The following is a 72,089-nucleotide window of genomic DNA, read 5'->3' as shown; positions in this document are numbered from 1 at the left end:
CAATAATATAAATAAGAAGAGTTTTATTAGTTGATCCAACAGAAGACAACAATAATACTAATATATCTTGTGTTGCCATTACTACGCCACCATTATCTGAAGACACAAGCAATACTGCATTATTATTAATTCAAGGTATATATCATGTATTATATTTATAACTACATTTATTTTATTATCTCATTATAGGTTTATTAGAGGGTGTTAGAGATCTAACTGTTAATATTACTAGTACTAATACAGTAATATTATCTTGGTCTCCTCCATATACTCTTGATAATATATATATTAATGGCTACAATATTACTATTACTAACACATTAACAAATGAAATAGAGACATATTTCACAGAGTCCCTACAATTATCATATCAAAGTGGATCTAATGAAAACTAATCCTTGTACTGAAATAAAAGTAGATACTTTTTTGCTATTAATACAGCTGGTATTGGTGATGTATCTAATGTGTCCTTTTATTTCCCAAGAGGTATGTTTAGCAATAATATGTGTAGTAGTTATGGACCATATATATAGTACCTATATTCATATCTGTATTACATGTATTCACTTCATTTTCACTTTCTATTACAGTACCTAATGACAGTTCATTGATACCTGTGACTGTTACTCCAGTAGTATCAGGAAATATGGTCCATATCGATATATCAGTTAATGTAAGATACACTAAAAATAGATATATCAACTATATGTACTTATTGTAGTGTATTGAATTATGCATTAATGTATGTTAATTTGTCATTATTGTGTTATTTGATGTAATTATATTATGAGCATGCTCAGTAGCAGTTGGCTCAGACACATGTTAACTTTTTGATTGTGATTGTTGTATTCTCTTCTTTGTCATTCTGTTATAATCCTATTTAATCGTAAGTGTTTTCCCAGTCAAGTTATCACACTTATATGTACAAGTTAAAATACAAACAATATAATTTACTCTATATAATACTTTAGAATACTGTGGTGGCCCAATAGGTGCATATAGCTTTAAAGGACAATAGGACAATTTATAATAGACTATATATAAGGCGATATGCAATAGACCACAAGGTTATAAGATTATTGTGCAATAGACCACATAGCTATAGCAATATGATCCTATAACCTTATAATCTATTGCAAAATCATCCTATATAGCTATATATGACCTACCAGACCAATACTCTACTTTTAGTGCTATGTGTTATGACAACATAAGTATTTTTACAGCTTCTATTATAGTACTATTATTTTAAAATCATGTCCTTATATGGTAATTTTTATTAGGTAACTCACCTTTGTCCTGGAGAATATCCTACTAATGCTATAGTAAATATAAAGAATTCTATTACGGTGAAGTGATATATACTATAATGAGTAATGTATTAACTAGTGGATCATCTATTAATATAACTAACTCTATTAGAATTAAGTCCTGATATGACATATATTGGTGAAGTTACTCTTAGTAATCTTGATGGAACATTTAATACAATCGCTAATGTTTACTTTAGTAAGTACAATATTGTGCTATTATATTATTATGATAATTCTTTAAATGCTGTACCTGCTCAAATAATGAAACAAATATTTGTACCAGAGCCATCATCTACACAAGTTATTTATTCCTACTACTACATCAGTTATATCATCTACTGGTACTGTTAATGGTAAGATAGATACATGTATTGTATTATAGTAAATTAAATGATAATCATTACATGTTTGAAGTCTTAATCACAACATTATAACTACTAATATAATCTTGATTCTATACTAGATAAAAGACTTGAATTGTTTAGTATTAAATAACCAATATCTTAATAAACTAGTATATTATAATACATGTCACTGAAGTAGAGGATCAGCTTTGTCCTTGTCTATATATTTAACATTACTTATAAATAATATTATGTGGCAATTTATGGCACTCCAATACAGTTACCATGACAACAGTTGCTACACCAGTTAATACTATGAATGCAACATCACCTACACGTAAGTACATAGTTTAATAAAAATTATAATTGTTCGTAATATAATAGGGCATTCCATTGGTGATATTATTGATAGAGTTAAACAGATACTTAATAGTCATGTTATCATATTGATTGTTGGTAGTGTTGTTTATCGTTTGTGCTCTTATTGTTTTCATATTTTTACTATGTTGTTGTCTATGTTGCTATAGGAAGAGAAAGTGAGTTTATAGAGTAATATAAAAATTATCTTTAAAATATTCATAGAAAACAATATAAATAATAATCATTTTTTTACCATATGCTGATAATAGACCATCAGTAAGTTATTATATGATACATTATTAATATTACTATTATTATATATTATAGATTGTTTATTACTCAGTCCATAACATATACTGAGAGTTCTGAGAGTATGGAAATAGAAGAGGGTGCAGTTTCTATTGAAGTAATAATGTTAAGAGATTGTATTAATATTATTTTATTGAGTAGAAAAAAGAAACAGTTGTTTATCAAGATCTTCAGAAATTTTCTAAAAAGAGACCTCAAGCTCTCCCCCATCTAGTGATAAAAGTAGTGTATTCTGATATACTACATTTTCCACCAAAACAGAACAACATCCTCCATCTTATGATGATATAGAGCCATCAATACCTAGTGTTACTATAATACTAGCTAATGTACAAGATGATGATATACCACCTCCTATACCAGCTAATGTACAAGATGATGATATACCACCTCCTATACCAGCTAAAACTAACAAGACATCAGATACTACCAAACAAAATGTCCAATGATGAAGAGATCACTGGAGGACTAAAATCTTCTTCTCTTACCAGTACCATGTGAAGTAGAGCCATATTGGTATCACTCTCAACACCAGATAGGATATCATAATGAAGGACCATTACCTGGTCATATTGAAGAAGACTCTCCTGAGAACTATCATGACAGTAAGTACTCTTATAATATATTACATAATATGACTTTATTGTAGGTCTTGTTATGAGAGATCATCAATTACCAAGAGATAGTAATACTACTACATACTTATAATTAATTAAGTACTCTCTGAATAATTGCAACTATCCCAACAGTATTAGTTTGTATGTAAGACTTTTTAATATTTCTCAAGTAATGGGGTTCAAGATATTATGTAATCAAATTAAACATGACGTAATGAATAATTCATAATTAGTAATCCTGCTCAATTATTTAGTTTAGCAAAAGATGGTTCTCTTATAGTAACAACGTCTCCCTGTTACTGATCTCTGGAGGTATCTGTTATGTAATTGTTATATGTTCTGTTAAGTATTGCAGACAATAAACACAAGATATGTCTTTGACTATGCATACTGTTGAAATTGGCTATAGTACTTTTTTTAAGGACAAAAGGCTAGCAATTAGCAGTTTGCTAGTTTTAACGGTAATAAATATAAATACACATCACAATAATATTGGATACAACTAAAATGATGAATGATTGATATTAGTATCCAAATGTTTACATTATATCTATAAGAATTGAGGGAAGTACTGGATTTTACCAAGTAAGAAATCAAAGAGAGTTCCAGAGAGAAAGGGCAGAGGAAACAAATGAGTTTAGTGAAACTGAAGTGTGAGGAAAAGGGGGCATCGAACATGAGAGTCAAAGTAATGTGAAGCAAGTATTAGATAAGATTTAGGAATGAATATATCAGAAGGAAAATATAGTAGATTATTAAAAATTTTGTACACTAGACATAATTTAGAGATTGAGCGGCTATATAGCTAAAAGGGATGAGATGCTATAAGCTGAGAGAGAAAAAAAAGAAAAGTCACTGCTCCAGTTTCTGAGCACATTTTTCAGAGCTCAAAGTGTTTAGTTTTTCAAGAATTTCACATTGGTGGAAAAGTTGGAGGATTCCAGACAGAAGAACAATAAGTATATAAGGTTTGGAATTACAAGAGAGCAATGTAGTGTGAATACAGTTTGTAGAGAAGCATGCTGATTAAAAGTTTCATAAATGATACCAATAATTAATTTGTCGAGCATTAGAATAAATATGTATTGAATATAAAGAGACCAAGATAAGTTGGAAGAGATAACACCAAGATACTTGAATGAAACTATTAAACTCAAGTTGAATTGTTTTAAAAAAATTTAGAGGTGGAAGTTTTGGCTACAATGGAGGGAAGTTTCCTTGAGATGATCAAGAATTTAGTTTTTTTTCATTAGAATTGATGGTGAGATGCATGATGAAAAGTGATGCATGATGAAATATGAGTTGATATTGAGTTGGACAGAGGACTTAAAGATGGAGAGGATAATATCTTGTGAAAGAAATGTCATCAGTATAAAGGGTAAGGTTGGTTGAAGAAAGAAAAAGAAGAGTACTGAGGTCATTAATGTAAATGATAAATAAGAGTGGCTTGAGAATAGATCCTTGGTGCACACCAGAGTGTGACTTGAAATTTAAAAGAGTGGGAAGCATTAACTACAACTTGTTGATCATAAGTACCAACCTTGAAGGTAACTATGGAACAATTCCAGGAGGAGGGGGGGGAGAAGATTGAGAGAGGATAAGGAGTCAAGTAGTGCCTTAGTGCCCTTTGTGTGGCACAGAGTCAAAGCTTTTGGTGAAGATCAAAAAAAAAGCACAGACATCCATTAATAGAGTCTAAAGAAGAGAACCAAAGAGTTGACAATTGACAGAAGAGCAGTTCCAAGAGAAAAACAGGACAGGACAAAAAACAAAAAGACAAGTGTGAAAATAACACATGAGAGCAGTCTAAATTAAATAAAATGGAAACTTGATCACTAGTGAATGGAGTACCACAGGAGGAAAACAAATGGGGTTATTAATGATTTGCTTAAGATCAAAAGAATCAGAGTATACGTCAACCTTTGATTTAAGAGGATGATGTAGAGTAATAATTTAAAAAATGAAAACACCTAAGAGTACAAAAGTTGCTGCAGATACTGCAGATAATAATAATTATTGCTATATAGTGACTGTAATAAATAGTTTAGGAATTATTATATCTATAGCTATGTAGAGACAATATAGAGTTATAGATATACTGTATTATATCCACATCAGTTTTAACATCACTTTTATATTTCTTTTCACTAACTCAAATTGATAGTTTTATTCAGGAGTTCTTCATTATCACTTTGATGCTTATTATAATAATATATTTATAATCGAAAATTAGGCCCCTTATCAGTTACTGGAGATCCTGGGTCCATTAGACCAGACAAGACCCAAACAAGATATCCACTCTAGTTTTTATATACAATACATACATATAGATACATATATTATATGTATGTATGTAGGTTGTACATGAAACTCAAGCAATATCCACTGTAGTTGAATATATATAGTTGTTTATTGTTTATTTATTTGTTAAAGAGCTTGTTTACCTTGTAGTTTACAACATTACCACACCTCTAACATTATAATGACAACTCTTTAATTGGTGTACATTAAATTGTGTTCAGGAGGTAGATTTCTGTCACTTTTTTACAAAAAACTGATATCATATTTTTCATTTTAATTTACAATATAGTAATGATTAATTTGATTGTTTTGATTTACTTAACAGTTTCTATTGAAGTTGTCATTGTTATATGGTGTAATATAAAAGACTTCCTTGACTGTTGCAAATAATATATATAAAAACATATTATATTTAATTATAATACTATCATATATCATAGTTATATATATATAATATATATATATAATATATAGATATATAGTATATCATATATATATATAATCATATATTGTAGAATATACAAAAGTCCTCTACACATATCCATTATTGTCCCATAATGTATTACGTAAATTTATAAAGTATATATTTCTTTATAACAACTCGTTATAACATTGTAATTTTATAATTTGAGTGTGTTATAGACAATTGAGGTGTTGGATCTGATCTGTGATATATAATAGGGTTTATATGTGGTAAAGAATGCAGTTCCATACAATGGTGGAATTATAACTTTATGGTATTTCTTCATTTCTTTAGTCAATTTGCTATTTCAAATGATTATTCATTAGTTGGTATTGGTTGACAAAGATGCTTCTCACAAAAATGTTGTACTACTATATACTTTACCCAATACTATCCTGTTGTCTCCTCCTACAAAATATGACATAAATATAACATTAGATCAACCTTATTTTTTTTCTGTGGTAACTCCTCCTTCAACTGTTCTTTAACTAATCTTCTCTTGACTACTATAATATCTTGTCACTTAATAATAATCATGTACTCGAACTTGTGAGTACACATCCATATTAGCAGCTGGAGTACTGAGTCAGAATAGCTGTACTTATACTCATTATCAAGATATCTACTATCTTAATTAACTGACAACATTCATTACATAGCACTGACCTATCATCAGAATAATCCATTGTTTATTTTAGCTCACAAAAGAACGTGCAATTAAGGTACTCTAATATAATATTATAAAAAGCAACAGACTAAGTGGTATTGTAATATATAACAATTACCACATTCATAAATTATTATTTGCTACTATATTTTATTTGACAGGAGGATTGTAGTAGCTCACAAAACTGCTTTGCTGAATCCTACCAATTTTTGCTTTTATTATAATCATACGTTAAAACTTAGTTATAATGAGCCACACCCACGACGCCATTCGGGGGTCCTTTGTTCCTGCTGCTATACAGTATCTCTACTTTGTGAAGTGTCTCGTAAGGTAAGTTCAATGTATGTAACATTTAAATAATAATGTATATAAGAAAATTATAATGCAAAGGAGCCACAATAGTGAATCAAACTCTATGACCAATATAATAAACATTTGGTACTAAGCTGATCAAAGTAAAATTTAATAGTGTTATAGAATTACAGTGACATCAGTTATACTGGAAACTACACTTATATATTTTTATAATTACAATTATAACACTATTAGTTGTCCATCGTCTAGTTGTGTCAATTATGTGATACCTTTTCAAATGTTTTTTATACAATTTAAATTACATCCTATATATATATATATATATATATATTTATGACCTCACAAATTTTAATCAACTATATTAAAGCATGAAGACGCTAATTTGAATCTGTAATAGCAAGTTCTGGGTCACACACAACTATGATACAGTCATGTCTTCTTCACCCAATAAAACATAATAATCAATACATATTTATTTATGTATAATGAGGATGGAAATGATCAACTTGAACCTTGATACATGGTTACATGTATGTACCAAAATATGTAACATCAGAGCAGAGATAATAGGAAATCTAGTGGACACCTAACTTTAACTATAGTTTACAATCAACTAACTACTTGTATACAAGCTATATATCATTTGAAAGTACCTGATGATTGTTAGTTTTAGCCCATGAAGTGTATATCTCAATAATTTCCTATCACAACTGTTTATGAGTGAATATAATATAGTAGTAACAAGAGTATACTCCCTCATTATATTATAACAATGTTAAATGTAATGTTTATCCTTAAGTAATGGTCAGTATAAGTTATTATAACACAACTACTTCATTATATATAATCATACACCTACTATTATATAGTGTTCATAGTGTTTGTTAGTTCTTATTATATGTAGTCAGCTATGACAAATCACAACAGTTATCAGTGTGATACTTATAACCAATACTTAATAATTAAATAGATGATCTCTTTTATATATATGATGTTTATAGTCACTATCTCCAAAATATATAATTATCGATTAAAATGAACTGTATGTTTTAAGTACATAAAGTAAGGATTGATTCTTACTGCTATTTTAGTTTGAAATAGGTAATTTAAAAAAGTAAGTTCAGTTATATTTTGTAGTATAATATATATACAACTTTATTAAATAGATATAATGATTAATTATATCAGCTATCCATAGTTAAAAAGTAGTACTGTGTGTTATGCAAATACCACAATGTCTTATATAGTCATGTATTAGTTTGTTATTATAATAGTAGTCACAAATGACATTTATTTTACTCACTGTGATTATCTATTATTCCAACTGTCCAATCATCAGTGTTATAGTTAATTTTGATCATCATGATTACTATAGGATTACATAGAGATTACAGTTCATCCTCATTCAGTCAATAGTACACTTAATTCAACAGTTTATTTTATATGTGAAGCTGTTGCTGAAGATATTATCTTCAGAGGTCAATGATACTTCAGCAGCTAATACAAATGTTTATACAGAGATTTACTCAGCAACCTGCATATACTCTCAGTGGTGGTAAATGAAAAGAATACTATTGAGCTAAAGCATTTGAAGACAACAATATACTAACATATCATGTAGAGCTTATGGCTCAATGTATATAGACAGTAACATTGCTGTATTAAGAATACAAGTGAGCTAATGTTATAGTTGTGATATTTATATAATATATTGATGTAGGTTTTACTAGCTCCTGTTAAAAATCTAACTGCTACAGTTCTCAATGAATCTAGTGTGTTACTGATGTGGTCTGCACCATATACATTGGATAATGTACCTATCACTGGATATAATATTAATGATGATCAAGGAACACTTATAGACACAATTAATACTACTGAATACATACTAGAAGCTTGTAATATAGCTAAAGTATATGTCTCTGGTATTAATGGAGCTGGTATAGGAGATAGCAATAATGTTATACTCAATATTGCCAGAAGTACATAATTACTATATTACATGTGGGTCACTTCATTTCTGTTATATTTCAGTTCCTCAAACTATTCCAGTGTTAGTTATTTCAACAATAGAGAGAAACAGTTTTTTATTTCAGTGTTTATCAATGTTAGTCTGTAGTGTGTTTCCATCTTATAATGCATATCATACATTAGGTCAGTGGTCTATGTATTGGTGAGTATCCTACTAATGTTACAGTAAATATCAAGGACTCTAATGATGTTCTACAACAAACATTATCTCATAATTGTGACACTGTCTTTAGTTAATAATCAACTTATAATAGTTAATATATCATCACCTGTTAACTTGAGGACATATCTTATTGAGGTAACTCTTGGTAATCCAGCTTGACAGTTTGATTATATTATCAATGTATTTCCATTTGGTAAGTTATATATTACATGCTATGTTCTAAAATAATGTAGTTACCATGACAACAACAATTACTACTGTGGGTGTAACATTACCAACTACACCATTACCACTAACACGTAAACATATAAATTAATGAATAGTATAATTGTTTGTAATATAATAGGGAGTTATGTTGTTGGGTGGAGTAGTGGGTGGAGCTATCATATTATTATGTCTATTACTGTGTTGTTGTTGTTGTTGTTGTTGTGTACTATATAATAAGAAAAAGAGTGAGTTAATTATTATGTTGTAATAATATTTCATTGAAACTATTTATAGAAACTTTTTATATTAATTCATCAGCTGATACTAGACCATCAGTAAATTTTATATAATATACATTATTAATATTAGCATTATTATTAACATTGTAGGTTTGTCAGTACTCAGTCAATTACTTATACTAGTTCTATGAGTATTGAAAGAGAAGATAGTGCAGTTCATCAAGAACTTCCGGAATTTTCTAAAAAGCAACCTCAAGCCCCTTCCAAGGATAGAGTTGTATATGCTAATATGTATCATGTTCCTCCAATAACGGAACAACATCCTCCATTTTATGATGATATAAAGCCATTAATACCTAGTATTACTATAACACCAGCTAATGTACAAGATGATGATATACCACCTCCTATACCAGCTAAAACTAATGAGACATCAAATACTACCAAACAGATATCCACTGATAAAGAGATCACTGGAGAACTAACATCTTCTCTTACCAGCACTAGTGAACAGACAGGATATCATGATGAGAAAGGTACAGTTCAGAGAACATCTTTTTATGAGACCACAGTCTGACTATATCATGACAGTTAGTATGTATATTTTTCTCATATATTTATATAACATAAAATTATTATACTGTTTGTCTTGTTATGAGAGGTCTTATTTACAATAATATAACATTAGTATTACTTACTGGTAGTTATAATATTTACAAATAAATAATAATTAATAAACAATGTAAATTGCTTTAGTTTCATGTTCAGATTATTAACAAGATATGGACTGAAGTTATATTGGACATACAGTAGTATGTAAGGATGGTCAGGATTTCCATTGAAATGCATTATATAAATATTGTTATGTCAACATTATCAATAAATATTCAGAGTAAGTTATCATGTATTCATTAATTTTACTTTATCAAGTGATTTGAAAATGCTCAAATTATTTAAAAATAAATTTGCTGAGAGATCAGAGTTAATTCAAATGAATTTCCCAATCAAAACTAAAATTGAACACTTTATGTTACTTGATATGTATAATCTGAACCATTCAACTCTTTACAGAATTTATCAACATATGTAAAACTACTCTAATATATTAAGTAAACATTAAATAAATAAAAATCAAATATATGTAGGACAGCATTATGATAGAACAAGTGACACAAACACTCAAAGAATGTTCACCAGCACTAGCTCATGTTTCTCAATGTATTATCATGAATTAAACTAGCACACAGTTCCAGTATATAATTTTAACAACAGAGTACATATATCTGTCATTGAAGATTATATACCTGCGAATTCAAACTATTTAGAAATTATCCAGGAAATATGACAGATGAGTATTAATTATATCACTTCATCTTTTTTTCTCTGACATCTTTTACCTCAAATCTAACTATAACTAAGCTCTTCTTAGCTACTATTAAACTTATTGTATATATATGATATTAGCAGTTGTACCACTTAGTTCTGTCATTGTATGTCTCTCCTTTTATATATTATTGTATTACATAGACTATATTGATAGATCAATACTATAAAAATGATATCTCTGCATGAGTCATATTTTGTCAGTTAATTGAGATACTACAGATAGCTTCATATTGAGTATCAGTACAGTTATTGTGACTCAGCATTCCTATAACTACTTAAGAATGACACATTATGTTAATGCTGATCATTTATATGCTACTATTGAGTACACATCATCTGTTAGATATTCTGAATGACCTCTGATAATTGAGCCTAATATAGCTTGTCAAGTACTCAGTGAATTTACATATATATAAGCTCTTCATCAGTGACTGCTGTAAAATACTTTAGTAACTATATTATAAATGTAGAATCTGGTATGGAATTGCAGAGTGGTTAACTTAGGCCTAACTCAGATAATAATAATTCAATTGCCATATTTGAAGATAAATCTGCTATTGTGCTTAAAAGAATAAAACATTTATATTATATATATTATGTAATATAAGTAGCATTAATATGTTTTATTAACACTGTATTAAAAGAAAGTAGAGTTCTATGAAACATTTTGAGAATTCTAGCATTTAAAAGTATTATATTATCAAAAATAGTGTCTCTCTACCAGTTAACACTAGTAAGATATCAGATACTATCAGAAGTTGTCTAATGATCATTGAAGGATAAACCTCTTTTACCAGTATTAATGATGTAGAGTGAACCTGATATCATTCAAACATCAACAGTATGTTGATGATGAATGATAACAACAAGATGGGATATCACGATGAATGATTATTACCTAGTCATATATTCAGGAAAAACTTTTGGAGTTGGGACTACTGATGGTATATATTAATGCTTACGATATTCTGTGTGTAACTATTAATTTGGGACCAAAGCTTATATCTCTCAATTAGTTACCTGACATTTTATTGCTGGCCAAATAAAATATGGCCTTAATACATAGTAGTTATTTATTATATAAACTGATAACTTAGTAAATATATATATATATATATATATATATATATATACATACTGAAGTATCTAAGTCTGTTGAAGAGTGCTCGATGTCGTTTAGACAGAGCGGGTTAGAACAGAATTAAAGGACAAAAGAATAGAGCTCTCGCTATATATGTGTATATATATATATACACACATAATTTTATATAAAGAGAAGAGAGAGAGAGACTATATAACGTGATAATATTCATTCTAGCTGGTGTAATAACTATTGTAATGATTATAGGGGAAATCCTTTTACTAACGGTTTAACCTCATATATTTAATTTGTGTAAATTACTATAGCTACGCACAGTATCCAGGATGTGACCATCTGTCAAATTGATAATACTAGTAGAGTGTGTATTGAAGTTACTATTATTCAAAATAACTCAGCTTTAGTTGAGTTTGAACATCCAATTAATGGATCTATCTACAACTATACTTTCTATTTCAATAATACATTGACTCAATGTCTATATGTTCCCTCTGGATTTAATAATACTAATAATATCAGTGTATATGATATTGATAAATATGGTAATAAAGCCCCAAGACCTGCTTGGAATGAAGTCATCTTTATACCATCAAGAATGTAGGTCTGTGTTATGAGAGATCATCAGTTACCAAGAGATAATACTACTACTTCATACCTTTTGTTATTTATAAGTACTCTCTCATATATTATATAACTTTATTATTATATAATTGATCTTGTTATGAGAGATCTTTACTTACCAATATAGTTATAGTTAATAAATACTTTGTGTGTCAAATAAACATTAAATTAAGTTTCATTTAATTACATATAAAAACAATTTTAGGATCAATGAGCTTAAGGTAAAAAAAGTTTGGCAAAAATGATTTTTAAAAATAATTATAGAATACACAAATGTTCTAGTAATTGACCCACAATGTACATCTTAACATACTAACTATTATCTTAATTTTTAGACATTAGACTTAGATTAAATCTTTCAACTTTCTTATTCACATTTTAAAACATTAACATAATCAGGTGTTTTATTAGCAGGAGCTGCGACAACTTCATATGATATGTTATGAATCATTTTCATTTTAAACTGTCCAATGATATCATAAGCTTCATTCTGCTGTGTGTTAATATCATTATCAGTTATATTGTGACCTAATAATATAATAACATATATTGTACATAAAGAGAATATATATATATATACCTTGTTGAGATCTCTTGATAGTTGTGGTAACAATAATGATAATTATAACCACAATTATTGTCACAGCTATTATTACTGATATAATGGTAGATATAGTAATGATAATAATTATAGTAGTACTGCTGAACTGACCAGACTGAGCTAAAGTGAAATATATATAGTTATCAGTGACACAAGATAATACTTACATGAAGGTAGTATTGCTGTTGTTGTTGATGGTAGTATTGAAGGGAGTGTGTAATAGTAGATAGGACTACAGAGGGTCTAAGTATCAATTCAGTAGGTACAAATACTTGATACATGATATCAATAGGAACAGTATTTATTGTACTATTCTCATTAATATCATATGTATAGAGATCATAGTAACCACTTGATATATTTACTATACAATCATTAGCTTTGTTAGTAGTTGAATTCTTTAATAATTGGACTCTATAAAGTACTTTACTATCATTGACTAGATCCAGTTGACATCCTAATTTAGTAGTATTATTAATATAATAACATTGGATACATATACTGTTATTATTAACACTGATATTAACTGAAGTTACTATAATAAAACAAACAATTAATAAACAGGAGATAATATATAGACTTACTGTACTCCACATCTGTTAATATATTAAATTTTCCATCAAGATTACTGAATGTAACCTCAGTTGAGATAGGTATATTAACTTTACTAGGCAATATAATATACTCATTGACAACAAACTGGTGTCCAGTAATAAGAGACAATGTACCATCAGTGAGACTATGTACTATATGACCAGTAGAATTCTTTATTATAATATCTACACTAGTAGGATACTCTCCAGGACAAAGATGACTCACCTGTATATATTATAATGACATTCAGTTTATTTTCAATGTTATTATAATGATGGTGTACTTACATTAACAAATATTTGTATTGATATTGTTGTATCATAGACTGTTGGTTTTATTATTAATAATAAAAGTCAGCAGACATCCTTGACTGGAGAGACACATGCTGCTAGTTATTCTATTGGGTGGAGTCAAAGTGTACTGTCAGATTCTGAGGCACATGGCGTCACTATAGTAGATATGAAGACGTGTCTAACTAATCTAACTCTGTCCATAATAATAAAGATGCTCTTGATATTGACTGTAGTAATATCCCTTGTACATTCTGTTGGTAAGTATAAACTAATGGATAAGTTCATAGTTATCTTACACACTATAGAGATTACAGTTCATCCTGAATCAAGGAATACTACTCTCAACTCAACAGTTAGATTTAGTTGTGAAGCTAACATTGGAGAAATTACTTTTTTTGTTGATGGCACCGAGGCATTTTATACAGTTGTTATTAACAGAGGATTTACTCAACAAGGTGTAGATGATCTTGGTAATGATATATGGAGAAGAGTGTTATTAGCTAGAGCATTTGAAGACAACAATAATACTAATATATCATGTAGAGCTCGAAATGGAAATGTAAATTATAGTAACATTGCTGTATTAAAAGTACAAGGTGAGCTAATGTTATAGATGTCATATTATTATGATATATTGATGTAGGTTTACTAGCTCCTGTTAAAGATCTAACTGCTACAGTTCTCAATGGATCTAGTGTATTACTGATGTGGTCTGCACCATATACATTGGATAATGTACCTATCACTGGATATAATATTAATGATGATCGAGGAACACTTATAGACACAGTTAATACTACTGAATACATACTGACTGGTGACTACTGTGATATAACTACTGTGTATGTCTCTGGTGTTAATAGAGCTGGTATAGGAGATAGTAATAATGTCATGTTCTATATTGCTAGAGGTAACATATTATGTTATACAGTTATGTTACATTTCTCTTTCATATTCAGTTCCTCAAACTATTCCAGTATCAGTTATACCAACATTAGATGGAGATAATGTTTTATTTCAAGTGTTTATCAATGTTAGTTTGTAGACAACAAGTGTTCTTGATAATATAACAATTATAGTCTGACTATACTATAATGGAATTATATTATTAGAATATTAAGATATACCACTGCATATCATATTATATTGTTAGGTTTCATTAGTACAGTTAGTTTATATAGTTATAATAATTTACATTTCTTTTTTGTGATCTTATCTCTGTTAGGTCAGTGGTCTATGTATTGGTGAGTATCCTACTAATGTTACAGTAAATATCAAGGACTCTAATGATGTTCTACAACAAACATTATCTTGTGATGTGACACTGTCTTTAGTTAATAATCATTTGATAATAGTTAATATATCATCACCTGTTAACTTGAGGACATATTATGTTGAGGTAACTGTTAGTAATCCAGCTAGACAGTTTGATCATACTATCAATGTATTTCCATTTGGTAAGTTATTTATCACATGTTATGTTGTGTGTGTGTATTATCTCTTGTATGAGACAGGTTTTCTTACTTCTGTTCTCAATATCTCTTCATCACTTGACAACTGTATTACTATTACTATCAGTTGGAATCGTCCTAATGTAGACAGTAGAGTCCAGATATCATACTATATACTACTGATATATGATGATGTCAGCAAGATGTTATTACAAAATGTATCTATTAATGGAAATGAATACAAGTACGAAGATGAGGAATTATTTCGTCATCGATATACATATACCATATATGGTATAAATGAACTGGGTGAAGGAGAACATAACAATAGTACCTTCTCTTTTCAAAGAGGTTAGTTAAAATAACTAATATGTGTGTTTATTTAATTATGTCGTTTTAGCTCCAAGATCTACCAAGGAAAATACTACATTTGCTGTTCTGTCCTATATAAATAATGAAGTCAAGTTGATGTTTAAAATACCAGTGAGTCTATTCAATAGTGGTTACTATATGATTACCATAGTTACTGTAGATTATTCTGGAATGTTCATCTGAATCTCCAGAGAATGCTACAGTCACTGTACAATGTGATGATGTAGTTATATTTAATAAAATATATCTGATAGAATATTCAAGTCAACCTATCAATGTAGCAGATAATTTGTTAGCCCCTCAACATGAACTCTGTAGTCTCTCTATTATCTTCAGTAATAATGCTGGACACAGTGATCCATTGATACATACTTTAAGTAAGAGATAGTGATATTATGTAATATATTGATATTATTATATGATATAGGTACATATGATGTTATAAATGCTACTGCTTACCCTAATGTTAATTCTATATGTGTGGAGTGTGTATTTTCATCTGCTCTATCTGCTAAGTCATGTTATGTTAGTGTGATTGGAGTGACTTCAATGAACAAAACATTTGTTAAAAAACAGTCCAAGTGATCTTACTGTACAAGGTTGTATTGATAATCTCCCAGCTGGTAATTATACAGTCTATGTATATGATGTTGAGAATAATATACCACTAACATCAATATTACCAGCTATAATGTTAAGAGATATTATAATAACTGATATATTACCAACTACTACAAGTGAGTTAATAATAGTTATACCATCAACTGCTCTCAATGTAACATCATCTGATATTTCAAGTGAGACAATTATTTTTATTTTTTAATATTAATTTTGATTCTTTAGTAGTTAATCCGATTATTGCTGTTTTATTATTGTCAATTGTAATTATCATCACTTTATTATTTGCATCCTTTTATTGTGTACTATATTATAAGAAAAAGTGAGCTAATTTAGTTATATAAATTGTATTAAAACTGTTTATAGAAAACAATAAAAACAATGATGATAGTTTTTAACATATGCTGATAATAGACCATCAGTAAGTTATTATATGATACATTATTAATATTACTATTATTATTAATATTATAGATTGTTAATACTCAGTTAATATCATATACTGAGAGTTCTGAGAATGTTAAAGTAGAAGTGAGTGTAGTTTCTATTGAAGTAATAATAATAATAAGAGATTGTATATAATATTATTTTATTGGGTAGAAAAAGAAAATAGTTACTTATCAAGATCTTCAACAATTTTCTAAAAAGCAACCTCAAGCTCCTCTCCCATCTAGTGATAGTGTAGTGTACTCTGATATACTTCATTTTCCACCAAAAAACAGAACAACATTCTCCATCTTTTGATGATATAGAGCCATCAATACTAGTGTTACTATAATACCAGCTAATGTACAAGATGATGATATACCACCTCCTATACCAACGAAAACTAACAAGACATCAGATACTACCAAACAAACGTCCAATGATAAAGAGATCATTAGAGGACTAACATCTCCTTCTCTTACCAGTACCAGTGAAGTAGAGCCAATATTGGTATCACCTCAACACCAGATAGGATATCATAATGAAGGACCATTACCTGTTCATATTGAAGAAGACTCTCCTGAGAACTATCATGACAGTAAGTACTCTTATAATATATTACATAATATGACTTTATTGTAGGTCTTGTTATGAGAGATCATCAGTTACCAAGAGATAATAATACTACTACATTCTTATAGTAACTATTATTGCTCTGTGCAATAGAATAGTCTCTTTGGTCAGAATTAATAATGAACTTGTTATTATAATAAATGTATTCCTTAGTCAAAAAACTATTTTCCACTTACTTTTGAGTGAAATAATTAACATGACATCATAGTAACAAATAATTCTTAAGTAGTACTCAATACTCAAGATGGTTCTCTTTATAACTACAGTGTTCCCTCTATGTTTAATCTCTGGAGGTATCTGTAATTTAAATGCTACATATTCTGTTAAGTACTGTAGACAATAAACACAAGATGTCTTATAAATATTGGGACTGTGTATACTGTTGAGTGGCTATAGTAACATACAGTATAATTATAGTGACTATAATAAATACTGAGGTATTATTAGAGTCTATAGCTGAGTAGAGACAATATAGAGTATTAATATACCGCATTATATCTATATCCATTTTAACATCATTACTATTCTTCAAAGTCATAATTCACATAGTTTGTCACATATTCTATAATTTATTTTCACTATTCTATCATTCATTTTCACTCACTCAAATTGATAGTTTTAACAATATTCAATTTACTATTTCAGGTGACAATTCATTAGTTGTGTTTGATGAACATGCTTCTCAACAATGTGGTCCAGTTACTTACTTATTAATTATCCTGTTGTCTCCTCTATAAAAATATAACATAAATGTAATAGTTAGATCACTTCATCTTTTTCTTGGTAACTTCTTCTCAACTGTTACTTTAACTATAAGTAATTTCTTCATGACTATCTTGTCACTTATAAATAAATATTGTATAACTTAGTGAATATACATCATATTAGCAGCTTGAGTACTGAATCAGAATAGCTGTACTTATTACTCACTATGGGATATCTACAGTATCTCAATTAACTGACAATATCCTTTTACACAACAATGATCTATCAATATTGTACATTTAATAATATATAAAAGTAGAGACATACAATAACTGAACTGAGTAGTATATTGTAACTATATAATAATGACACATTGCAATAACTTAGTTATAGTTGTATGGCTTTATTGGTATATAAGAACATGCATTTCCTGTTTGTAGTTCAGCTCTGTATTAGTAATTTTTTGTTTTGTTTTGGTTAAAGGTTGTTGGGTTCTCTCTCCTTTAAAATATTATAGAAACATCACACACATAATTATTCTTTGTGAGATGTTTTTATTTGACAGGAGGATTATGTGGAATTGCATTTGATCAATCCTACTTTTAACGATGTTTATGTAAATAAATAAAAATCAAGTACCTATAAGGACAACATTATGATGGCACAGATGACACAAACAATTAAAGATCATTCACCATGTCAATTTTTTCAATATTATTGTATTAAAGTAGTACACAGTTCCAGTACATTATTATAACAACAACGTACATGTCATCATTTGTCATTAAAGATTATGTACCTAAGAATTTAAACTATTCAGAAATGATCCCATATATTAGACAGAAGTGTATTAATTAGATCACTTCATCTTTTTCTATGGTATCTTCTACCTCAAATCTATGTACAACTAAATTCTGCCATCGCCTTAATATTGTCAAGTATTCAGAGACATCTCAAGTATATAAGATATTCATCAGTGATTGTTGTAAAATCTTTTTATTAGATATGTAATAATAACATTAGTCAAACAAAATGAAATAAATATAGAAACTGATATAGAAAGACAGACTTTACAACTTAGGCCTAACTCAGATAATAATCCAATTGTTATATCTGAAGATGAATCTGCTATTTACTTGAAAGAATAAATCTTTTTATATTATATATGTATGTGTGTGTATAATATAAGTTGTACTCATATGGTTTATTGTCATTATTAACATAATATTAAAAGAAATGAGACCTCAATGAGCATTTGAGAATTCTAGCATCTCTACCAGTTAATACTAACAAGATATCAGATGCTATTAAGGAGTGTTCTATTGATCATTAAAGGACAAATCTCTTCTACAAGATTCACTGATGTAGAGCTAAATCTGATATCATTCAACACCAACAATAGATAGGATGTCATGATGAATGATTACTACCTGGTTACATGTTCAGAAAAACTTTCTTTTAAGTTGGGACTACTGACAATATATATTAGTGCTTAGAATATTCTGTATGTAACAATTAATTTGGAAGCAAAGTTTATATTGATCTCTCAATTCGTCATGTGACATTTTATTCCTGACTATATCCAATATGATCTAAATCCATTGTAGTTAGTTAATTATTACCATCATCATCATAAGTAAACATATTATATAGACTAAACTGTGATAACACAGACTCTAGCTGGTGGAAACATCGAAAGTAAGATTATAGAGTAAATATATTTTAATATTTATTTCCTCTATTATCTGTGTTTTAAAATAATGGCAGATCTGTGATTATAACTCAATAACACAAAGAGTGTCATATTTGAAGTCAACTATACATTTTTGAGTCAGTAAACTACAACATATCTCATGTCCACACAAATCCCATTCAATCATGTAATATAGAACAAATTACTGAACAATAAATGAAATAATGTTGATCTTCTATTATATCAAGTTACTACTTCAAACATAATTCAGTTTTATTGTTTCATTGGTAGTCTTTGTGTTATGATATTTTCATAAGACATATTTTCAAACATATTTACTCTAAACAGTTCAATAACATCATAAGCTTCATTCTGTTGTTTATTAGAGAATTATATATATATATATACTTTGTTGAGATATCTATTATTATAGTATAATATATAGTATATTATAGAATAATAGCAACTTCAATACACACTCTATTACTATTATCAATCTGACAGATGGTCACATTCCGGATACTGTGAGTAGCTATAGTAATATATTGAAATATATGAGGTCAAATAATTAGTAAAAAGGATTTCCCCTAAAATACATTACTAAGGTCATCACATGATTGATAATTCACTTACAAATGTTTTTTTTTAATAGTGTCTTCTCCAACAATATTAGAAATAATAAACTAAAGTGAACAGAGCTTATATTTTCTTTATCTTGTACATAATTATTATGATGATGTCCTCAAAACTTAATTTTGTCAGATGATCTAAACTTATACCACAATTGCATGACCATCACTTGAATAGCCTCATTTCATATATGTTGAAGACTTTCCTGAGAACTATCCTGATAGTAAGTACTCTTAAAATATATTACATAATATGACTGTATTGTAAGTCTTGTTATGAGAGATCAATAGTTATCAAGATAGTTATAGTTAGTTAATACTTTTGTGTGTTAAATGATTGTTATATTTAATTTCATTTTAAAAACAATTTTAAGGACAAAGATCAATGAACTTAAAGGGGAGAAAGTTGGCAAAGAATGTTTTTAATAACAGTTAGAATACACACAAAATGTTCTTGTAGTTGAAACACAATATACATCTTAACACATGATCTTTTTTAATTGTAGACAATAGATGTACGCAATTAAATCTTTCAATTTTTTCTTATTCACATTTTAAAACGTTAACATAATCTGGTGTTTTATTAGGAGGAGGGTGTGACATCTTCATATGATATGTATGAATCATGTTCATATTAAACTGTCCAATAACATCATAAGCTTCATTCTGTTGTCTGTTAATATCATTATCAGTTATATTGTGACCTAATAATATAATAACATTATATTGTACATAAAGAGAATATATATATACTTTGTGAGATCTCTTGAAAGTGGTGATAACAATAATAATTATAGCCACAATTATGTTACAGCTATTATCACTGATATATGGTTGATATAATAATGATAAGAGTCTTAGTAGAACTAAGATTAGACTGAACTAAAATGAAATATATATAGTTATCAGTGAGACAAGATAATACTTACATGAAGGTAGTATTGTTGTTGTTGATGATGGTAGTACTGTAGGGAGTGTGTAAATAGTAGATAGGACTACAGTGGGTCTAAGTATCAATTCAGTAGGTACAAATACTTGATATATGATATCAAAAGGAACAGTATTTATTGTACTATTCTCATTAATATCATATGTATAGAGGTCATAGTAACCACTTGATATATTTACTATACAATCATTAGCTTTGTTAGTAGTTGAATTCTTTAATAATTGAACTCTATAAAGTACTTTACTATCATTGACTAGATCCAGTTGACATCCTAATTTAGTAGTATTATTAATATAATAACACTGGATACAAATACTGTTATTATTAACACTGATATTAACTGAAGTTACTATAATAAAACAAACAATTAATAAACAGGAGATAATATATAGACTTACTGAATCCACATCTGTTAATACATTAAATTCTCCATCAAGATTACTGAATGTAACCTCAGTTGAGATAGGTATATTAACTTTACTAGACAATGTAATATACTCATTGACAACAAACTGGTGTCTATTAATAAGAGACAATGTACCATCAGTGAGACTATGTACTGTATGACCAGTAGAATTCTTTATTATAATATCTACACTAGTAGGATACTCTCCAGGACAAAGATGACTCACCTGTATATATTATAATAACACTCAGTTTATTTTCATGTTATTATAATGATGGTGTACTTACATTAACAAATATTTGTATTGATATTGTCATATCATACACTGTTGGTTGTATCAGAAGTAATAAGTGCATTGAGCCACTCTTGGGAGCTAAAATGAAAGTAAATCATTTTTCTGAAAAATGCTATACCTCTAACAATATAGTACATGACATTATACTATCTCCTATACCAGCTCCATTAATACCAGAGACATATACAGTAGTTATATTACATGGATCATCATTACTAGATGTCAGGATGTACTCAGTAGTATTAACTGTGTCTAGAAGTGTTCCTTGATCATCGTTGATGTTATATCCAGTTATAGGTACATTATTCAATGTATATGGTGCAGACCACATCAGTAACACACTTGATCCATGAGAGCTGTAGCAGTTAGATCTTTAACAGGAGCTAGCAAACCTACATCAATATATCATAATAGTATGACATCTATAACATTAGCTCACCTTGTATTCTTAATACAGCAATGTTACTGCATAAATTCATTGGAGAACCATATGCTTTACATGATATATTAGTATTGTTATTGTCTTCTAATGCTTCAGCTATTAATACTCTACTCAGTTTTACCACCCATTGAGAGTATATGCAGATTGTTGAGTAAATCCTTTATTTACAACATCTACTGTATCTGCTGAACTATCATTTACTTGAAAATCAATCAGATCAGCAACAGCTTCACAAGTAAAACTAACTGTTGAGTTAAGAGTGGTATTGACTGACCGAGGATGAAACTGTAATAACTGTAAAATATACTATTAACAAGGTTATGATGTCATTTGTTCACTTGTAGTTGAAGAACATCTACTTAACAAACAGATGGTAAGGATGACAAGGACAGAATCTTTGTGTAAAAGGTATGACTGAAAAATAATATTGAAATGTATGGAATGTGGGTAGTACCACAACAAATGGCATTTTTAGCAATGAGCTGTTTGGAAAAGATTATTTAGATTTTCTTGATATTTTTTGATATTTTCTTAAGGATAACATTATTTTGAAAACTTATACAGTCTTCAATTTCTCAAAAGTGACTGCTACTATAAATATAAATATAAATAAAATATATAGAGGGATGCTTCTATAAATTATAATGCTTTTAAAATAGCTCCATAAATTAGGTTTATTTGAGCACCTATATCAATTCTATAATACATAAGATAAACTAAAAGTATAATGTCAAAATAAAGTAACAAACAATAAGTAACATTACATAATAAATATAACAATGCATTACTACACCCAATTGTACGAATTATTACATTGACAATTCTACAGAGAAAATTAATGGCATGTGAACAAAGACAAATGCTACAGTCACCAACACAATGATGAGATATTATTGGTCACTTAATAAAAAGGTTTGAAAGTGGGATCACAGATGTGATTAAACATTTCATGATAACATTTGCTGAAAAATGATTGTTAATGTTTATTGTATGACATAGTTCAACAATAAATACTGATATTGTAAATATTATAATTAAAAACACATGTGATATAATTAATACATTTAACCTTAGTAGGCAAGTAATAATATTTTTTCAACATTTTCCACTTTATTGGGTGGAGACACCACAAAATTTTTTACTCCAAACAAATTGTTTAGAACGAATGTCCCGTACACAGTAAAAAAGTTAATGATGGTATAAAAGGTTGTAGTTGACAATATTAATTATTTTCACTTGTATCTTGTATGTACTTATACAGCTAGCTAATACCTAGTCTCATTAGCTTACTATGACTGTGTATGATCCACTGTGAAGGTAGTCTGGTATCTTTACTTTACTTTTGGGGGTAGCTAATATTAATATGCACACTTTTATCATTATGTTCATTGAAAAACTATTCCATTTCAATTTTGGCAAATAAAATAGTTATTACCACCTGACATCTAAATGTTATTATTTTAAGACATGAAGGAAACAGGAAATGGAAAATAAACATCTTTATTTCATCATTTATACCTCCTATCCTAAGAAAATCGAGCAAAAGTTCCAGATTACCTTTTTACTATGGAGTGTAGTAAGCTAGGGACAGTACTAATTGAGACTTTTGTAAAAGTAGGTGCTTGTACAATAATAACAGAAAAACACTTACTGGTGTGGAGCATTCAAACATTAAGAGACATTGATACAAAAAGAGAAGATGTCCAGTTTGTTGCATAATGAATAGAATATTGACTTTTATATATATTTATTATTACTAATTGATACTTGATGAATTATAATCTCTATGTCTCAATCTAGGTAATCAGTTCTACAGCAATAAATTTGAAGATATAATTCAATATTTATTTAATTTATCATGTTTCTATTGATATACTAGTAGGTTTGTTTGTAATGTTCATATTAATATTGTGATAATTTATGACTTCATTATTGACTTCTATTATAACCCAGTTCACAATAGTATGTATGCTAGTGTTGTTTTAGTTAACTATAACTAAAACTAAACCTTTTTAGTTTAGTTGTTTGACTTTTAGTTAATTAAATATAACTAAATAAATCTTTTTCATCTGACAATTAACTAACTAATACTAACTAAAAGTTTTTTGAAACCAAGAAAACTAACTCAAACTAACTAAAGTTAAATGCAATAATGGCAAAAAAAACTAACTATAAACTATTATAGCTAGTTCCGAACTAAACCAACAGATACCTGTACTCAATAAATAACTGTCATACTTGCACAAAAGATAAACCACTAGTAAGTGATACGTAACTTGTTTATAAGTTAACTGATAATGACAGATAGCACAATTCAATATAAGCACATGTATACCTTTCACTTTGGCTGTACAAAAACTATCACAATGCACAATACAACTGTGTGCTGGGCATACATCAGTAGACAGTAAAAAAGACAGGAAGTTGAAAACTTCTGCTATGTCAACTGGGAGACCAAAAGCAAGCCCAGTTTGGGAATACTTTTGAAGATGATGAAGCACCAAAACAATAATGTTTGCAAGATTAAGACCTCAAAAAGGTTGAATGTGACAATAAAATAAAAGGAAAAAATCCAACTAATTAAAACAGTACCTGAGCAAATATCTTGCTGATACTTATAGGAAGTTATTGGAAAGAAAAGAATCTTAAGGATAATAATGCTACTTGTAATGGTAAAATGACACCAGGCAACTAAGCCTTGCTTTTGATGCTGCATAAATCTTCTTACAACAAATAATTTAGAAAATAACTGAGAAGTTAGCTACATTAATTGGTAGTGCAAATATTGCAACAATTCTAGTGGAAAACCAGGAATTTCGTGATCTACTAATGGAACAAGATTCTCCTTCCAAAGCTAGGTATGTATCAAGTGATAGAAGAAACCGATTGGCAGATACAAACTTAAAGAGTGAAATACTTTTAAGAAAAACAAGCAGTATCTTTAGTCTAATAATGCATTAAATTTAACTAACTTCTCAACTATAACTAACTAAAATTATTTCTAAAGCAGAGAAAATAACTGAAATTATTTCCCTGTCAGAGAACTAACTATAACTAACTAAAACTATTCCATTGGTAGAAAAACTACTAACTATAACTAACTAAAATTATATAAAACTAAACTAAAACAACATTAATGTATGCTATGTTATATACAACAATTATATTGGATTGGTATTGCTCAAACATCTTCTGGTCTATTTAATTAAATGAAAATAATAACATGCACATTCTAATCTTTAAATTTAAAAGAAAATCAAAAATTATTATAACAGCTCCACCTGTTAATGTGGAACACCCACGCAAAATCAAACCACAAGAATGTCAGGTATTGATGTCGAGAATGTGAGGTTTAATTTCAGCAGAGTCTACTTGTAAGTTAAATATGAATTTAGATAATATATATAAAATTATAATGCAAGGTGCCACAATAGTTAATCAACTCTAAGCTAAAAAAAAGTAACAAACGTCTGATATTGAGAAAACCTAAAAATGATCAAAGCCACTAGTGTTATGGAATCACAGTGACATATCTCTATAATTGATACTTGGAAACTACATAGAATTATCTTCAAATAATGTAACAATTAAAAATGTATAAGTGATCTAACAAATTTAATCAGCTTTATTCAAACATGAAAACCATTTGAATCCATGATGATACTTCTAGCCAGGAACTTAGCAACAGGCGACTATCATATAGTTATCTCAAATAAAACCTACTCAGTATACACTCTCTTGAAATTTGTTGTATAGAAAATAAATGACAGGATGGAAGGGTCTCTTGAGCCCATGATGTATGTTTGATACAACGCTTGATATATATGCAGTTCGTATCCAAAAAAGTAATATTCACAATGAAGAGACTGATATGAACCTCACTGTATCTAAAGCTGTTTGTAGTATCATCAATCAACTACTTGTCAGTTTCACACTACATTCCTTGAAAGTACCAGACAATTAATAGCCCACAAAGTAACTATTTGCTACTGATGCAAATAATAATTTACTGTTATAACTGCCATGAGTATAGAAGTAGTGACAACTGTATACTCTCTCCTTATACAACAATGTTAAACTAACTTTAAATAAATATCAGTATAAAATTATTATATTGTACAATATATATAAAAACATCTATTACATGTAAACATCACATGTACTCCAATCTGTACTAAAGGGAGTGTACACTCTACCATTGCATTTGGTGTTTGGTTGTTTCCCATTCTAAAAAGGATTAATCCTTCATTTACTTAAAATACAAAGTCCCAATTAAATACCTATATATTGACTTATTCTCAGAAGACTGCCGACTACAAACATTACAACATTCCTGTGAGTGATTGATAAATTAAATGTCAGCTGAACATCACATGACGCTGTGAATATTATAACTACTTGTACAATATACATATAAACACATAGTACATGTAAACATCACATGTACTATAATCTGTACAAAAGGGAGTGTACAAATACCATTGTATTTGATGTGGCTGAGCCTCCCTGTAGCTGTATGTGTATACTAACTCTATACTAACCCAATTCTTCAGTAGTAATAGTTTTGAAATCACTCAGATTCATCCCAGAGATTTGACCAGATATGACATATGAAGTATTTGAAGAGAGACCAGAAATAAAGAAAGTTGAAACATTTTAGGTAAAGTTACTTGTCCAAGAACATCTCCAGGATTGCTAGCAAGTCTCCATGATATCTACAGAAAAGACATTATTAAAAATATTTAAATATTAAAATTAAATAGTAGAATATAATAAAAAACTCCACATGTACATAATGCACATGTATTGCAATACGTACATGTACAGTTACTAAGTGCATCTAACTAAGCAAAATAGTGATACTCACTAGATATACACATCTAGTTGACTTACAGTTAAATTAGTGTTATCTTCTACATTCGATAAGATCCAAATGATATTAACACTGAAGTAGCTAATAACAATTGAGTATAAAGAAAAAGAAGGGTGTAGGTGGGACTGGAGGTGAGTGAGGAGGGGTAGGGAAAGAGGAAATGGAAGTCAGAGAAAGGAAAATGGAAGTTGGAGGGAGGAAAGTGAGAAGATGTAGGAAAGAAGGAAGGGATTAAAGAAAAAGGGAGTTGAAAAAAGGTAAAATTGAAGGGGAAGGTACAAGAGGTAGGAAAGAGGAAAGAAAAAAAGAGAAACAATAACATGGGCATGATGAGAGAGTTAAAAATACATACCATAAATATTGAGATGAAAATGTTGAAAAACGTGTTGCATTCACAGTAGAGGCTATACATTGATAGGTTCCATTATCACCTATTTGCACATGATTAATAATCAAAGTACTGTGTAGTGTGTACTGATTTACCACAACTACACAGAATGAAAGTATGCATATTATAACATGGACTGAAACTCATTCCTAGAATAGAATTATAGAGATATTGATACATTTTGTTCATCTACATGTACATGTACATGACAGTTTCAACAAGGGCAAGAAAATTGTATCGTACATGTATATACCTTCTGTTTTCTGGATCCTTCCACGATACTTAAGGTCCCCTGGTTGCCGGTCCTGGACCAAATAATAACAGGACGTGGTGATCCAGTGCATTACATGTAAAGTAAGTACTGTTACCCTCATAAACTAATACACTAGTATTATGTGACACCTGTATAACTGGTTTTCACTGTTAAGAAAAATTTTAAAAAATAATTAACATACAGTACAGAATTTCACTAAATTTAGGGTTGGCCTAAATTTTCATATTATGCACTTTCAGCTCCTAAGCCAAAATTAAACAACTACAAATTAATAATATCGTGAGTTAAGTACATGTACAAAACATAAATACCATTTTACATGCACATGTATATCGTATATTGTACATGTACTTTAAATGTCATATCACAGGGTATATCGTATACATATGTCATAAATTAATGCTACATTAACATGAAGAAGTAAATGTTAGCAGGCACTTTACATATATGTGTGTATGGATTACTTACTATAAACTTTAAGGATAGCATTAATCTCAAAACTAAAGTTTAATGGATCCTCAACAACACATCTGTAAGTACGTTCATCAGATAATTGAAGAGAAGATATCATCAGATTAGTACCCTAACAAAATAATATAGTTAAGTGTAATCCAATTCATTTAAAAATGTAGTTCTTTAAAAGGTCATAATTTTTTCACATGTATATTCATATATTTGCATTTTAATTGTTGTTATTATGTTTTATAAAAAGTTACAAGTTTGTAAAAATGTGTATAAAATTTATTATCTTATTCAAAGTACATGTACTATCAAGATATAATACTGTTACATTTAATATTGCTGAAAATAACACAGCTGAAAATAATATTGCTGAAAGTATCAAGTGGTAATTGATGTTAATATAAAAAAAACAAAAAAATCTTAATATTTTAGTTTCTAACCTGATATTGGTATTTATTATTGGAACTAAGGACAGTGTTATCTGTGAGTTGCCACTGAAGTTCAGCATAGTTGATGACATCACAAATCAAAGTCACATCATGACCAATATATTCATGATAGATCACATTGTTTGGAGTACTAAATGCTACAGGATCTATAGTAAGTGAAAAGGAAACATGTGTTAACTTTAAACGTGGTAAGACACGATGTACTTGTATATCTGTTGGTAAATATTGAGTCCAAAGGCTGCTAATGGTATGTTGTAAGTACATGTACATGTACATGATATAACTTGGAGCAGTGGACTTTGGGGGAAACAGTATAAAACAAATGCTAACACATGACTGTCCAAATGGGGTTTGTTAGTTGACTTACAGGCAAAAGGGAGATAGACAGCACTGGAGCTAACATCAACACCTGAGCACTTAAAAGTACACTGATATGTTCCAGCATCACTTGGGCCTACGTGAGGACTCTCAAGATGACTGGAAAAAGATGTATTTGTTATTTGATATTTTCCGCCACTTGTACTGACAATGGAATTATTAAATTTGAAATTAACCAGGTAGCAATTGGTAGTGTCAGATGGATTACATCCCATATATTCAACATTGATATAAGGTTTTGTAACAAGTAGGTTGACTGAGGCTGAATAGAGAGAGATAGAGAGACAGAGAACAAGTAAGTACCAGTAAATATCAAGCACATAAATCTACGTGATTTTTAGATAGTAATAAAAACACAAAAGTATGCTTTATTAAAAAATAAATACATATTACATGTGTATGCACAAGTCTGACTGTCAGTCAAGTCACTAGTAACACAATAACAGTAAAATAACAAATTCCTTAAGTGACTTCCTACAGAAACAGTTTGAATAAAGACAAGGATACATATGTACCCTTTCAAAGAGTTCCAGTCAAATCAAACATTTAGCTATGAGGTTTGACAAAGCAAAGGATACAAAGTACAACTATTCTAATAAGCACCTGACAGGTGTATATTTGTAACATCATACTGTTAGTGTAGAGGGTCCTTATAAATGTAGATACTTTACATTCACATGTACATGTATGTTCTAAGTAGATTTGACAAGTGTGTTCATATAAGAAATGATTTTTGGGAGCAAAGTATCTTTATCTTTGAAATGATAACACAGGTGGTTCAGACATATTGTTATGAAATGTCATCCACTTACACCTCTCCTATTGTCTGATGACATAATGTAACAACATAATGACATAAACACATGTACATGTAAATTATAAAGTCTCACATCATGCACAATATGCATACAGAAGTCAACTATTGTTATTTCTGATATAACAATATTAGTCAGTATAATTATAGAGTTTAAATTGTAATAAGTTACTAAGATACATGGAAATATGTAACAGTTACAAGTTACAGGTTCAGTCACAAGTTAATGAAGAGATACAAGCGTAGGTTGGAAGATTGTGTGGGAAATGTGGACATGGTCAACACATAGGTATAAAAACTCAACTAGATGTCATGAGATTGTTTGTAATCATTATTATTTCTTAATATTTAAAAGCTACAAATAAAAGTGTGATATATTAGCCATACCATGTTAAATAGCATTTACATTATGGTTTTAAATTCTTCAAATAAACCAATTTAAGATATATCAAGCAGTGTTATCTAAACTTTAATACTACATATATCCATCAAACATACAATTGTAGTAAAAATGAACCACCAAAAAAAAAACCATCACATATTTCAGAGGGTACACTAACAACAGCAATAGCATCCATACTGAAATAGATGGGATGTGTTAAGCATTTGTTCAACATATAAGTTTTATTACAAATATTTGTTGAACTACAAAGAGAAATGTTATGTCTCTAGGGACCACAGGTATGAAGATATTAAAATGAATACCTCAAATAATAATGTTAAAATTACAAAAATGAATGTTGTGGTAACACATGAGACAAGGTGTCTGATAGTATACACATGTCAACAGATTGACTTCACAATAATTTACACAAGAACTACACTTTGTAGGTATTGAAAATAGCCAATTAAATCTGTCACATGTTTAATTCAATGCTGTTATTACAAATCACACAAACAATACCCACTACTAAAGATAGACTACCAATATCCAACAATGAATTAATATTACAATTGGATCATGTTTAATAATAGAAAACTATGGATGTTCCACTAGTCACTTCTAGTCTCCACGACCATATTTTTACTAAGTGTATTATTCAGCTTCTGTATTAAGGACATAGTTAATGAAGGTGTAGTAGAACTTCATCTGATCAAAATGAGGATGTACTTGTACAAATGTTAAACTCTCTCAGACAATATATATATCAAGAATAAAATGTAAAGAAAATCACAGTGATAGGATATAAGACATACTTACTATTAACAATTTGTTTTATTTTCCAGTTATGATAATTGATATATCTCACACAATACAATACATTTTTTTCAATTCTATTTTAAGTTGTATGGATTAAAACTAAAATGGAGTTCTATTGTAGTGTGTGATATTATATGTAAATTGTGTTTAGGTAAATGTCAATATGAATGTATGTGCTTACATGTGTGTGCGTATATTTAGCTTAACAATTTTCTTAGAAAACTGTTTTAAAATATGAGTAGTAAGAATGCAATTTTATTGTGATAATCCTCCTACACATAGTCTAAATGCTTACACATGTACTCAATTATATGTATTATTGTATTATTTTTGTATACATTTACAGAACTCTGAATAGAAAATTGTTATAGAAGTTTAAGCTATTTAAGCTGTTTACATTTGTAAGCAACCTTTAAGGCATACTTAATACAACAGTCAAAATATTATCATGAAGTAAATAATTCATTGAATATGGGAACATGGTACAACTGTCTAGACTATGAATGTAAATTTGATGTCATAAGAAATTCATAGTTATATTACTAATGCTATTATATTAAAATTATCAAAGCTCATAACACAATTACCTACACAAAGATGTCTTTTCTGTAGACAAATATCATGAGGTTTGAAACTTTCAATAAATTAAGCTCACTACAGAGTGGTACATGTATCACATGACACTTAACCCACAAGACTGTCACCACATTGGTGTGCCTTCATTATCAGCTAATCTTCTTAACACAATAAAACTACACAAGTTCTGAACATTATATGACATGTCGTTTTATAATACTTAGCTGATGTCAGCTAAATTTTAACCACAAAATATTATTATATTAAGTATTGATATTTCAATGTCTAATAGAAGAGTGAGAGGTATCATTAATAGACAATAAAAAAAACAGAAAAACAAAAATGACAAAATCATAATACACAAAAGCTAAGACAAAGGATTAAAAAAGCACAGCAATTCAACTAGAAATAAGACTAAAGAATAACTAGAAGCTAATAATAACCAAGACTAACTAAGTTTTATTTAGGTCTATAGCATACATGACCACATGATCAGTGCTATGCATTTGTGTGTACCACAATATCCAAAACAATCGTATGATTAATTAGTTGACATAACTCTCATTGTAGATGGAATAATTAAATTAGGCTGTATATATACAAGACAAATTGAACTGTGGTGGGCAGTGTAGATCTATACTCACAGTGCAGAGTGCATGTACATTTAACAGCTTAAAAGTATGGTAAATTATTAATGGCTCAGCTTTACTCTGATAATAGTCAACTTCACTGGCCATTTTGCAAACTAATTGAAGTGACGTATACCACAGAATACAGACAAGAGATAGCTCACGTGATGCCCAAGACTCAGCATTTCTCTTCAATCAAAGGGGAAAAAGCTTTGCTGTTTAGTGCGTCTACAGGGTAATTTGCACTCTAATTGACAAAAGGTCCAATACTTTTCAACTTCATAGTAAAAGTTAGTCATTCTCCAATGACAAGCTATGGTGATAGTATTTTTAGTTCGCGCTCAATGTATCAACAAAGATAACTGCCAAAAGTTAGTAAAACTGTCATAACTTTCCAAAAAGTATTTTTACAAAAAAAGTCTCACTTTAAAAAGTTAGAAAAATGCCATAAGCTATATGCAGGAGGTTATTATTGAATTCTCGAGTCTTTGTACTAAAGCTGTGCTTTTTTTTTCAAAGGTTTTTCAGACTTTTAAAGCTTTTTGTTTGTTTTGGCGCTCCTTTTGGCAGTATTCTTAATAAGTATAGAAGTTTTGCTATCGTCCACTATAGTTTGGTGGCTACCAGTGCTGTGTTTGCCGAGTTAAAGCAGTTCAAAGCCATTTGCTAGTGTAACAGACACACACACACATACTGATAGACTACAGTACCCTCGCTATGCGTCCACGTGCAGCGAGGTTAAAATCAGAGGAGAAGGAGTCATCAATTCTTAACAACAACAAGATCATTTCTTACAAGTGTACATATCACGTACAAATTAGTTTCAAAGACCCATACATGCTATGTGTAAATGTATATAACATCCTTAATATAACTTCCTTATACTTGAGATAATATTTATTACAAAAAAATGTTTTTATTTCCTTTCTAGGCTAATTTAAATTGACTTAATAGGATGAGCAATGAAAAAGTGGTACATGCAGGATTTCTTCTTTAATATAACAATTATTCAAATGCTATATAAATACAAGATTTATCATTAAATATAAAAAAAATAATGATAGTAATTATGTGTTTTACAATATATTTACTTACCAGAGGATGCAGAGAGAGATGGGTAAGCAGCAAGACAAAGTAAAGTGAGAAAAAAATGGTTAATGTAGACTTGAATTGTCTTCTTTCATTCAATATTTGTTCCATATTAGCAATTTTAGTTATCTGTGAACAAAAGACAAGAAACATTACAAAGGACTAGTTATGAAAGATATATACAAATAATTTAAAAAAAAAACAGATTACTGATTTTCACTAGATTATGCAATGTCCTCGTAAAGAATATAGAGCATAATATAATCAATGCAGCTGCTATTATAAGGAATTACCATTAATAGCATAAAAAGCAGCAAAATGGTACAGTAGACCAACAATCAAAAAATCTATTAGATCTATATATTATGTCTTCACAACTTATCTATATCTTTGTAGACAAAGATTGGTTATAGAAATACTAGTTTTTGTTATTATTCACTAAGTTACTCTTTTAATCACTGACTTCTCCTTAATATACAAGCCTAGCTGGATTATTAATTATTCATTAGCTAATAGAATTAGAATTAACACTTCATTCCAAAAAAACGACTTATTCGTCACTTTGTTAAAAAAGATACAAGAAGGAGGGCTAACAATTACAATACTTGTAAATTCACTGTCTTCCCCAATTAATTTCCTGTCTGTGTCATGAGTTCTATATCCTGATCTCACATGTGCTTGTTAACAGAGACACACACATTCACTAACCTTATAGATTTTAACTGGTAGTAGTTCTAAATTCAAAGACTGCAAATTGCAAAGCAGTAAGTCATACCATTTTAATAAAGATGACCGAATATTTCCGTGAATTTTAGTATACTATAACTTGAAAGAAGTTTGAATAGTGATTATCTTCTTAATATTATATTTCAACGTTTAGTATTACAGTATGAAATGAATAAAGTGTTGTTCTTTTGACTGCTAGTTACATTTTTTGTGTAAAATATTGTATATAATCAACAAAGTTCAGAAAAGCTAATGTGTGATGTCACATGATTTACATGTGGTGATTGTGCTGAGTAAGCAAACAATGATTGCTAACAAGATCTGCTCAACCATTGACTTGAGTTGTTGTATGCAGCTGGTTGTCTGGTACATGATATATAGCATCAGTCATCATCACGAGTTGTTATTTTAAATATGAAGTCAAAGAAGGTAAGTGGCAAATGCCCTGAGTGTTCTGTGTGTAGTACTAACTAATTCATGTATTTACCTCAGCATATAATTGAAGACAGAAGGTGGGTATCATTCACTATATGTCCTCAGTATGATCACTATGGTAAGTACTATAAAATGTTTTAATGACTGGATATTATAGAAAGTAACTGTAAAACTTGTTTATGTGTTCAGTGATTTTGATCATGAGGATCACCTGTTTGGTCATGAAGTAGAAGGAGTTGACCCAATATGGTACTTTGTAGAAAGTCTCTATATTATAATGGTAGAATACTAATGCTCTTATAGGCTAAAGAAGGCTATTAATCACATACAACAATGCTGTTAAAGACACTGATGACTTTGTTGACAATAAAAACTATTGGATGTAGAATTATTTCGTAATGGCAATCCATTTTATAATGTACAATGACTTAACTGATTGCTCAAGACAAGAATAGCACAGAACATGAAGATAGCATTAGCAAAATTGAGTCCAACTCATCTGAGTGTGCTAAAAGTAAAGAAGTTCAATATATGGATGATGATGACATTCTTTCTTTGTACTTCTAATATGAAGGTACATTATTACTTCAATAGACATTGTCTTTCTTTTATAACTAAATGTCCTTTATAAGTAATTGTCTTCCCTTTATAACTATCTGGTCTTATAGCTTCTTCGTATAAATTCTATCAATGTATCTCATTTGTATTAGTCTGCTATATTTTTGTGAATGTTCTTATTACATTCTACCATGTGTTCAATGTGTTTGTCATGCTTTATTGTTTTTATCATTAATGTAACTATTATTATTAACTCTGTTGTCTTTTGTAGGTCATAGTCATATTATTATTGCTGTTGAAGTGTGTGTGATAAAGATGTCTTTTCTTGTTCTCTCTCCTTCCCATGATGATTTTAAGTCCATTCTTTCTTATGGATCCAGGTTACTGTCTGAGGCTATTACATAAGAAAAACAGATCAGTTAAGAGACACAAAGAATAGGAGATCATCTTCATCAATGAAGTAATAAGTGTTGAAGAGAAACAGGTAAAATAATATAATAAGTATATAATTATACTATAATCTTGAAAGCTTATGTCTATATGTATTAACAGGAAGTAGTGTTGTTAATGTGTATCAATACACTGACATATCATGTGTAATGTATATTTCCCATAACTGTTTTTAACTTAGCCATTATATGTTTAAGTATATTGAGTATCTATGTATGATCTATTCAATACTTACATTGTGAGATATATACTTTTTTTGACCTGAAATATAAAGGAAAGTATTATTGTTAATGTAATGCTCTGTGTATAAATACACTAACATATCTGTGTGTAATTTATATCTCTCATAATTGTTTTTGACTTAGCCATTATATGTTTAAGTATATATGAGTATCTATATATGATATTCAATACTGCATTGTGAGGTATATACTTTTTTTGACCTGAAGTACATGTGTGCCTATATTTACTTTATATAGTTGCTATGTGTGTTGCTATGATGTAATCATTAAAGTGATTAGCAAAAAACAACTATAAAATAATTTTAATGTCACTATAAAAAGTCTATTATGAAAACTCATTAACTAAAATTGATAGTCTTAGACAATGAAGCTCCTTACCCAGACAATTATATGATGTCATATGTCATCTTATATCATGTGACATATTAGTCCCCATTTTGTAGAAAAAATTAAAACATCATATTTTAACTTGAGATGGTATGTTCTTGTTTTCGTATGCCCGTAATATAACAATATTTATTATTCTAATTCACTGCTATGAGTTATATCAAATAGAGCAATTTTTTAAAATATTTTATGGCAAACATGATTACTATTGTGTACAATAATGATCAATAAATACACAAAGTAATTGTCTTTGCTTTTAATTCAGCTGTCTGGTATAAAATACAACAAAAGATCATTATCAAGATATGTATATATAGTGTTAAGTTATATATACAAATAATAATTATTAATTAATAATAGTTAATTAATACATATATTTAATATGGCAAATATCAAAATTTAATGCTTAATAGGCAATTGTTTCCTACTAAGTTGATGTTATCATGATATACCTCTTATTATGATGTAGTCCTAGATAATTATAATTGAAAATTTTATTGCCATAAACACTGATTATATTTTTTTCAATAACTTGGAGAATAAAAATCTTTGTACCTTCCAATTCTTTTGTCTGTGCTATAGTATGTTCCATCCTAGACAGAGTTACACAGCCTATGATTCTATGAGTGCTATATCGATATGTTATAAAGATATTATGATATTTCTTATTACCTTCCTGAAAGACAAGGAACAGTTGTGTGGTAGGCATTGGTAGTTGAATTGTGTCGTGCATCAGTTATGACCCACTGTAAACATTACCTCTCCATTTGTTGAGTATTCAGGTAAAGTTAATTGCTTTCAACATAGATTGCTCAGCACAGCATCTCACAATTTCAATATATTTTTGTGATTTATAAATTATAGTTAAAAAAACACTAAAAGTCCTGTGACTCATTACATAAGATACTTGATGTGATATACCATTTGCCAATAGTTCCAATGCCAGAGAAGCAACTAAAATGAATGCACTGGCTAAGTAGAATTCCAGCACATGTGAAAGCATGAACACATCTACAAAACAAAGCATTGACAACTGTTTTGTTTTTAATCGGCACTGAGTTTTGGTTGACCAAGTAATGTCCCCGAACACTTTTGAACTGGCCCACTGTTGTTTGCCTCTACACGTCTGACGTTAAAACTCAACCCAAAATTCATGTCCAATCTATGTGAAATATAAATCACCCAATATTGTAATATGCATGAATTGATGTACTTGAACTACAGATGATGTTGCCCAACATACAGCATGACAGTCAAATGGTTGAGTCAGTTCATTAAATCATTTGCTCACAAACAAACAGATTAGTTGTCCTCATGATCAGTAAAAATACCTATAATATTGACTATTAGCATTCAAATTTCATTTTTCTGATATTATATGATATAGGTACATATGATGTTATAAATGCTACTACTTACCCTAATGGTAATTCTATATGTGTGGAGTGTGTATTTTCATCTGCTCCATCTGCTATCTCATGTTATGTTAGTGTGATTGGAGTGACTTCAATGAACAAAACATTTGTTAAAAACAGTCCAAATGATCTTACTATACAAGGTTGTATTGATAATCTCCCAGCTGGTAATTATACAGTCTATTTATATGATGTGGAGAATGATATACTACTAACATCAATATTACCAGCTATAATATTAAGAGATATTGTAATAACTGATATATTACCAACTGCTACAAAGCCAATATGTAAGTATATAAAATATAATGATGACTAATATGCTTTTACATATTAGGGAAGTATATCGTTACTGTGTTGTGCCATTTGGGACTCTCTTGATAGTAGCAGTAGTAATACTTCTTATATGATAAAAAAAGAAAAAATATTCAAGCAAAATGTGAGTTCATGTGCTTTCATTGACTAACATATTATTATACTAGAAGATCCAGCAAAGAACATTGAACATAACATTGAGCTGAAGAATTCACCAAGAAATAACTAGATAATTTCTTAAATTATTATTATGACTTTTTCTGCCTGGAAGTAATTAGATTGTTTTAGACCTCATGTTATGAATAATGTGTTCATTATTTATTGTACTGTTGTACATTCATGAGCAAAAAAATTTATATAGTCTTGACACCAGACAGAAAAATTTTGTGGTTATACATTTTTGATAATTATAACATTATTTTCATTGCTGAGTGATGGCCAGGTAATAGTCCTTCATTATTATTTCCTATCTGGTGTTGAGGTGATATCAATATTGTTCACTGGTACTAGTAAGAGAAGGAGGTGTTAGTCCTCCAGTGATCTCTTCGTGATCATCATTGCACATTTGTTTGATAGTATCTGATATTTTGTTAGTTTTAGCTGGTATAGGAGGTGGTATATCGTCATCTTTTAAATTAGCTGGTATAGGAGGTGGCATATCGTCATCTTGTACATAGATGGTATAGGAGGTGGTATATCGTCATCTTGTACATTAGCTGGTATAGGAGGTGGTATATCGTCATCTTGTACATTAGCTGGTATAGGAGGTGGTATATCGTCATCTTGTACATTAGCTGGTATAGGAGGTGGTATATCGTCATCTTGTACATTAGCTGGTATAGGAGTTGGTATATCGTCATCTTGTACATTAGCTGGTATAGGAGGTGGTATATCGTCATCTTGTACATTAGCTGGTATAGGAGTTGGTATATCGTCATCTTGTACATTAGCTGGTATAGGAGGTGGTATATCGTCATCTTGTACATTAGCTGGTATAGGAGGTGGTATATCGTCATCTTGTACATTAGCTGGTATATGAGGTGGTATATCGTCATCTTGTACATTAGCTGGTATAGGAGGTGGTATATCGTCATCTTGTACATTAGCTGGTATAGGAGGTGATATATCGTCATCTTGTACATTAGCTGGTATAGGAGGTGGTATATCGTCATCTTGTACATTAGCTGGTATAGAGGTGGTATATCGTCATCTTGTACATTAGCTCGTATAGGAGGTGATATATCGTCATCTTGTACATTAGCTGGTATAGGAGGTGGTATATAGTCATCTTGTACATTAGCTGGGTATTGTAGTAACACTAGGTATTGATGGCTCTATATCATCATTAGATGGATGGGTGGTAGAAGTTAAATAAACATCATATAATATATTGTTGTGGTCTTCTACAGTAGTACTAGAAAATTCTAGTGGATGACAAGTCTCATCATGGTTATGTTGTAGAATGACTTGAAGTAATTATATGTCCACCAATAGGACATGACATTGTACCAACTACATCATTGATATATGGAACACTAATATTATTATAGTATAATATATAGTACATTATAGAATAATAGTAACTTCAATACACACTCTGTTACTATTATCAATCTGACAGATGGTCACATCTGAGTAGCTGTAGTAAAATATTTAATCAATATATGAGGTCAAATCATTAGTAAAGGGATTTCCCCTAAAATAAATTACTAAGGTCATCACATGATTGATAATTCACTTACAAATATTTTTTTTAATAGTGTCTTCTCCAACAATATTAGAAATAATAAACTAAAGTGAACAGAATTTATACTTCTTTATCTTGTACAATATTATGATGTGTCCTCCAAACTCAATTTTTGTCAGATATCTATACTCATACCACAATGCATGACCATCACTTGGCCAGCATCATTTCATATATGTTGAAAAAGACTCTCCTGAGAACTATCCTGATAGTAAGTACTCTTACAATATATTTACATAATATGACTTCATTGTAAGTCTTGTTATGAGAGATCAATAAGTTATCAAGATAGTTATAGTGAGTTAATACTTTGTGTGTTAAATGATTGTTATATTTAATTTCATTTAAAAACCATTTTAAGGACAAAGATCAATGAACTTAAAGGAGAAAATTTGAAAAAAAAAAAGTTTTTTAAATAAATGTTAGAATACACACAAAATGTTCTTGTAGTAGTGGAAACACACTATACATCTTAACACATGATCTTTTTTAATTTGTAGACAAATGATTTAAGCAATTAAATCTTTCAATTTTCTTATTCACATTTTTAAAACATTAACATAATCTGGTTTTATTAGGAGGAGGTGTGACATCTTCATATGATAGTGTTATGAATCATGTTCATATTAAACTGTCCAATGACATCATAAGCTTCATTCTGTTGTGTGTTAATACCATTATCAGTTATATTGTGACCTAATAAATATAATAACATTATATTGTACATAAAGAGAATATATATTACTTTGTTGAGATCTCTTTAAAGTGGTGATAACAATAATAAATTATAGCCACAATTATTGTCACAACTATTACAACTGATATAGTGGTAGATAAAATAATGACAATATAGTAGTACTGCTGAACTGACCAGACTGAGCTAAATACATATAGTATCAGTGACACTAAATAATACTTACATGAAGATAGTATTGCTGTTGTTGTTATTGTTGTTGATGGTAGCATTAAAGAGAGTGTGTAAATAGTAGATAGGACTACAGTGGGTCTAATTATCAATCAGTAGTACAAATATTTGATATATGATATCAATAGGAACAGTATTTTTGTACTATTCTCATTAATATCATAGTATAGAGATCATAGTAACCACTTGGGATATTAATTTAATTATAAATCATTAGCTTTGTTAGTAGTTGAATTCCTTAATACTTGAACTCTATAAAGTACTTACTACATTGACTAGATCCAGTTGACATCCTAATTTAGTAGTATTATTAATATAATAACATTGGATACAAATACTGTTATTATTAACACTGATATTAACTGAAGTTACTATAATAAAACAAACAATTAATAAACAGGAAATAATATATAGACTTACTGTATCACATCTGTTAATATATTAAATTTTCCATCAAGATTATGAATGTAACCTCAGTTGAGATAGTTTACTAACTTACTAGACAATATAATAAACTCATTGACAACAAAACTGGTGTCAATTACTAAGAGACAATGTCCAATCGTGAGGACTAGGTACTGTATGACCAGTAGAATTTTATTATATAATCTACACTAGTAGGATATCTCCAGGATACAAAGATGACTCACCTGTATTATTATAAAAAACTCAGTTTATTTTCATTGTTATCATAATGTTGGTGTACTTACATTAACAAATTTGTATTGATATTGTCTATCATACACTGTTGGTTGTATCAGAAGTAATAATGACAAATTGAGCGCCACGTATAATGGGAGCTAAAATGAAAAAAATCATTTTCTGAAAAACGCTATACCCTCAACAATATAAAGTACATACCAATTATTACTATATCCTATAACACTTCCATTAATACAAAGACAAAGTCCAGCAAATATTACATTACATGGATCATCATTACTAGACGTCAGAATGTACTCAGTATATTAACTGTGTCTAGAGTCTTCCTTGACATCATTGATGTTATATCCAGTGATAGGTACATTATCCAAATGTATATGGTGCAGACCACATCAGTAAGCCCTAGATCCATTGAGAATCTGTAGCAGTTAAATTTTTAACAGGAAGCTAGTAAAAACTACAGCAATATATCATAATAATAAGACATCTATAACATTAGCACCTTGTATTATTAATACAGCAATTTCTAAACTGTAATACGTTCATTGGAAAACCAATACTTTACATGATTATTAGTATTGTTTATTATCTTTTAAAGCTTTAGCTGATAAGCTCTTCTCATTTATTGCCACAATAAGTGTATATGCAGGTTGTTGAATAAATCCTTTGTTTACAACCATCTCCTCTATCTGCTGAGCTATCATTTATTTGAAATTCAATCAGATCAGCTACAGCTTCACAAGTAAAACTAACTGTTGAGTTAAGAGTGGTATGACTGACTGAGGATGAACAGCATCTCTGTAAAATATGAGAACTGTTATATAATATGCTTTTAAATAAACTTGTATAATACTTTGTGGTTATGGATCTATTTAGTTACTACTTAGTTACTGTAATCTTTGTATGACAAGATCAATTTATTATTAACAAGGTTATGATGTCATTAGTTTACCTGTAATTGAAGAACATCTACTTAACCAACTGGACTGCTCTAGGATGACAAGAACCAAACATCTTTTATACTGTATAAAAACAAATTGAATGAAATTTGTAGAATGTGGGCGGTACTACAATGTCAATGGCATCTTTAACGTGGGCTTTCTGGAAAAATTAAGAGCTTTGAAACCTCAATCAAAGGACTGCTATAAATTAAAAACATTATGATACTGCCTCAGATTCTGCACTTTCAGATAAATGTAATACTCTATATAGTAAAGTTTAATTTTCTTTGGAATCAGAGCTGTAGTAGTATATGTAGTAATATATGTAATAGTATATTTAGTAACATAATATAGTAGCTTGAACTCCCACTATCAATAATGTTAACTTTAGTTACATATTGTATTATATTCAGAGCTTCGTTCCTGCTGCTTCACAGACAAAAGTGTCTGTAAGGTAAGCTCAATTTACGCTATATTTACAACAATATATATTAAGTTATATGCAAAAAAGTCACAATACCTTATGGCCAAACTCTACAAACGTCTGGCCATGTCATATAGTTTACCTGTAATTGAAGAACATCTACTTAACAAACGACCTGCTACGGATGACAGAAACCCAAACATCTTTATACTGATTTTCCATAAAAAAACCGAAGCCTGATTTATAGAAATTCAGTGACATCTCTCTGTAGTTGACCACTAGGAAACTACATGAGCTACTTTTCGAAAAAATATATGAACTAAATTAGTCACTAGCCAGATTTGCCGTATATTTAGACAGAGAATGGCTTGGGAAACTGTATAACAATGTTCTATCAATACTAATACTGAAGGACGGTTGTTGGTAATTGTAAAAAAGTCTGGCTAAAGATTAAAGATTTATTTCACATGAAAGTCCTACCAATTAGAGGGAGGTATGAACTAGACAATAGACTGAACTGACTGAGTTGGACTACATGGATACTTTGCAATTAAAATAATTTATAACAAAAAAGTCCACTAGTGACTGTCCCATCAAATATGCTCTCAGATATTACAAAAAATAAGAGAAACTATATTATGAGGAGGACCTTATAGTTTACTACATGTGATGTTTTTGAAATGTTTTAGACTCATACATTTTATAATTAAGTTATAACACTATTTAGTTGTATTTTGTCTAGCTGTGTTAATTGTGTATTTCAATTGTTTTACAAAATATAGTTAAATAGTCTCACAAATTTAATCAGACTATATATTTAATATAAAGACCATTTATTTTGAATCTGTGATAACACTACTGATAGGTCTTTGGTCGAATTCACAACTACATTTGTAACTCTGTTTCACCAATAAAAAGCCTAATCAGCCACATTTTTTTAAATTTCACATTTGTGACGGGCAGTTTGTTGAAGTTATTTTTAGCCATGATGTCACTATGCTATTTCTTGTCATAACTGTCATGAGTGAATTCTGATAGTACCAAAAAGTATACTCCCCTCATTATACTATAGCAGCATGTGAAGCTGTTGCTGAAGATATTGTCTTCAGATATCAATGATATGTCTAGCAGCTAATGCAAATATTAATAACAGAGGATTTACTCAGCAATCTACATAATACTCTCAGTGGTGGTAAATTGAAAGGGTATTATTAGCTGAAGCATTTGAATGCAACAATAATACTAATATATCATTATAAGTAATAACAAGGTTAGCCTCAGTTATAAACTTAGGTAAAATAGTATGTATAAATTTAATAATTAAATACATGCTTAAAACATGATGCATGTGCTCAACTCGTGGTACATTACATATATATATATATATAATATATTCTAATATATATATAATATAATATATATACATAATATTTTGTTATTATAATAGTAGTCAACAAGATGAGATTCACTGGTGATTATTCAATTATTTTCAGCTGTCATTGCAAAGGGTAAGTTTCATGCTTAATTTTTAATCATCATGATTACTACAACATTACACAGAGAATTACAATTAAACCTCAGTCAGTCAATACCACTCTTAACTCAACAGTTAGTTTTTGACTTGTGAAGCTGTGTTGATCTGATTGACTTTAAAATAAACAATACATCAGTTCAGCAGATAGACGTGACGAATGTTGTAAACAAAGGATTTATTCAACAATCTGGGCTATATTCTAGTGGTTGGTAAACTGAGAAGAGCATTATTAGCAAAGCATTCAAAGATATAACAATACTAATATATCATGTAAAGCATATGTTTTTCAGTGGAATGAGTATACAGTGAAATTGCTGTATTAAGAATACAGGTGAGTTAATGTTATAGATGTCATCTTTATTGATATATTAATGGTAGGTTTACTAGCTCCTGTTAAAGGCTCAACTGCTAAGTTCTCAATTGAATCCTAGTTCTTACATGATGTGGTCTGCACCATATACAATTGGATAATGTACCTATCACTGGGAAAATAAAAGAATGATATCAAGGAAAACACTTATAGACACAGTTAATACTAACTAAGTCATGCTAGAAGCTTGTAATGTAAACTACTGTAGATAGTTCTGGTATTAATGGAGCTGGTATAGGCGATAGTGCTAATGGTCATCTCAATATGCTAAAGTACATAATTATATTAGATGGTACATGTGGAGTCACGTTCATTTCTGCTTTTATTGTAAGTTCCTCAAACGATTCCAGGGATCAGATCATTCCAAAATTAAGAGCCATTATTACAGTAAATTATATTTCACAGTATTTATCAAATGTTTAGTCGTATGTATATGGATGAGATGATCTGTAACATCAACCAAAAATAATATTATCTAAAGAATGAATGACTACTGTATAATATCCACAATTAGTATAATTATTGGAACTTACTGTAGAGGTGGCTTATTTGTTAGCTATAATCATGGTTTACCACTTTATGATGCAATGTGATTTAGTAATCAGTTCGTAATAAAAACTTTTTCAGTATCAGTCATACCAATATTAGATGGAGATCAATGGTTTATTTAAGGTATGAATTAATTGTCAGTTGTATAGAGATCGATATAGCCACATAGTATGAATGACTATGTAGGATATAATGAAATACACAATCTGATATGATGGGACGGGTATTAATTACTAGTTACAAAGTGTTTTATGGAATAGGTTAGTAATATGTAATAGGTTAGTATTCAGCACAATTAGATTTTAATCCTTCAAGTACTAGGTACAGTGGTCACTGTATATTGGAAGTAGCGTATCCTACTACAGGTTCAATAGTAAATATACAAGGAATCTAGAATGATGTTCAACAAACAAACATATATCTTCATGAGTGTGACACTGTCTGTATCATTTCACATAATACACATTAAGAATAGAGATAATAAACATATCATCACCTGTTAAATTGAAGGACATATCTTTTGTAAAACAGAAAACAAAAAAAAAAGAGAAGAAAAAAAGAGGTAAACTCTTTAGTAATTCAGCTGGACAGTATTGATCAATACCATAAATGTATATTCCATTTGAAGGTAAGTTATGTATCACATGTTATGTATGTGTGTGTAATGTATATCTCTATGTTATGAGATAGGTTCCTCTTACTACGTTGTCTAAAAATAGTCTGTCATCACTGTGACAACTGTACTAGATTACTATACAGATTGGGACTCGTCCGTATGTAGGACAGTAGAGTCCAGCTATCTTAACTATATACTACTGTCATATATGGATGATATCAAAAAGATGTTTTTTGACAAAATGTCATCTATTATATGGAAATGCGATAACAGTCTATGAAGATCGAGGAATTCTACTCTCTTCATCAAAAATAACATATTACCATATATGGTATAAATGAACTGGGTGAAGGAGAAAAAACATTAACAATAGTACATCTGCTTTTTAAAGAGGTTTAGTTAAACATACACCTATATGTGTGTTTATTATTTTATATGATGTAAGGTTAAGCTCCCAAGAACCTCTAGCAAAGATAAAACGATCTACCCCATTTGATAACTTTCACTTCTGTCAATATATATAAATAATAGAATCAATTGAGTATTTAATAAATACCGAAGTGAGTCTAATCACACACTAAGTTAGGGGGGATACTATTGATATATCACAAGTTACTAAAGAAATAAGAATTAATGGAATCATGGAATGTTAACATGGCTGAAGCTCCAGAGGGAATACTACATCTCACTGTACAATGTGTAATGAATGTAAATAGTGTATAATGTACGATAAAAATATTAGAGCTATAGAATATTCAAGTCACCACTAGGAACATTAACAGATAATACTTTGTTGGTACACCCATCAAGCAATCAACAGTTATTCTCTACATATTATCTTCAGTAGATATAGTGGGACACGGATCCATTGTATATACTAATTAAGTATAGAGATAGTGATATTAATGTAATATATTTAATATGTATTATATGACTATAGGTAATATGATGTTAGGTATAGATGCTATCGGATTACCTAATGTTAATTCTCTATGTGGTGGGAGGGTGGGGTTTATTTTCAATCTGCTCCATCCTGCTAGTCCTGTTATGTTAGTGTGTGATTTGAGTTACTTATCAATGAACAAAAACATTTGTAAAATTAAAAACGTCCAAGTGATCTTTACTGTACAAGGTTTTAGTTGATAATCTCTCAGGCTGGTAAGTATACAGTCTATTTATTGAGAGATGTGGAAATGATATCCCACTAAGCATCAATATTACACAGTTATAATATTAAGAGGTATTGTAATAACTGTATATCTCTGGTAAGTATATACAGCATTATATTGCATTGTGAATATATTATCATGTTACCTTAACCTTGACAATATATGACATTATAATATATTTGTTACCTGTGACAACAACACCAATTAATACTGTGAACGCAACATTATCAATCTACATCAACTGATATGTAAGTACATAGTTTGACACGACTAATCCTATTATTCATAATAATAATAGGGTCTTTTGTTTGTTGCTACTGTGGTGAGCATAATATTATTATGTCTATTACTATGTTGTTGTTTGCTGTGTACTATATTATAAGAGGAAGAAGGAGTGAGTGAATTAATGCAGTTGTAATTACTTTTTCTTTAAAAGATATATTAAAGAACTGGTTATGATGATAATATACTATCAGTAAGTTATTATATGAATAAATATTAATACTAATATAATAATAATAATAATAAAATTTTAATTGTTAGTTCTCAGTCAATTACTTATATTAGTTCTGTGCGAGTGTTGAAAGAGAAAAAGTGCAGTTTCTACTGAATTTATAATAATATTAAGAAATTATATTTTTTTTTCCATTGTGTAGAGAAAGAAACAGTTATAATCAAACTCAACTCCTACCACTATCTACTGATGATTACTTTCCTCACCACCCAAACCAATAGAACATCCTCCTTCTTCTGAAAAGATCACTGAAAAGACTAACATCTTATCTTGCCAATACTACTGAACAAATAAGAATTATGATGAGGAAGTTACAACATGTTATTATGAGACCCCTGTCCTGACTATTATGACTGTATGTATGGATATTCTCTACATATTTTATATAACACGAAGCTATCATATTGTAGGTACTGTTACAGAGAACTCTTTGTACCACGACAAAATATTACCCTTTATTTTGGTGACCAGTATTTTACAACATATAAATAATTATGAACGTATTAATGCCTGAGTAATTTTTTTAAATGTTCTTTTTAATTTAAACGTTAATGTTGATGTATTAATGTAGTACACAGTTCCATACATTATTATAACAACACACATATATACTATTCTCATTAAAGATTATGTATCCAAGAATTCAAACTATTAAAGCGATCCAATAAATATACAGATTATATCACTTCATCTTTTTTTATAGTATCTTCCATCTCTCAAATACAACTATAAAAAACTCTTCTTGACCGCTGTTCCTATCATTTTAACTATAAATAAATCATGTTTTACTTATGGATATAACATTATATTAACAGCTGGATTGCGGAGTCAGAATAACTGTGTTATACTCATTAGACGGATATCTGCAGTATTTCAATTAACTGACAGAATATGACTCACAAATATTATTTTTAAATAGCAATGACCTCTCAATATAAATAGTCCATGCAAATATAAATAATATATATAAGAGAAGACATACAATGATATATAAAACTAACCTGTACTAAAGACTACTACTGAACAAATATATCTGTTAGATATTCTGATGACCTAGTTCTGATAGAGGAGCCTTAATATTGTCAAAGTACCCAGAGACATCTCAAGTATATAAGATTATGTATCCAAGAATTCAAAAAGTCATTGTTGTAAATCCTTTATCCTTAATTATCAATAGTCAAACAGATCAAATAATTGTGAAACTGATATTGTGAAAGAATATTTGTCAAACTTAGGCCTAACTCAGATAAATAATCTAACTGACCATATCTGAAGATAAATTCTGATATTGTACTTGAAAGAATAAACTCTTTGTATTTTATATATGCAATATACACTGGTACTGATATAGTTTATTATTATCATTAACACTGTATTATAATAAATGAGAGCTCTACAAAACCTTTTGAGAGATTTCTAGCATTTCTACAGATAATACTACTATCAGATATCAGATACTATCAAGTCCATCTTTTTTCAAAGTAATCATTTTCTACGTCGTCTACAAAATTCCTCCACATGTCATTTGTTGTGTATGTAAATCTGTCAGGTGTAATCTGTTTCATGTCTGTAAGCTGTGTCTTATTATGTTTAGCTACATAGTCTTTAACAGAAGTCCATGCTAACTCTATTGGATTAAGTTCACAACGAGCTACTGGTACCCTTAAAACTGTATGTCCATGTCTATGTGCTGCTTATAAGGTACAAAGGTCATCCTGGTTTGTGTTGTTTTACTTTCTCTAGTAATGTCTTTTAATGTCTTTCTCATCATATTCTATGTTATGTCCGTCTAATCATCTTTTAATATCATCTTTTCTGTTTGCAGGCTGTTGGAGGTTTTTCCTTTTGTTTATTATGGTATGAAGCATTAATCTAAAACTGTTATGGATGTAGGTGGAATGTTAGGAAGTAGCTATTATGTAAACCATTCTATAAAGTATTCTGAGTTCATTTCGTCATGATAGTCTGGTGAGTTTGTATTAGATCTAAAACTAAGTCTGCATTAGGAACCCCAACTTCCACTCCACCAGGATTATTCACAATCAATCGTCCCACTTGGCACCTTCCATCCACTTTTATCATCAACATCTATCCAAATATATGCTTTCCAGTTTATTACATTGTTCATATATGTATTTTTTATTATTGTCGTATGAAAACCCCAACTCGCACGAACCCTCCATAGATAAAACCTACCTCCTCTTAAAACTCCATCCTCTTTTATTTAGCTAAAAATAGTAGTCAAAGTGGGATATTATAAAAGCTATGGACAGTACATTTGTATTACTTCTTTATTAAAGGAATCTGGATTTACACATATCTTAGATATTGTGTACTGTTTAAACAGGAGTCAGTAATTTACCCTCTTCAGAAATATATTCATTTTAAATGTCATGCACACTTCTTACTGATACACCTGTAGCTTCTGCTTACATTCTACAATCCTGTCTCTCTTGAATGTGCTTCCTTTTCTCTTTTTTTTTAAAAAAATGCTTTACCTTTTCAATTACATATTGGTTTGTGACATCAATCTAACCCCTTCCCAGTTTTCTTAGACACCATATATATAGCCTGAGGCTTTTGATTAGTGAAAGAAGATGAGCTGTTTCTGTGGTCCTTTGCTAGATAAACTATTGCATAATTTATTTTTTTTATAATTTAATGTACATGTAATTCTAACTTTACAGATTTGCCAATAATTTTTTTTTCTCTTAAGAAAAGAAAAAACGCTCACGCACAACACGTGGTCTTTTATTTTACATCTGTAATTTCAAAGAAAATCAACCCACCACAAACATTTAATTTGTGATGGTGTTATCTATACTACTTACACCCACTACTAATTAGGTGAACGCGAACAGACCTATGGAGTTAATAATTAGTCATAATGAGCCACCACCTGTTCACGTTATATAGAGCTTCTTCTGGCTCTTACGATAGACGTTTGTGGAAGTATCTCGTAAGGTAAGCTCAATTTATGTTACATTTAGACAACAATATGCATTCAATTATAATACAAAGAGCCACAATAGCTCTATGGCCAAGCTAACAAACGTCTAGCCCTGAAAAAACCTAAAATAGTTAAACCAATACTGTTATGGAATTATAGTGACATTTCTTTATAGTTGACACTAGGAAACTACATGAAGCTACTTTCCAAAAAATATTATGAACTAAATTAGTCACTAGCAGATTTGCCCGTATATTTAGACAGAAAGGGGCTTGGGAAACTATATAAACATGTTCTGTAAACTAATACTGAAGTTGTTTGTAATTGTTTAATTGTAGTACAATAATCTACAATAATGTAGTTTGAATTAATAAGATTAAGCTTTCTACCAGATGCTTGTTAATTTTAATCCATGAGATCACTATGCCAATAATTTCTTGTCACACACTGTTATGAGTGAATTATATAATAGTAGTAACATGAGTATACTCCCTCATATATTATGTTACAATGTTACATGTATAATGTTATCCTTAAATAAAAGTCTGTGGTGAGTAATATAACAATATACTTCATTAGATATAAACATCATTTACACTCTACTCTCTATACACCTACTATTATATAGTGTTCATAGCATCGGTTTTGGGTCTCATAATGAACGTAGTTAGCCATGACATTCACAATAGTTATCAGTGTGATGCTTAGCCAATATATAATTAAGTAAATTAGCTGATCTCTTATATATAATATGATATGATGTTTGTAGTCAGTTATCTCCTAAGTATGTATGGCTTAAAGTGGAACTTTGTGTTTTAAGTACATTAATAAGGATTGTTAATCAGTACAATTTCAGTTTAAAAATAAGTAAATTAACTGGTTAGTTCAATTATAAAACTTAGTAAAATAGTATATGCAACTTTAATAAATAAATAAATACATGCTTAATTAGTATAGCTATCCATAGACAACTAAATAGTACTATATACAAAATAGAAAAACATCCTATGTAGTACTATTTTTGAATTATTTGTTTGTTTTCATAACAGTAGTGAAAACAATGACATGTATTTACTCATTGTGATTATACCAATTATTTCAGCTGTCAATACAGTAGGTAAGTTTCATGCTTAATTTTAATGATCGTGTTTACTATAACATTATACAGAGATTATAGTTCATCCTCAGTCAGTCAATACCACTCTCAACTCAACAGTTACTTTTAAATGTGAAGCTATTGCGGAACTAATGGCTTCAGGGTCAATGATATGTCAGTAGCTAATCTACATATTAAAAAACAGAGGATTTATTCAACAGAGTATATGTACTCCCAGCGGTGATAAAATGAAAAGAGTTATGTTAGCTACAGCATATGAAGACAACAACAATACTAATATATCATGTATAGCTTATGGTCCAATGCATATTTCATAATGTAGACAGTGACATTGCTGTATTAAGAATACAAAGGTGAGCTAATTTGGACAAATGTCATATTATTATGATACACTGTAAAAATTAAATAGTTATTTTAACAATTACTTTGTAGTTTACATCAGTGGGTTACTATGGAATATAGAATTTATGTGAATTACTGATTGTGTAATTTGTTGGCATGTAAAAGTACAACATACTGAGAAATTACACAATGAGTAATTCACAAAATTCTATATATCATAGTAATCCACCAATGTAAACTACAAAAGTAATTGTTAAAATAACAATTTAATTTTTACAGTGATATATTAATGTAGGTTTATTAGCTCCTGTTAAAGATCTAACTGCTACAGTTCTCAATGGATCTAGTGTCTTACTGATGTGGTCTGCACACATATACATTGGATAATGTACCTATCACTGGATATAACATTAATGATGATCAAGGAACACTTATAGTCACAGTTAATACTACTGAGTACATGCTAGAAGCTTGTAATGTAACTACTGTATATGTCTCTGGTATTAATGGAGCTGGTATAGGGAGATAGTAATAATGTCATACTCAATGTTGCTAAAAGTACATAATTATTATATTACATGTGGTCACTTCATTTCTGTTATATTTCAGTTTCCTCAAACTATTCCAGTGTCAGTCATTCAACAAATAGAGAGAGACATTATTTTATTTCAAGTATTTATCAATGTTAGTCTGTAGTATGGTAACGTCTGTAACTAAAAATAATATTTATCTATAGAATAACTACAGGTAGTTTGATATCGCATTATATTATTATGGACTACTGCAAATGGCTTTTGTAGCTATAATAATTTCCATTTTATGATGCATTTGTTTAATCTACACTAGGTCAGAGGTCTATGTATTGGTGAGTATCCTACTAATGTAACAGTAAATATCAAGGACTCTAATGATGTTCTACAACAAACATTATCTCATGATGTGACACTCTCTTTAGTTAATAATCAACTGATAATAGTTAATATATCGTCACCTGTTAACTTGAGCACATATTTTGTTGAGGTAAACTCTTAGTAATCCAGCTGGACAGTTTGATCATGCTATCAATGTATTTCCATTTGGTAAGTTATATATTACATGTTATGTTGTGTGTGTGTGTATTATCTCTTGTATGAACAGGTTTTCTTACTTCTGTTCTCAATATCTCTTCATCACTTGACAACTGTATTACAATTACTATCAGTTGGGATCGTCCTAATGTAGACAGTAGAGTCCAGATATCTACTATATACTACTGATATATGATGATGTCAACAAGATGTTATTACAAAATGTATCTATTAATGGAAATGAATACAAGTATGAAGATGAGAATTATTTCGTCATCGATATATATATATACATATATGGTATAAATGAACTGGGTGAAGGAGAACATAACAATAGTACCTTCTCTTTTCAAAGAGGTTATTTAAAATAACTAATATGTGTGTTTATTTTATGATGTCATTTAAGTTCCAAGATCTACCAAAGATAATACTACATTTACTATTCTGTCCTATATAAATAATGAAGTCAAGTGATGTTTAATATACCAGTGAGTCTATCCAATAGTGGTTACTATATGATTAGCATAGTTACTGTAGATTATTCTGGAATGTTCATCTGAAGCTCAAGAGAATGCTACAGTCATTGTACAATGTGATGATGTAGTTATATTTAATAAAAATATCTGATAGTATATTCTATGAATATAACAGATAGTTTGTTAGCTCCTCAACATCAACAGTGTACTCTCTCTATTATATTCAGTAATAATGCTGAACAGAGTCATCCATTGGTACATACTTTAAGTAAGAGATAGTATTATTATGTAATATGTTGATATTATTATATGATATAGGTACATATGATGTTATAAATGCTACTGCTTACCCTAATGGTAATTCTATATGTGTGGAGTGTGTATTTTCATCTGCTCCATATGCTAAGTCATGTTATGTTAGTGTGATTGGAGTGACTTCAATGAACAAAACATTTGTTAAAAAACAGTCCAAGTGATCTTACTGTACAAGGTTGTATTGATAATCTCTCAGCTGGTAATTATACAGTCTACGTATATGATGTGGAGAATGATATACCACTAACATCAATATTACCAGCTATAATATTAAGAGATATTATAATAACTGATATATCTACTACAAGTAGTACAACATTTCATTCCATTGTTACTATAAAACACAATGGAATATATTCCACATTAATTTGTTTTACTTATTTTAATTAATTTATACAGTTAGCATGGTTACACCAAGTAATATTGTGAGTACAACATTATCAAACTACATCACAAACATGTAAGTACACAGTTTAATAACTATTATATTATTTATAATATAATAGGGATTATTGGCATTGTTGTTGTTGGTGGTGGAGTTATCATAGTGATCATTACACCTTAGACTGTCATATATAGAGAACAGTTCATGAATTTGCTTTTGGGTTTAAGGTGTATACAAAATATGCAATTGGTATTACAAACATAAAACTGACATTTCATTAAATATTATTAGCATATATTTTTTCATATAATTTTTAATTGATTTGACTGGTTTAATAGATACATTGAAATCCTGATATTGAGAATCTAATAAAAAATTAAAGACATGATATTTACGCACCATCAATATCATTGAAGTCATAGATTTTATTTTATTTTTTAGGAGCAATTAATATTTACATTATTTATATTTTTCATGTCTAGGTAGCCCGTAAAGATACAAAAATTTTAAATTTTTAATGTGAAATTAATAATGTTTTTTCATGTTACTTTTTATTTAATAAATAATACATTTACATGTATTTGCTGTTCATGTTTTGCAGGTCAAGTTTGAAAAGAGGACAGTAAGAAAAAATTATAGATTTCATCTGTTGATATTATGATATTACAAAGTCATATACTACAATAAGATACAATAGATATAAAACATGTACATGTTTATTTGTACATGTACATGTACTTTAAGTAATAAGTCAAAAATAAGTTAAGGGTCTACCTCCATTGAGGTTGCCATTGGTACAGTTGTATACTTCCACCTACTCACAATACATTTAATTATATAGAACTTGTAGATGTACCTTGTAACTCGTCTTTGTGCATTAAGTTCTGTGTAGACAGAGTCAGACAAATAGTGTTGATAGTCTTGATGTACCTTACATGTACTATTCCAAAACTAAATGCAATACTTGATAACTACATTTGACAATTCTGTAATACTGAGTGTGACACACTAAATAGTATAGTATAGCTGTCTGCTTGTGTCAAAATATTTGTTTTATTGTGTCAATTTCATATTTTTAATGTAAAGTATCATTGTCTCTTTTTCATGTTACAACAAATAAAAATCCTTAACTAAACACTCTATCAATCCACAACGTGTAACTTTTGCTCGTCTTTGTGCATTAAGTTCTGTGTAGACAGAGTCAGACAAATATAGTGTGATAGTCTTGATGTACCTTACATGTACTATTCCAAAACTAAATGCAATACTTGATAACTACATTTGACAATTCTGTAATACTGAGTGTGACACTAAATAGTATAGTATAGCTGTCTGCTTGTGTCAAAATATTTGTTTTATTGTGTCAATTTCATATTTTTAATGTAAAGTATCATTGTCTCTTTTTCATGTTACAACAAATAAAAAATCCTTACCTAAACACACTCTATCAATCCACAACGTGTAACTTTTGCTCTCCTAAGAGAGTGCAATAAAAACTTAAAGAAGGGATTAAACATTGAAAATGATACATGTTCTGTTAAGTACAGTAGACAATAAAACACAAGATGTCTTGTAAATATTTGGACTATGTATACTGTTGAGCAGTTATAGTATTTGAGATAACATACTGCTATATAGTGACTGTAATAAATGGTTTAGGTATTATTAGAGTCTATAGCTGAGTAGAGACAATATAGAGTTATAAGATATAGGCATTATAATAATTATCTACATCCTTTTTAACATGATTACTATTCAAAGCTATAATTCAAATAATTGTCACACCTACTTTTATTATTCTTTTTCATATACCCAAATTCGTATATTTATCAAAGTTCACAAGCTTAATTATCATTTTCTGATTTTGTTATAAATAACATGTTTACAATAGAGAATTAGACTTCCCCTATCAGTTATTTCTAATATAATCATAGATGTTATTGTTTTTTACTGGTAGTCTATGAGTTGTAATATCTCCATAAGACATATTTTCAGACATATTTACTCTAAAACTGTCCAATAACATCATAAGCTTCATTTTGTTGTGTGTTGACATCATTGACATTTATATTGTGACCTAATACAAATATACTGTACATCAAGATATATATATAGGGCTATATATACTTTGTTGAGATCTCTTTGATAGCTATAATAATAGTAATGATGATTTACAGCCAAAATTGTTGTCACAATTATTATAACTGATATAGTGGTAGATATAATAATGATAAGAGTCTTACTAGAACTAAGATTAGACTGAACTAAAGTGAAATATATATAGTTATCAGTGACACTAGATAATACTTACATGAAGGTAGTATTATTGTTTTTGTTATTGTTGTTGATGTTGATGGTAGTATTAAAGGGAGTGTGTTAATAGTAGATAGGACTACAGAGGGTCTAATTATCAACTCAGTAGGTACAAATACTTGATATATGATATCAATAGGAATAGTATTTATTGTACTATTCTCATTAATATCATATGTATAGAGGTCATAGTAACCACTTGATATATTACTATACAATCATTAGCTTTGTTAGTAGTTGAATTCTTTAATAATTGGACTCTATAAAGTATTGTACTATCATTGACTAGATCCACTTGACATCCTAATTTAGTAGTATTATTAATATAATAACATTGGATACAAATACTGTTATTATTAACACTGATATTAACTGAAGTTACTATAATAAAACAAACAATTAATAAACAGAGATAATATATACACTTACTGTACTCCACATCTGTTAATACATTAAATTCTCCATCAAGATTACTGAATGTAACCTCAGTTGAGATAGGTATATTATCTTTACTAGACAATATATTATACTCATTGACAACAAACTGGTGTCCAGTAATAAGAGACAATATACCATCAGTGAGACTATGTACTATATGACCAGTAGAATTCTTTATTATAATATCTACACTAGTAGGATACTCTCCAGGACAAGGTGACTCACCTGTATATATTATAATGACACATTCAGTTTATTTTCACTGTTATTATTATGTTGGTGTACTTACATTAACAAATATTTGTATTGATATTGTCATATCATAGACTGTTGTTTGTATGAGCAATAATAAGTGTATAGAACCACTCTTGGGAGCTAACTTGTAAAATGAAAAGTAAATTAATTTCTAAAAAAAGCTATACCTCTAGCAATATGTACATGACATTATTACTATCTCCTATACCAGCTCCATTAATACCAGACACATATACAGTAGTTACATTACATGGATCATCATTACTAGATGTCCAGGATGTACTCAGTAGTATTAACTGTATCTATAAGTCTTCCTGATCATCATTGATGTTATATCCAGTGATAGGTACATTATCCAATGTATATGGTGCAGACCACATCAGTAACACACTAGATCCATTGAGAACTGTATCAGTTAGATCTTTAACAGGAGCTAGTAAACCTACATCAATGTATCATAATAATATGACATCTATAACATTAGCTTACCTTGTATTCTTAATACAGCAATGTTACTGTATTTATTCAATGGAGAGCCATATGCTTTACATGATATATTAGTATTGTTATTGTCTTCTAATGCTTCAGCTAATAACACTCTTCTCACTTTACCACCATTGAGAGCATGTGCAGATTGTTGAATAAAGCCTTGTTTACAACATCTGATGTATCTGCTGAACTATCATCTACTTGAAAGTCAATCAGATCAGCAACAGCTCACAAGTAAAACTAACTGTTGAGTTAAGAATGGTATTGACTGACTGAGGATGAAATAACAGTAATATCTGTATAATAAGAACAATACATTATTGACGAGGTTATGATGTCATTAGTTCACTTGTAGTTGAAGAACATCTACTTATTAAACAGACTGCAAGGATGACAAGGACAGACATCTTTGCATAAAGACAGAACTGAGCATAATATTGAAATATGTGGAATGTGGGCAGTACCACAATGTTTTAACGAAGAATTGTCAAATAGCTTTTTTAGCAATTAGATGTTTAGAAAAGATTATTTAGAATTTTATTGAGATTTTCTTAAGGATAATTGGACAAAAGTTATACAGTCTTTAATTTCTCAAAAGTGACTGCTACTAAATATATAGATATTGTGGTACTATCCTCAGATTCCATACATTTCAATGTAATAGTAACTACAAGTAAATGTAATAGTTGGGTAAATGTTTTAGTGGTCAGTACTTTATGCAATAGTGTGCCAAAAAGTATGCTTAGATCAAATCTCACTATGAATAATGTTAACTAGTTAATAGGTGATTATTAGTGAGTGGATGAATTTTCTGACTCCACCCATGTAATGAGATATATTGACAAATACTTGCATTGAACACCTTCTATTCTGTACATATGTTCTCTGGATCATTATAATTATCATTAGACACAGTAATGCTCAAAATATGTAGAGATCCCACCAGAAAAATGGCTGCTGCATAGCCTGCATTCAATTTAAACATAATGATGATTTTAAAATAGCTCTATAATATTAGGAATATTTGAGCACCTATATCAAGTCTTTTTTCAAATAGTAAGACATCTATCTTTGTCATAATGTAGCTAGAAGTTTTATAGTACAATTTCAATAAAAATACTACATACTCTTTCCTACAATATATAGAAATCTGAATAGCTCATCATGTCATATTGATTAGGTAATTATATATATAGGAATTTAATACATCGATATGTGTGTTTATTTCTACCTTTGTTTATTTCATGTTTTGTATTATCATTGATTCCTCGTCATATTTTGTAATTTCAAAATGTTTTTTACTTTTAAATGTTTGTCAATGCAATGCTGACTATATAATTTATACATTATAGTACATAATATACACTAAATAGTATAATGTCAAAATAACAAAAGTAACAATACATAATAAATAATACATCATCACACCAATTGTATGAATTGTTACATTGTAAATAGGAAATTAACATACTATTTTGTGTATTCTTAACAACACTTTGTAGATTCATACATTACTTAATTTTTAATCTAAAAATGTACGTGTTATATAGTCACCAACATAATGATGAGATGATATTGTTTACTTATAAAAAAGGTTTTGAAAGTAGGATCACAGATGTGATTGAAGATTTCCTGATAACATTTGCAGAAAGATGATTGTTAATGTTCATTGTATGATATAGTTCAACAATAAATACTGGTATTGTAACTATTAAAATAGAGATTTTATTTTAGCAAAAACAGGAAAATCATTTTGTCAGACACATAAAACAAAATTAATTGGATGATATTCCACTCCATAAATTTAAAGTCATTTTTTTCCTGAAATAAAGAAATTATATTATAATATGAACAGCTATATATAACATTATTACAAGTGTTTATATGTAACTTCATATAGAAATTGATTATTTAAAATAGCACAAATTCAATTACAATCAGAATCAATATAAATATAAAAAACACTGCCATCTTTACTGTGAATAGAATTGTAATGCTTACATTGTTAGAATTCTATGTAAATTTGTTTCAAGAAGTATATTAAGAATTTGACCTGGAATCATCTCCTTATTTCCCAATGGCTGACTTATTATAAAAGAATTATAATAATATATACACAATGAGGTGATAATTAAAATGACTTTCATTGACCACATTCAAATTCATGATAAGTAAAGAATCCACCAATTGTAAAAAATCCTACCCCTGTAATTATGCTCATAAGAGCTATTTTGATGGTTAGCTACTGCTGTGTATGGGAACATTCTTTAGGTTACTAGTTCAAGCTATTGACTTGGAATAAGGAGTTTTGTGGTTTTTTACCCAACAAAAGTTGAAGAAATATTATTACTTGCCTACTGAGGTTTGTGGTCAATTGTATTAATCATATTCACATGTATTTTGTTAAAATTGTTAAAGATGGTATAAAAAGGTTTGTGGTTGACAATATTAATTATTTTCACATATATCTTGTATGTATTAATACAATACTGTATGACCTAGTTTCATCAGTTTACTATGACTATGTATGACCCACTGTGAAGGTAGTTTGGTATCTTTGCTCCATTTTTTTTGGGATAGGTAATAATATGCACACTTTTATTACTATATCTGTTGAAATCACTCCATTTCAATTTTGGCAAATGAAATAGTTATCATAACCTGACATCTAAATGTTACTATTTTAAGACTTGAAGGAAACAGGAAATGGACAAATAAACATCTTTATTTTATCAATTTAGACTTCTTATCCCACAGAACATTAAGCAAAGGTACCAGACTATCCTTTACCATGGAGTAGAGTAGGCTAAGAACAAGATTAATTGTGACTGTTGTAAAAGTAGGTGTAGTGCACTAGTGCTTTGTACAATAATAACAGAAAAGTGAAAAACAACACTTACTAGTGTGGAGCATTCAAAGTTAAGGTATTGATACAAAAGAGAAGATGTCCAGTTTGTTGTATAATTGAATAGAATATTTAACTTTTTCATATCAAAAAGTAAATAGACTTTAATTGTTATTAATTGATAATTGTTTGTCTAAATTATAATCTCTATTGTCTCAATCTAGGTAATAAGTTCTACAATAATAAATTTCAAGATATAATTCAATGTTTATTTAATTTATTAAGTTTCTGTTGATATACTAGTAGGTTTGGTTCATATTGCTATTGTAATAATTTATGACTTCATTATTGACTTCTATTATAACCAGTTCAGTAATAGTATGTATTCTTGTGTTATATACAACAATTATATTGTTAAGGGTATTGGTCAAGCCTCTTCTTCAGGTCTTTTTAATTAATTAAACGAAAATAATATATGTATATATTATTAATCTTTAAATTAAAAAGAAAATCAAAAATATTATAACAGCTCCACCCGTTGATTACACCCACTCAAAACCAATAAACCACAAGGATGTTAGGTATTTGCTGTCTTAACGTGAGGCCAACTTCAGCAGTTACTTGTAAGGTAAGCATGAATTTAAAAATAGATATAAAATTATAATGTAAAGTGCCACAATAGTTAATTAAATTCAAGCTAACAAACGTCTGATTCTGAGAAAATCTAATAATTATCAAAGCCACTAGCATAATTACAGTAACATCTCTTTATAATTGATACTTGAAAACTACATAGAAGTATCTTTAAAATAATGCAAAAATTGAAATGTGTAAATGATCTAACAAATTTAATCAGCTTTATTCAAATCATATAAAACATGTGAATACAGGATGGCACTGATAGCCAGGAACTTAGTCACAAACAACTAAACATATAATTATCTCATTAACCTAATCAATACTTATTCTCTTTGACATTTGTTAAATAGGAAATAAAAAAATGCATGATAAAGGTGAAAGGATGTCTTGAGCCATGATACAAATTTTGATACAATATTTGTTATATGTGTAGCTTGTACCAAAATGTAACATTCACCATAAAAAGAAAATAGGAATCTCATGATAGCTAAATATGTTTGTAATATCATCAATTAACTACTTGTGTAGAACCAGTTTCACACTAAACTTTTTGAAAATAGCTGATGATTGGTAGCCCATAAGTGACTATTTGTTACTGAAACTATCTGCTACTCAAACTGAATTTCCTGTTATAACTGCCATGAGTAACATTATGATAGAAGTAGTGACAACTGTATACTCCCTCCTTGTACAACAATTTAAGCCATCCTTAAATTAATATCATATAAAATTATATATATTGTGCAAAATACATGCAAACAATATGTGTACACAAACACCTCATTTATTCTAATCTGTGAGGGAGTGCACACTGCTATTGCGTTTGCTGTTTTGGTTTGTTTCCCATACTAAAAAGGATGAATCCTTATTTACTTAAAACACAAAATTCCACTTAAATACATATATAATAACGTATGTTTCAGGAAATTGTCAAACTACAAACATCATAATCATTACTAAGAGTGATTGGTTATTTTTAATAAACTATATGTCATCTAAACATGACATGGATAATGTGATTGTCACAACTACCTTTTTAGCTGTCATTAAACATAATGGTTCATCATTAAACTTTAATATAACAAAACAAATTTAATAATTACAATGTCATAAAGATGTAATGCTTAATCGATACTTCCAGCTATATAGATGAAGGCATAGACTAAGTAGTACTATGTATTATACAAAATAATATATAGTCCTATATAGTCATATATTATTTTGTTATTAAATAGTAGTCAGAAAATGATGTTTATCTTGCTCACTGCAGTAATATCTATTATTGTAGATGTCCAATCAGTCAGTAAGTGTCATTATTTCATTATCATGATTATTACAATCATATACAGATATTACAGTTCATCCTCAGTCAGTCAATACTACTCTCAACTCAACAGTTAATTTTACATGTGAAGCTGTCGCTGATGTGATTGTCTTCAAAGTCAATGACATGTCAGTATCTATACTTAAAACAAATGCTGCTAACAGAGGATTTACTCAAGAACCACAAGACCGTCTCAGTGGTGGTATTAAAGAGAAGAGTATTATTAAACTATAGCATTTGAAGACAACAATAATACTAATATATCATGTAGAGCTTATGGCTCAACGAGTAATGACAGTGACATTGCTATATTAAAGAATACAAGGTGAGCTAATGTTATAGATGTCATATTATTTGATATATTGATGTAGGTTTACTAGCTCCTGTTATAAATCTAACTGCTACAATTCTCAATAGATCTATTGTGTTACTGATGTGGTCTGCACCATATACATTGGATAATGTACCTATCACTGGATATAACATCAATGATGATCAAGGAACACTTATAGACACAGTTAATACTACTAGTACAAACTAGAAGCTTGTACTATAACTACTGTATATGTCTCTGGTATTAATGGAGCTGGTATAGGAGATAGTAATACTGTAACATTCTATATTGCTAGAGGTAAATTTTACGGTACAAACTTCATTATTTTAGTTATATTTTAGTTCCTAAAACTCTTCCAGTGTCAGCTGTTCCTACAATTAATGAAGGCATTATTTATTTCAAATATTTATAAATGTAAGTTTATAGTATATAAATATTGAGTAATATATTGTCTATAAAATGCGGTTACTTATATTTTGATATCAAATTATCATTTACACTGCTAAATTAAGACATTTATTTTATAATTATAATAATTATCTTCATCTCTTTAGGTCAGTGGGGTCTATGTATGGTAAGTATCTACTAATGTCATAGTAAATATCAAGGACTCTAATAACATTATACAAGAAACATTACTCATAATGTCACACTGTCTTTAGTTAATAATCAACTGATAATAGTTAATATATATCACCTGTTAACTTGAGGACATATCTTGTTGAGATAACTCTTAGTAATCCAGCTGGACAGTTTGATCATACTATCAATGTATTTCCATTTGGTAAGTTATATATCACATGTTATATTGTGTGTGTGTATTATCTCTTATATGAGACAGGTTTTCTTACTTCTGTTCTCAATATCTCTTCATCACTTGACAACTGTACTACTATTACTATCAGTTGGGATCGTCCTAATGTAGACAGTAGAGTCCAGATATTTAACTATATACTACTGATTATATGATGATGTCAACAAAATATTATTACAAAATGTATCTATTAATGGAAATGAATACAATATGAAGATGAGGAATTATTTCGTCATCGATATTACATATACCATATATGTATCAATGAACTGGGTGAAGGAAACATAACAATAGTACCTTCTTTTTTCAAAGAGGTTACTTAAAATAACTAATATGTGTGTTTATTTTTATCATGTCATTTAGTTCCAAGATCTGCCAAAGAAAATGCTACATTTACTATTCTGTCCTATATAAATAATGAAGTCAACTTGATGTTAATATACCAGTAAGTCTATCAATAGTGGTTACTATATGATTATCATAGTTACTGTAGATTATTCTGGAATGTTCATCTGAAGCTCCAGAGAATGCTACAGTCACTGTACAATGTGATGATGTAGTTATATTTAATGAAATATATCTAGTAGAATATTCTATGAACATAACAGATAATGTGTTAGCCCTTCAACATCACAGTGTAGTCTCTCTATTATCTTCAGTAATATTGCTGGACACAGTGATTCATTGATACATACTTTAAGTAAGAGATAATGGATATTATATAATATATATTGATATTATTATATGATATAGGTACATATATGATGTTATAATGCTACTGCTTACCCTAATGGTAATATTATATGTGTGGAGTGGTGTATTTTCATCTGCTCCATCTGCTAAGTCATGTTATGTTAGTGTGATTGGAGTGACTTCAATGAACAAAACATTTGTTAAAAACAGTTCAAGTGATCTTACTGTACAAGGTTGTATTGATAATCTCCCATCTGGTAATTATACAGTCTATGTATATGATGTGGAGAATGATATACCACTAATATCAATATTACCAGCTATATATTAAGAGATATCGTAATAACTGTTATAGTACCAACTACTTCAAGTAAGTACAACATTTCATTTGCATAGTTATTATGAAACACAATGGAATGTATTTCATATTAATTTGTTTTGCCTATTTTAATTAATTTATGTAGTTACAATGGCTAAACCAATCAATACTGTGGATACAACATTATCAACTACATCAACACTCCCAATATGTAAGTACATAGTTTAATAACTACTATATTATTTGTAAATAATAGGGGTTTATGTTCTTTGCAGGTGTTTTTTGTGTGGAGCTATTGTACTTTTCATTATATTATGTCTATTAGTATGTTGTTGTTATGTACTATGTTGTATGAATTGGAGTTAATTATATTATATTATATATAATAATTATATATATTATTAGCATATGCCAATGATAGACCATCAGTAAGTTTATTATATGATACATTATTAATATTATTATTATTAATATTATAGATTGTTAGTTCTCAGTCAAATATCATATACTATGGACCTGAGAGTATTGAAATAGTGAGTATTGAAATAGAAGAGAGTGCAGTTTCTACTGAAGTAATAATAATATTAATAGATTATATATAATATTATTTTATTGTGTAGAAAAAAGAAACAGTTGTTTATGAAGATCTTCAGAAATTTCCTAAAAAAAAAGCGACCACAAGCTCCTCTCCAATCTAGTGATAAAGTAGTATATGCTGATATACTTCATTTTCCCAGAAAACATCCTCCATCTTATGGATATATAGAGCCATCAGTACCTAGTGTTACTACAATACCAGCTAATGTACAAGATGATGATAGTACCACCTCCTATACCAGCTAAAACTAACAAGACATCAGATACTACCAAACAAATGTCCAATGATGAAGAGATGATCACTGGAAAACTAACATCTGTTACCAGTACCAATGAAGTAGAGCCAATATTGATATCACCTCAACACCAGATAGGATATCATAATGAAGGATCATTACCAGGTCCATATTGAAGAAGACTCTCCTGAGAACTATCATGACAGTAAGTACTCTTATAATATATTACATAATATGACTTTATTGTAGGTCTTGTTATGAGAGATCATTAGATTACCAAGTTATAATAATAGTATTACATACTTATAGTTCTTGTTTTTTAATTAGCCACTATCAATGATAAGAACATGTCATGACAATGACAAACTAATTCATAAAATGATTGTCTCACATCATATGATATGTGACTAAGAAAGAACTACTTGAGTCAATCTTTGTATTTACAATAACAGTGTTTGTTTTAGATAAATAGGTTCAAAATAGTGAAACGTTATTTACAGTGTTAGTATTAGACAAATCCATGTACTGATACCATTATATTAATATCAAATATTAGTATTTTTATTGTTTTATCACAAGTAAGAAAGTACCAAGTTATACACTCAAAATAACCACAGCTACAAAGATACTCAAAGTTGTTATAATGTGTGTACTTCATTGTTCATAATATCATAAAATGTGTATCAATAACTGATCTATTATCTTACTTTCAGTATTCAATTGGTATTACAAACATAAAATTGACAAAGAAAATGTTTAAAAATATTATTAGTATATATTTTTTCATATAATAATTTTTAATTGGTTTGACTGGGTTTAATAGATACATTGAAATCATGATATTGAGAATCTAACAAAAAATTAAAGACATGATATTAAGATACGTCAGTATCATTATGATTGAAGTCATAGATTTTATTTTGTTTTTTAGGAGCATTAATATTTACATTATCTATATTTTTTAGTGTCTACGTAGCCTGTAAAGAAACACCATATTTTAAATTTTTCAATGTGAAATAATTAATGTTGTTTTTTCATGTTACTATTTATTTATAAATATATGAAATAAATACATTTACATGTACTTGCTGTTCATTTTTTTGCTGGTCAAGTTTGAAAAAAGATAGCAAGAAAAAATTATGGATTTCCATCTCTTGATACTATGATATTACCAATGTCATATACTACAATAAGATACAATAGATATAAACATGTACATGTTTGTTTGTACATGTACATGTAAATAAAGTAACAAGTCAAAATAAGTTAATGTTCTACCTCCGGTGAGGTTGCCATTGGTAACAGTTGTATACTTCTACCTACTCACAAAAACATTAATTATATAGAACTTGTAGATGTACCTTCATTGCCCTCCTGTTTTGCGCATTATGTTCTGTGTAGACAGAGTCAGACAAATAGTATGGACAGTCTTACATGTACTATTCCAAAACTAAATACTTGACATTTGACAATTCTGTTATACTGTGCTTATATTCATTATGGGATATCTGCAGTATCTCAATTAATTATAACTGACAGATCATGACTCACAATATTATTTTACATATATTATTTGATCTATCAATATAGTCTATGTAATACAATAATATATAAAAGGAGGAGACATACAATGCAGAACTGAGTGGTACTAAACAATTTAACAATGATACATTATATTAATGTTGATCATTTAAAAGCTAATACTGAACACACATCATCTGTTAGATATTTTGATGAATCTAGCTCTGATAGAGACTTATATTGTCAATACCAAGAGACATCTCAAGTATATAAGATATTCAATCGTGATGTTGTAAAATATTATAATTAGATTTGTAATAACAACATTAGTCAACAAAATCAAATAAATGTAAAAATGGTATAGACAGACCTGAAAACTTAGGCCTAACTAAGATAATAATCCAATTTTCATATCTGAAGACGAATCTGCTATTTACTTGAAAGACATAAACTTATTTATTTTATGTATATTGTGGGTGCGTAATGTAAGTGTATTCATATGGTTATTGTCATCATTAACACAGTATTAAAAGATATGAGAGTTCATGAACATTTGATATTCTAGCATCTCTACCAGATAACAAGATATCAGATACTATTAAGGAGTCTTCTATTGATCATTGAAGGACAAATCTCTTTTACCAGTATCAATGATGTAAGCCAAATCTGATATCATTCAACACCAACAATAGAAGGGATGTCATGATGAATAATTACTATCTGGTTACATGTTCAGGAAAAAACATATTATATAAACTGATAACTTAGTAATATATATATATAAATATATATATACATATATATATATACTTATATATATATATATATATATATATAATATTAAAGGTTAAATTGACAGATAACTATATTACACTAACTAGAGTGAATGTTATCACATTATACAGTCCTCTTTCTCTCTCTCTCTCTCTCTCTCTTTATATATATATATATTATATATATATATATATATATATATATATTAAAGAGAGAGAGAGAGAGAGAGAAAGAGACTGTATAATGTGATAACATTCACTCTAGTTATTGTAATATAGTTATCACAAATAGTAGATTCAAAAGATGAAGTGAAATTACTCTCCAAGGAAACATCGAAAGTGAAATCAAATATGATAGAGTATTAAATATTAAATATCTATTTACTCTATTATCTGTTATTAAAAGGTTAAATTGACAGATCTGTGATTATGAATCAATACACAAAAAAGTAACACCATTAATGTCAGCATACATTCTTGAGTCAGTAAATCACAACATACCTCACATCCACAGAAAGCCTATTCAATCATGTATATAGAACACATTGATGAACAATAAATGAAATAAAGTTGATCTTCTTTTATATCAAGTTACTACTTCCAACATAATTAGGTTTTATTGTTTCATTGGTAGTCTATGTGTTGTAATATCTCCATAAGAAATATATTTCAACCATATTTACTGAGTTTACTCCAAACTGTCCAATAATATCATAAGCTTCACTCTGTTGTGTAGTGACATCATTGACATCTATATTGTGATCAAATATAGTGTACATAAAGTATAATATATTATATAATATATATATACTTTGTTGAGATTTCTTGATAGTTCTAATAATAACGACAATGACTACAGCCACAATTATTGTTACAACTATTTATAACTGATATAGTGGTGATATAATAATGATAAGAGTCTTAGTAGAACTAAGATTAGACTGAACTAAAATGAATATATATAGTTATCAGTGACACAAGATAATACTACATGAAGGTAGTATTGTTGTTGTTGTTATTGTTGATGTTGATGTAGTATCAACTCAGTAGGTACAAATACTTGATATTTGACATCAATAGGAACAGTATTTATTGTACTAATTCTCATTAATATCATATGTATAGAGGTCATAGTAACCACTTGATATATTTACTATACAATCATTAGCTTTGTTAGTAGTTGAATTCTTTAATAATTGGACTCTATAAAGTATTTACTATCATTATATAATAATTATGTACCTCTTGCAATATAGTACATGACATTATTACTGTCTCCTATACCAGCTCCATTAATACCAGAGACATATACAATAGTTACATTACATGGATCATCATTACTAGATGTAAGGATGTATTCAGTAGTATTAACTGGTGTCTATAAGTCTTCTTGATCATCATTGATGTTATATCCAGAGATAGGTACATTATCCAATGTATATGGTGCAGACCATATCAGTAACACACTAGATCTATTCAGAACTGTAGCAGTAGATCTTTAAACAGGGGCTAATAAACCTACATCAATGTATCATAATAATATGACATCTATAACATTAGCTCACCTTGTATTCTTAATACAGCAATGTCACTGTCTATATTCACTAGAGAGCCATACACTTTACATGATATATTAGTATTGTTATTATCTTCTAATGCTTTTGCTAATAACACTCTTCTCACTTTACCACCATTAATAGGATATGCAGATTGTTTGATAAATCCTTTGTTGACAACATCTACTGTATCTGCTGAACTATCATTTACTTGAAAATCAATCAGATAAGCATTAGCCTCACAAGTAAAACTAACTGTTGAGTTAAGAGTGGTGTTGACTGACTGAGGAGAACAGTAATCTCTATATAACAGAACAATACATTATTAACAAGGTCATGATGTCATTAGTTCACTTGTAGTTGAAGAACATCTACTTATCAAACAGACTCCAAGATGACAAGGACAGACATCGTTGTATAAGGGAGAACTGAATATAACATTGAAATATTTAAAATGTGGGCAGTACCTCATTTTGTTAATGAAGAATTGTCAAATAACATTTTAAGCAATGAGTTGTTTGGAAAAGATTATCTATAAATTCTGAAATTCTCTTGCGGATAATAATTAGGACTATGAAAGTTATACACTTTTTTTCCTCAAAAGTGGCACTGCTACTAATATATAGATATTGTGGTACTATCCTCAGATTCCATACATTCCAATGTAATAGTAACTACAAGTAAATGTAATAGTTGGGTAAACTTAATTTGTTTTTGGTGGTCAGTACTATAGGTAATAGTGTGGCTAAATATATATGTTAATAATAGAATATGATAGAGAGGAGAATCTGTGCCAAATAGTATGCTTGTATTTGTATCACCTTCTACTATGAATACTATTAATTTACTTAGTGGTGATTAACAGTGGGTTTGATGAATTTTCTGACTGAACCATATGTTCTGAGTATATAACAACTGTCCACCTGTTTACATACCCATTCTAGATGTCACTTCATTTTATAATATCACCATTGCATTGAACACTTTCTATTCTGTACGTATGTTCTCTGTATGACTATATCATTGGGCAGAGTAATCCCATATATGTAGGGTGCCCCAGAAAAATGGCTGCCTCATTCAATCTATATATTATGATGCTTCCAAAATGACTCTATAATATTAAGTTTATTTGAGGAACTACATTGAGTCTTTTATTCAAATATAAAGACATTTAACTCTGTTACAAAGTAGCTAGGAAAACGTTTATAGTATAACTTCACTTATACTCTTTCCTCCCAATAATTGCTAATATCAGTAATATGTTAGAGGCTTTCTAATCTTTGGACATGTGATGTGATATAACCATTTTCCATAAGTAATTTCCCAGACCTTTTGTACTGCAAACAACGTGTAGTATATTAATGGTTTTTCTATTGTGAATGGAGAGGGTTCTATTGTAATCTGTTGTAGTTTGTAAGAATGAAGACTTGCACCAGTACTGGACTAGATAAACTACATATAATAGTTTTTCTGATCTCTCTCTCTCTCTACATATATGTATTTATGTATCTTATGGCTCATATCAGGTCAAAGAGAAGAAAAGGGAAAGTAAGTCATGGTGGGATAAATGATATCATATTGTCTCCATTAATATCAGCTGTAAAATTAGGAATTGTTTAACATGTGTTATTAGAACAGCTGAGGATATAAGGTCATTGCTATGTTTATAGTTGTTATTGTTCTTAATACCTCTGCTGAGCTGCACAATCTATGAATTATTATTTTTAAATTATTTTTATTATGTCATGGCTATTATATGACCTATTATGTGATAGGGAGTGACAGACAGTTGTGACAGGGTGAACAGAGTATATCATTGGAAAGTATAGAATGTATTTTTGGCTGTATTGCAATAAATTTGTCGCATAATGTTGTTAGTAAATTATGCATTGAGAATATTACAAATAGCAATTTCTGTTCTTTTAATATAATTTGACAATGTTTTCATACCAAAAAGTATGTTTTTTTGTGATAAGCGTAGGCTTTAGCATTGTTAGTGGTTATTTGATTACCAGTGGCTCCGAACTGATGGCCTGGAATTAATATTATATTCAAAATACTTTTAGTAAGTTAATTACTGTTTTCTGCAATCATTTTAATTTGTAACTGACGTTTATGCAATACAGCGCAGCTTCCCACAAAATACAAAAACAAGATTACATAATAAAACAAATAAGGAGAGTTAGATATAAAATAGTACAGAAACAAAAAGACAAAAGATCAGACCATACACAAAACAATGGATTGTTCTTTGTTCATCATCTTTCAAAAATTAAAAAGCAAGGATCATAAAGTATACATTTAATGTTTTACTATAGTAGTAGTTTTTGTGTTTGTGGGCACAGAGGGCAAAATTCTTAAACCCTTTATAAACTATCCTTTTATGACACAAACCCAGAGTAACTAGTCGACCAGTCAATGCTCGTCCGACCATGGCCCCTATCATTTTTGGGCAAAGTTAAAGTTGTACCTCAATATAACTATATTACAGTACTTGTATTTTTATATAAATGCATCTGACAGGATACATTTACATTAACTGATATTGATATAGAAGTACGCAAAAATTTAACTTAGCTGTATAATTCAAGTAGCTAACACCTTATTAATAATAACCTGAACACTGATCAAACATT

Source organism: Gigantopelta aegis, unplaced genomic scaffold (genome assembly GCF_016097555.1).
Source record: "Gigantopelta aegis isolate Gae_Host unplaced genomic scaffold, Gae_host_genome ctg2162_pilon_pilon, whole genome shotgun sequence".
NCBI lineage: Eukaryota > Metazoa > Mollusca > Gastropoda > Neomphalida > Peltospiridae > Gigantopelta > Gigantopelta aegis.
The sequence above is the reverse complement of the archived record's forward strand: the minus strand, read 5'-3'. Positions refer to the sequence as shown.